Source organism: Lycium ferocissimum, chromosome 7 (genome assembly GCF_029784015.1).
Source record: "Lycium ferocissimum isolate CSIRO_LF1 chromosome 7, AGI_CSIRO_Lferr_CH_V1, whole genome shotgun sequence".
Lineage (NCBI taxonomy): Eukaryota > Viridiplantae > Streptophyta > Magnoliopsida > Solanales > Solanaceae > Lycium > Lycium ferocissimum.
In genome coordinates, this window is record NC_081348.1 from 342328 (window position 1) to 414416 (window position 72089).

The 72089-nt window shown below is 36.8% G+C and overlaps 3 protein-coding genes and 1 long non-coding RNA gene across 6 annotated transcripts in view; 2 read left to right on the top strand and 2 right to left on the bottom strand.

Annotated features, from left to right (window-relative positions):
- Positions 1-7017: 7017 nt before the first annotated feature.
- Positions 7018-14404, top strand: LOC132063076 (protein NETWORKED 4A-like). Of its 3 annotated transcripts, XM_059455507.1 has the most exons (5): positions 7019-7200; positions 7561-7659; positions 9617-9691; positions 10326-10434; positions 12465-14404. In XM_059455507.1, exons 3-5 carry the CDS (start codon positions 9677-9679, stop codon positions 14147-14149), a joined length of 1809 nt encoding a protein of 602 aa, XP_059311490.1. In that variant the 5' UTR covers positions 7019-7200; positions 7561-7659; positions 9617-9676; the 3' UTR covers positions 14150-14404. The 3 variants fall into 3 exon arrangements, with proteins under 3 accessions (XP_059311492.1, XP_059311490.1, XP_059311491.1); XM_059455508.1 differs by lacking the exon at positions 7561-7659; XM_059455509.1 differs by lacking the exons at positions 7561-7659; positions 9617-9691 and having other exon boundaries at positions 7018-7200.
- A 681-nt stretch (positions 14405-15085) lies between these two features.
- Positions 15086-38560, bottom strand: LOC132063078 (DEAD-box ATP-dependent RNA helicase 20-like). Its single transcript, XM_059455510.1, has 14 exons — positions 38122-38560; positions 37507-37599; positions 37246-37410; positions 37026-37121; positions 36223-36297; positions 35841-36002; positions 35316-35396; positions 34730-34828; positions 32779-32874; positions 20221-20352; positions 17791-17865; positions 16100-16189; positions 15930-16004; positions 15086-15740 (listed from the first exon to the last, which is right to left on the bottom strand). Exons 1-14 carry the CDS (start codon positions 38326-38328, stop codon positions 15567-15569), a joined length of 1620 nt encoding a protein of 539 aa, XP_059311493.1. The 5' UTR covers positions 38329-38560; the 3' UTR covers positions 15086-15566.
- LOC132063079 (uncharacterized) lies at positions 30017-33030 on the top strand. Its single transcript, XR_009416323.1, has 3 exons — positions 30017-30220; positions 32499-32612; positions 32697-33030. It is a non-coding gene; the product is annotated as an uncharacterized LOC132063079 (long non-coding RNA).
- Positions 38561-71963: 33403 nt separating the features above from the next.
- Positions 71964-72089, bottom strand: part of LOC132063062 (uncharacterized) — a 780-nt gene continuing 654 nt past the window's right edge. Inside the window, exon 1 of the mRNA XM_059455495.1 lies at positions 71964-72089. This exon is cut by the window's right edge and continues 654 nt beyond it. Coding sequence (XP_059311478.1) covers positions 71964-72089 — 126 coding nt within the window.

Sequence of the window (72089 nt, forward strand, 5' to 3'; positions counted from 1 at the left end):
AAGTTCAGGGGTATATTTGGCTTTTTTCCCTTGAAAGAAAGAAGAAGAGAGTGAGAAGCCGCGTGGTGAGAGTGTGACCTCATCAAGCTGAAGGGTGAAAGTGATATTCTTGCAAACCTCGAGGGATCAAACTTATGGTCAAACCCCTTCGTTGGGTTCATAAGGTAAATAGTCAACTGCTATTGCCTGGTCCGTATTTCAAATTGCTTGTCCATTTTATGGACTTTGCTAATTGTGTCAGTTTTATCTCCTTGATAGATAAAATTTTATATTAAAATACACATGACACAGTTTTTATGAGAAAAGGCAAAATGAATACTAAAATGAAAGAATGAGTTAATAAAAGGCAAAAGACATAGATTGACTCTTAAATTATACTCCAAATATCGATATCACACTTAAACTTTATCAGTGACCTATTACACACCTAATATATGAAAAAGTGATATTATTTACCCCTGAGAGCTGATGTGGCACAAAATATAAAAATAATTTTAAAAGGGGCGCGTTTTATTGAAATTAATTCATTTTTTTTAATACCAAATTCATATTTTTTTAGTCCCACGCCCACTGTTACACCTTGGAAATTTCTCGTTAGCGTACAGTGAGTAGACTAACAAAGGGCGCGATGTATATGATGTTTTGATAAGAAAGGAATAGCCTTCAATGGTCCTAATTAAGATTTCCAAAGACATTCGAGGTAAGAGAAGAAAGTTGCTAAGGAAAGCGAGTCATATGTTGTGTGTCGGGCAAGAATTACGAGTATCGAGTTAATGACGTTCTAATGATGCTTTGAGGAAGAGTTATAACGTCCCTTAGATTGGTATTGAGGTGTTAGACAAGTGTTAAGAAGGTTTCATAAGGATCGGAGATCAAACGAGTCGACGAGAACAAGTCTCGGATAGTTTTGAGATTATACTACTGACATACCGGCCGTATAAAATATGGACCATATGTCCAGCCGTAGGTTCAAATTTCGAATGGCACACTTCACTAGACCAAACATACGGTCCGGACATACCGTCGTGAAAAATATCTGGGCCGTATGTTGGTCCATATGTTCTGCCTGACTAAACTTAAACGTTAATATAAGGACCCTCTCTCTCATTATTATTTCATTTCATTTTCATTCCACTCAAGTCAAGAACTCTCTAGAATATTCTCTACACTTCATCCACAAGAATCCAATGGAAATTGATGATCAACTTCATCAAACCAACATAAATCAAGAGTGTGAGACACATTAAAGTCATCTAAGTCAAGAAATCTCAAGAGAAGTGAACTAGGGTTTGGGTGCAAGTAGGGTATTTCCACTCAAGGCTTATTCTACCATTATCTAAGGTAAGTTTCATGATCTTTTCATGTTATTTGAAGTATTGAAAGTTGAAACACTTGGATTATAGAAGGAAATAGGAAATGGGTCATAAATGTGGCAATAGTGTCAATGTTGAGTAGAAGTTTGGATTGAGTTGTGGATATTGATATGTTGAGATTGTAAATATGTTATGAATGACATTTAGAACATGGAATGAGTATTATATGTGAAAGAACGCGATAATGAACTTTGGTCATGATATGGAGAATTTGAAGTGAAATTGTGAAAATGTGGAAAATGCAAATGAATGATGATTGTTGTCTATGATATTGTGATTGTTATTATGAATGTTTGGGAGTTGATATGGAATATGGAGGAAGTCGTATAAACAAAGGAAATGCTGCCCAATTTTCTCTAGCTTTAGTAAGCACGTTCTTATAATCGTTTAGCTAATGTCGATACGAATTCTCTTGAAGGTAGAACGTGTGCATTAAGGGAGAACGAGCAAGTGATAGAATAGTTAAACGATAAAGGTATGTGAGGCTAGTCCTTTCTTTCTAAGGCATGAATCTTATGGCATTAATTTCCTTCTTCTTCATGAATCTTCTATCTTCAAGAAAACTACGAGTCCTTGTTCATGAATAGTCATATGAGATAAGGAGTACACTATGAGTACGATAATGATGATGATAATGTTATATCCCGCATTTTGAACAACGGGACAACATGAGTGAATTACGATAAGTTGGGACAAGACTATCCCGAGATATGAAGTAGAGACTTTTGTTTGTTTTAAAAGCTTAAGTTGTGTATGATTTTATTGGCATGGAAATGTTAAGGAAACATTTGGGGTCAAATTCCATTTTTGGAAAGTATGCTATTTTTGGAAAGTGTATTATTATTATGAAAAACAAAAAAAAAAAAAAAAACAAAGGACCATGTGGCCGGCCACCTTGGTGTGGGCCATGGCCACATGGATGGTTAATACTTGTGTTTAAAAAGATGACTTAGTCATCTTATTTCCCATTCCAACACTTAAGAGAAATCTAGAAAAATCAAGAAAGCTTGGAGAAGAGAAAGAAGGGTGTTCGGCCATAGCTTGAATTTTCAAGACAAAAATTAAGCCATCAAAAAAAATTATTTCTTCAAGCAAACTTACTAATTGGAGGGTGCTTGGTAACGTGGAGTTGTTGTTTCAAGCGATAGATTACTCGTTTTCATCCTTGGCCAACTTTAGGCAAGTTGAGAAGTTGTGAAGAAAGGTGAGTTTAATTTTGTTTTCATGTGTTATAGATGGTTTATATGTGTTGTTGTATGCTACAATGGAAGGAATTCATGATAGAAATCAAGTTGAAGTTGAGGCCGTGTATATGGTGTTTGGGCCGTGTGTATGTGTGTTGTGTTAAAAGCAATGAATTAATTCTAGCTAGCATGTTTTGATTGTTGTAGTGTGAAGAAAAGAATGAAAATCATCTATATGTGTGTGTATGGTGTGGGCCGAATAGGGTCCCCTTTGTGTAGATTGAGAATGAACAAATTGTCGTTAGTATTTTAGTTGTCGTCGTTATGGATTCTACGATGAAAAATGCAAGTTTAATGACTCAAAGTGATGTTGTGTTGGTTATGGGTTGATTTGGAAGTTAATGCGAATTTTATGTAATTTTTGTAGTTATGGAAGTGACATTGTTAATGCGTGGATTTATTGGTGTAATTCATGAATTTGAGAGAAAGAAATGTGGATGTAGTGCCCTCGGGTTGGGGACAGTTTTCGGGTGAGTTGGAGTGTGGTTTGGGTTATTTGGAAAATTGTGTGAATTGTTTAAAGCGTTCTTGAATATTGTTTGAATGGTTTTGGATTAGTAATCGAATGTATAAACGTTGATATTGGTTTGAATGTAAGTAGTGAAGTGAGTATATCGGAATATTATGAATGTTGTTGAGTTATGTAAAAAGAGCTACTAATGTTAAAATGCATTTTGAATTGATTATTGATGTTGTAGTTTGGTTGTTGGTGTTGTTGTTGATGAATTTGGCCGAGTTGAAATCTCGGGGTTGGTGTATTTACAGGGGAAATGCTGCCCAAATTTCTGTAGAATTTGATGTTCGTTTGGAATTGAATGCCTAAATGCTTATGGCTAATGTTTGGTATATTGGCGTTATGTAGATCTTGGAGCGCCCGAGACTTGAGGCTTGACTTAGCTTGAGAGCGGACAAGGTATGTGAAGCCTAACTTTTCTTTCTTTTGGCATGTCCTAGTGTTAATTAGGCTATGACCCGAACCTCGGGGTAACTCCACTCTCGAGATCCGAGCTTATATACGCATCTTACTCGCTTCTAAAGATTTACTCTCTTAATGTAGCCTAACTAAGGTCCTTATGTTTTCATTTTATTGAATTTCAAAAGTTTTGTAAAGAATTTTGTTTATAAAAGATTCCGAAACTACGAACGCTCGTAACTTTCGTAGACGAGCTTGGATCGCCCCGAGACTTTCGTAGGGGATTCCATAAGGCATAACATCCCCAAACTTCCATAAGCGGGCTCGGATGGGGTTGACACCCGTCCGTGGGTCCCGCGACTTTTCTATGTTCGCTCTTAATGACCTTCGGGAAAGACTTGGTATTACTTCCACCTTAACTCCCGAGCATGGATTTCTTACTTGTTTAATGAGTTTATGATTATGATTTTATGCATATTGTTACTCACGACTCCGCTCGTGCATATGGTTAGTACTTCTTTTTTTTCCGGGATCCGGGCCGGTTATGTGTCGTGCGCACTTTGATATATTTCGGAGTATGATGTGTTCGGTTCGTCGAGCCCCTCATCAGAGGGCCGGGTACCGTGTATATTTGGCGTTATGATGTGTTACGGCGTTATGATGTGATGTGATATGTTGGGTTTCGTAGATATGAAATCTTGGAGTATGATGTGGTATGGCGCCATCGACGGGCGGGCGACCATCGTCTAATTGCAGCCCATGCATGATTTATGTTTTTAAACTAAGTATTTTGACATTTTGCATATTGTACTTATTTTACTCGTATCTTCCGTTTCGATTACTTATTCCGTTACTATATTTCTTGCTTTGCATACCAAGACATATTCGCATCGACCCCTTTCTTCGGGGCGGCGTTTCATGCCCGCGGTACGTACGCTCGGCCCGCGATCCACCCCGCCAGACCCCCCTATTCCTTATACCGGAGCGCTCCTTCGTCCGAGCCTATATTTTGGTATATATACTTTTATCGTTGCATATGTATATATTCATTCGAAGTGTACGGCGGGGCCCCGTCCCGTCATATGATTCTCGTTACTCGTTTAGAGAATCCGTAGACATGTATGTGGGTTATGGTTGTTTACGTACATATGTTCGTACGTTTTATGTTTGGGCGGTCCTCATCCGCCGTGCGTGCCTTGTCGGTCGCATATGCGTATTTTGATATGCTATGTACATTACGACAGCCTCGTCGGCTTTTGTGACATATGTTGGCTATTATGCGCTAATCTGAGATCATATGTGATTATTTATATTTATGTGAGTTAGTATGCTAGTTACCGAGTGTGTCGGCGCGTACGAGTGTCCACTCGACACTAGTCACGGCCTACGGGGTTGGGTCGTGACAGATAAGCTTAAGTCTAAAGATTCTAGAGATCATGATATGATGTGCCTACAAAGCTAATGGTGTTAACTATGATCTATTGATGTTTTCCTTATGTGCACTCACCTTAAAACGTTAGTCCCTCCGAGGTGAGATATAACGATTATGATCATTTCATAACGTAATCGGGGGTTACGACCTTATGTCACCCCGACATAGCTATAGTTGCTTTCAAGTTCTAATGTATGTTTTGATGATAAAAGTATAATGATGCTAAGTCATGGTATGCCTATAAGATGAATAATAATGATAAGTCTATGGTACGATAATATAATTCCACCGCGCCTAAATGGCCGGACATGTCACCCCCGCGAAGCGCGGGTCGTCATGATTCCACCGTGCCTAAATGGCCGGACATGTCACCGCTAAGGCGGGCTGCTATGATTCCACCGCGCCTAGAAGGCCGAACATGATCACTACTAATGGGCGGATATGATGGTTACCCGGACGCGGGTTAACGATGATGATGTATGTATGATATGATGATGTATACGCTATGGTAACTCATATGATATGCTTATGTATGATATATGTATATATATATATATATATCCACTTAAAGAGTACGCAGGTTATGTCTTCATCTTATGAACTATGACTTCCTTATCATGTTCATTTCATTCATGCCTTACATACTCGATAATGTTAAATGTACCGACGTCCGTTTTCTTTGGACGCCGTGTTCATGCCCACAAGTAGACGGAGCGATCCGGACTTATAAGGAGCTATTAGGGCGGAGAGCACTCCATTTTTCCGGAGGTGCCATTGATTATTCTTTTGGTATATTTGTAAATATATTTTGGGCACGACGGGGTCCTGTCCCGTCCATATGTCTAGTACTCTAGTAGAGGCTCGTAGATACGTAGTGTGGGTAGTATGGTCTCACGCTTTCATTGTATATATATATATATATATATATATATATATATATATATATATATATATATATATATATATATATATATATATATATATATATATATTTTTGTTCAAATGAATTTGTTCAAATTCTATGATTATGAGTATAAGCGATATGAATGAAAGTGATGAGTAATAGAAGGAGAGGTGCTCGGTGGTTAGCCCCGAGTACCCGTCATGGCCCTGGTCGGGTCGTGACACCCACCCCATTTCTTCTTCATTTTTCCACTACTGCTCCCCCCGCCCCTTCTCCTCCTCCTCCTCCCTTATCTTCACGCCCCCTGCCTCTTTCCTCCATAGCTGCTATGCATCGTTTTATTACTGCTATTAGTACATCATAAGGGCAATTAATTGTTACTTTCTAATTTCATTATCAAAAAAAAAAAAATCCACAATCCAATGTAGTTTGCAGAGATTTAGTAGTAACCTAGGTTTCATGGCTACAAAATCCAAGTTTTAATGGCTCTAAAATCTGAACCTTTTCTTGTAGTATTTTAATTATTATTTTTTTTCAAGAAAGGAAGAGAATAGACAAAAATACTTCTAGGTTTGTTCATTTCGGGTGAAATGAAGAAAAAGAAGAAGAAGGGTTTTGGGGGTGGCGTTGAAGGAGAAGAGGGTGTGGTGGTGGTGGAATAAGGGGCGGAGAAATCGAGATGAAAAACGAAGAAGAAGGTGGAGGGGCATGAAAGCGGGGTTGTCTTGGATGAAGAAGAAGGGTTTGGGGGTGTCGGTGGGGGGCGGGGGGTGGGGGGTGGGGGTGAAGTGGAGAAGGAGTGATAACTTTTTTTTTTAATTATAATTTTTCATTTCAGTATTAAAATATTAAAAATTAAAAGATTTCTGATGCGGTATTGACGCTGACGTGGCGAGAGTGTATAACGCCTCCCACTGTGGATCGGTTTTCGAACACGGGGATGAAATAATATTACTTTTTCATATATTAGATATGTAATAAGTCATTGATAAAATTTAAGTGCTATATCAATATTTAGAATATAGTTTAAGGGTCAATTTATGTCTTTTGCCTTAATAAAAGGCAAAGGTATTGACTTGAGAGAAGGGGGCATGTGAACAAATCCATATAGTTTTGGAAAGTTCGTCCGTAGCCTCTCTGCCCATATCCTTGTTGGCCCCCACTTCCCCACTACTCCCCACTTTCCTCCATAAGAGAGAGAGAGATGATAAATACTTGGTATATAGCTCCAAACGAAAGCTTCTCCTCTTTGCCGGAGATTCAGAAATTTTAGCATTTTCCTCTCAAATTATTAGATTTTCTTGTCTTTCCTGCCCCCTTCCCCCATCCTCAAGGTAAGCCCCCTTTCTCCCCACTTTCTGCAATAACACTTCACTTGTGCTCCATTTCTTTTAATTCTTCTTTTGGGGATTTTCTGCTTGAAATCATTTCTTGAATCTTGTCTTGTTGAATCTACTTCCCATTTCTTATCTGATTTGGGTATATGAACCATTCCCCTCACCTACTTCAAGCTATTGTCCCCAAAATCTACATTAAATTCTACCCTGAAATCCTGTTATCTAATTAACCCATGTGTTAAAATTAATTTCATTATCGTCTATCTTTTTGATGAAAAATATAAATAAAGATTTGAGACGAATGGCTTACGTTTACTTCTTTTTGTCTTTTCCGTATCTTTTATCCTTTGTTGGCAGGCGAAATATGAGGAGGAACGCGTGGATATAGCTGGCTCCGACAGCTGTGGAATTATATATATATTTCACGCGCTCCTTCGGCACGTGACACCACGAGAGGTGCGTATTGTGCCGGCCCGTTGGCCTTGTTAATTTCAGCCCACTCTTTGACAACATCCATAACTCTAGGCCTTGTCAATTTTCACCCCATTTCCTTCCATTTTTTTGCGCGAATTGCCCTTCTTTTGGGGTGGTCTTTAAATTTTGCCCCTCATATTGCTGGTCTTTAATTTTTGGCCTTCGCGTTGCAACCTGACCGAGCGTTCACGAAAATCATGGGGATTACGGGTTCGAACCCCGCTCGAAATAAATTAAAAAAAATTGTAAGGCAAGGTTTGGAGTCGTAGTATGGGACCGCGCATACACTTGTTAAGGAATTACCAAAGTTATGCCGGATCCGGCATACTCATGCCTTATGGGTAGACTTGGCATAAGTATTAACTTTGGTAAATCCTTAACAAGTTTATGCCGGGTCCAGCATACTTATGAGCAAACTTTTAATAGGCAAACTTTTAGTTAAGCCTTAACTAAAAGTCTTTTCCTAGTTATGCCTTATGGGGCAGAATTTTAGTTAAGGCACAACTAAAAGTATGTCCTATAAGGCACAACTAAAAATTTGTCTTATAAGACAAAGTCTATGCCTTAAGGAAAAGTTATGCCTTATGGGGCATATTTTTAGTTATGACTTAACTAAAAGTCTGCCCCATAAGGCATAACTAGAAAAAAACTTTAGTTAAGGCTTAACTAAAAGTTTGCCCATAAGTATCCGGACCGGCATAAACTTGTTAAGGAATTACAAAGTTATCTGGGACCGCATACTTATGCCAAGTCCGCCCATAAGGCATAAGTATCGGTCCGACATAACTTTGGTAATTCTTTAACAAGTGTATGCCGGTGGGGGCATAGCGAAATTTAAAATCTGTCTTGCGAATTTTTTTAAAAATTTTTGATTGAGTGGGGGTTCGAACACCTAACCCACGGGTTTTTTTCGAAGGGCAAAATTTAAAGATTTCAAATATGAGGAGCAAAATTTAAAGACCACCCCAAAAGAAGGGCAATTCTGCGAATTGCCCATTTCCTTCTATACGGGAAATTCCACGTTGCTCCTTCAATAATGACTTAATTATCACTTCTCACTTTACTTTCAAGTTTCACCCCATAATATATATATATTTGACAATACAATACGTTTTTCATTCAAAATGGTACTCCCTCCGTCCATATTACTTGTCCACTTTCCTTTTTTAAAGTCAAACTATATAAATTTTGACCAATATTCACCATAGTGACACGAAAATAATTGCAATTTGTAGTACTTTTCGTGTAGTTTTTGAATATTTAAATTATAATCCAAAACCAAAAATAGTGGTATTTGCTAGCAACAACATAATGGAGGCAGTCACTCAATATAGATTGATCCGAAATCTGATTCAAATCCAATACAGTACCTATGGGTACATAAGAAATGTATTGAATCGATTCTTTTTAATTTTAAATAATTGAATTAATCTAATCCAATTTATCTCCAAGATTGGTCAGCTTGACTCTCAAAAAGTTAAACATGACAACTGATATGGGACAGAGGGAGCAATCTAAAAACTTTCTCCATTCATTGCATATAAGTGGAAGCTCTGCGAAACCATCATTTTCTTATTTGCTACTCCGTCCGTTCCAATTTATGTGTGGCGTCGGCACTGAGTTTAAACAAAGATATAAAGAACCAAAAACTTGTGGTTTTTTAAAAAAAGTATGGAAATCTGTGTGATTATAAATATCTTATTAAGGATAAATGAAGAGAAAACAAAATATTCCACATAAATATATAAATTAGGACAAAGGGAAGTAATTAAGTAGTGAAAAAGGATTTTTACCTTCATCATAGCAGATATCACAGTGAAATAGTAGAGATACTTTTAGCTCCATATTTGTTAAACAAATTATTCGAGACAAAGAAACATATATCCTAATGAGGTTAACTTTTGATAGTTTGTCTTATATTACCTTCATCATTATGCAGGCAGTCTTTTTTTTACTTTTCTGAGTTGAGGAGTTTGTATCAAATAACAACCTCGATAGAATGGCATCAACTTTAGTAAGAAATCTCTTTTCCATACTTAACAGTTAACATGTTAAATGAGTATTATTTGCTTCTCTTAGTTTGCTCAAGAATCTTTTTACTTTCTGATATGTCTTTATTGTCCATAATGTACTTTCTTTTAGTAGGTAGAGAATTAGGGTAGACGGTTAGTAGGTAGTTGAGTTTTGTAGCACTGTGTGTGTGACAGGTTGGGGGCTAGCCTCTTTATCCCTTCTTCTCCTTTTCTTAGTACTGATATTTAGGTATCGCGTAGATCCATACTCTTCTGTGTGTATTATTATGTGTTGGTTTATTTGTTTTACATGTTGATATTTTGTTGTCTTATTTTTCTTGCGATCCTGCATTGACTTTGTTTCTTTTGAGCCGAGGGTTTATCGGAATCAACCTCTCTACCCCACAAAGGTAGAGGTAAGGTCTGTGTACATGTTATTAATATACTTTCTTTTATTGGAAAATTTGACCATGTTAGTTGCTCTTTCTCTTGTGTGTGTTGGGGGAGGGGGGCAGGCTGTAGCATTTAAATTGAAGAATCACTTGGAAATTTAAGGCCCATAAATTCTTGAGTGATATTAGTGTAGAACTTTGCTGTTGGATGTCCAATGAAATTAAGAGTTTCATCCTTTTTCAGATAAAGTCCAGTAAGATGAGGAGGTTGGAATCGAAGAAATCACACGCTTGGTGGTGGGATAGCCACATTAGTCCCAAGAACTCCAAGTGGCTTCAAGAGAATCTTGAACGTAAGCTATTGACTTTAACCTTACTCTACATTGTGTATCTTTCTCAAATCCTTTATTCTATTTGGCTACTCTACAAATGCCAAACATATGTGTTGCTGACCATCCAAATATATATACAGCTGGTTAATTGACGGGGCATCGTTTCTTGCATTTAGTCGCCTATGCAAGAGATATTGAAATTTGTACTATTGAGTGATTCGACTTGCTACTCTGGGCATTCTAAAATTTCACCTTAGGGATTATTTTCACAAATAGATTTGAACTATTACTAGAATGCATAATAACAGATAATGGCTGTAGCTTTATAATTCATATAACCTGAGGGCCGTAGCTAGAAGGTTATGTAGGCCGAACACTGTAGCTTTTGGCCAAGCCCTATATTTGTATTAAGAAATCCACTAAATATAGACAAAAGTTAAATTCAGAACCCAATTACTCACACCTGATGTCACTATCCTAGAATTTAGGACCCATAAAGTTCAAATCCTGCCTCTGCCTCTGCCTCTGCCTCCGCCTCTTCCTCTTGTTGGTAATTAATTAGGTAGGCCTTGGCTTTTTAATGACCAGATAAATTGAATTCTACTGAGAGATGCAAATCACTATGAAGTCAAGTTATAATTTCTTTCTAAGTGATTGGTTATAGTTAATGTAACTATACATTACATAATATAAACGTCATGAATGCATCTTATCATCCAATTTGTGGCAAATTATGATAGGGGTCTTCTTCTTCGTTTTTCATCATTCCAGTTAGACTAATTATGATGGTAGTCTAATAGTGCCACAATTAACACATTTAATTGATCAGTAACCTTAGGAGGCGTTTGTTTGTAAGATATTCTTTACAAAATTCAACAATTTTTTATTTCTGCACCAAAAAATAACAAATAAGAATTCAAAAAATTTCAGAAACTTTTGGAAGAAAGAGAAATGCTCAACTCTTATCCGTCAAAAAACATTTGACTAGGTTTTCCTTTTGAATTCTGCCTCCTGTTTTTTTTCTTCTTTTTTCTTTTTGTATTTGTCCTCCCTTTTATTTACTTTTGTTTTTCTTCACTAGCAATTTTTTTTTGCATGTTTACCCTAAAGGAGCCATATTGCCCTTATCATCAGTAATTGTTGCATCTCATTTCCCTTCCTTTTCTGGTGCTTTAACCCTAAAGGAAGCATGGTTATCCTTGATGCCTTTGCAGTTCTTACTCGTCACCCTTATTTTCTGAACAAATATTCCCTATGTAATATTTGTCTTTGTCGGATATGAAATTTTAATGATTGGGTTATGGTACTGTGTACAAATTATTGGCTCACAAAATATGCTTCTTATTTTAACAACACATGCACAAATTCTAAAACCTTAGCCTTCCCTTATCCTTGCCTTATATCCTCCTCCATACTCCTACCGCTGTCCCTTGTGTTGGGGTGAGATGTAACTCTTGCAAATAGGGCATGAAATGAGCGGTTGGATTAAGATGGGTGGGGTCAAAACAGGTTAATTGAAATTTTGGTTAAATCATTTGAAGTTGGGTCAAATGTGTTTTGAGTAGAGTCATAGCCTACCTGAAACTTCAACGTGTCTGAACTCCATTCATTGTGACCTATTCTTAAGCAACGCAAAAATAATATTCATTCAATATACTTTGTGGTTTTTGTAATTCTAATTACAGTAGATGATATAATAATGTTGTCTTACACTATTATGGTATTTTAAATTTTAGACTTTGTGTCTCAAGTTCTATATTTTACATTTTAATAATTGCGTTCAAATTCTATGATAATTTATGTATTAAAGTAAAATGGTCAGAGAAGAGCGGTGGCCAATCGGCCATATTTGTTTGTGATTCCATGACAGTAACTTTGAATAGTTTCATCCATTTATCTCAAAGGAGGTTACTAGCTATTACACAGACCACCTGGGGAAAATGCACTGTAAAAACACCTAATTTTAATTACCAAGTGGTTTCTCAGAATTTTCTTATGTTGAATGGAGAAAATGGCATACAAGAAAATGACAAATAGGTCTATTATTTCAGAGATGGACCAGAATGTCAAGAGGATGTTGAAACTCATTGAAGAGGATGCAGATTCATTTGCTAAAAGGGCAGAAATGTATTATCAGAAAAGGCCAGAATTGATCACGCTTGTTGAGGAATTCTACCGCATGTACCGGTCATTAGCGGAGCGTTATGATCATGTGACCGGGGAGTTGCGGAAAAATATTCCTTCAGATCTTCAATCACAGGGGTCAGGGATCTCTGACGTGGGTTCTGAACCACCGTCCAGGTTGCCCTCTCCAGACCGAAGGCCCAGCCGCCCTAACCCTAAACCTGGTCCTCGTGCTGCTGGATTTGAATATTTTCTGGGCACAGGCGGAAGTAGCTCGGATCTGGGAAAGGAAGGAGATGAATCCTCAACATTAGATTCTGAATCAGAATCAGATGATTCGTCTATCAATAATTACTCAAGTACGGTGAGCAACGATGATGACCAAGGGTTGCTGCGTAGGAAGATTAGTGAATTGGAGGTCGAGCTCCGTGACGTCAAAGAGAAGCTTCGCAACGTGCAACAGGAAGAGACTTCTGATAATCTTGTCACTAGGATAGCTGGATATGAGGAAGACCTTAGAAATGCAAAAGAAAAGATTCGGTTATCAGAAGAAGAGATTAGCAGGTTGAGAATTGAGCTTCATAAGTATGATTCCGTCCATGAGCTTAGCGCAGGACAGGAAGCTACAGAGGAAGAACCACAAGTTTCAGAAGAGAATGCTACAGAGGAAGAACCACAAGTTTTGGACCCAGAATCCAAGATCCGAACACTTGAGGAAGAGTTAAGGAGTACGATAGAGAAGCTTCATGATTCAGAGAAGGAGGTGGAGCGCTTAAGAGAGGAACTTAAAAGTAACGGGTCCTCCGTAAAATTACTTCAGGATCAGCTTGGATCAGCACAGAAAGATGTTTCCGGCTGGAAAGCCAAACTTGAGAGAGAGAAAAGAGAGGTCTCAAAGCTGCAGGACCGAATTGCCAGGTACAAGTCCAATTTGTCAGACCGTGATCAAGAAATCAGAGGATTGAAAGAATCAATATCAAATGCCAACAAGGCCTTGGCAGAAGAAAACTTGCAACTTCAAGGTGAAATTACCAAATTATTGAAGGAACGAGCGTATTTGGAGGATAATATCAAAGAAATGGATCTGTGCTGCCAATCGTTAGAGGAGGATGTTAGACGAGCTGTAGCAGGGAAAGAAGAAATGGAGATGCTGTTAAAATCTGAAATGGAGCAGTTAAAGTTGACCATTGCCGAGAGGGACAACCATATTGAAGAACTGAACAGAAACCTTGATGCATTATACCACAAGTATGATACATTGGTAACAGAGAAAGATGGGCTAAATGCTGGAGTTGCCTTGCTAGATGAAGAGCTAAGTACTAAAGATGACCAGATTGATCAAATGAACAACCATTTGCACCAACTGCACATTGAGCATGTCGCATTGATTTCTGAAACTGAAGGGACGCGTAAAATTGTAGAGGAGCTAAGGTCTAGAGTTAAAGAGTTGGAAAGAGAAGTAGACAGACAAAAAGAAATAGTTTTGGAAGGTGCAGAAGAGAAACGGGAGGCAATTAGGCAGCTTTGCTTCTCACTCGAGCATTATAGAAATGGTTACCAAAGGCTTCGGCAGGCTTTGGAGCATAAGAGACTACCTGTAATGGCGTCCTAAGTCCATTCGTGATGGTGGGCAAACGTTATGATCAGGCTGTTCTTCATCTTTTGTCCGAACCACTCTTTTCCTTTTTGCTTTTCGTTTAGGGTTCAGTTTTCCTTTGTTCAATAGCTCCTTTTGTTAGGCATGTGCCTTTCAGTACTGCGGCTCTCTTCTATGTCTGTAATTGCAGGAATATCAGTTGTGGTTTGCTATATACATGTTAATGTCCCTGATAAATTTTCATAGTTCAAACAAAATCTTTTCATTCAACTTCATTTTTATGGTGTGAATGATTATATGGTCACATAAATGTACTTAGTTGGCGAGAAAATTTGAGATAGCTGATGAAGAAAGCATATTATTTACCGAAGTAACTACTATATCACTTTAAACTAAAAACCCAATTTAAGGGGAAAAGGAAAAAAAAAAAAAAAAAAAAAAAAAAAGCGCCAGATAGGGGTCGAAACTACGACTTTCTGCTTAGGAAACAAACGCTCAATCCACTGAGCTACAGGCGCCGTGTTATAGCTGTTTTACACATAGGACTAATTTCCAAGATAATTCTATAATTAGAACATTCAGACTTAAACTCCCTGGTTGGGCACGGAAGAAGTTTGAGCTCCATGCAAATGGCTAAAATATCATCTGCTTTATATATTGATCATCAATTAAATACAACTATTTTATCATCCAAATGATTCAAAGTTAAATGAAATGTGCGCTTAAATGACAAAAGTTGCGCAGTATCCATTTGATCGGGCGCTAGCCTAGAATTTGCAGCATACATATTTGAAAACAAAATTTGCTATATTGCACAATCTCTCCAATAATGGTCCATAAGCGATTTTATGTGTCATCTTTTACCCCTTTTTTCCAATTTTTCTTTTTCTTCTGGGCAATCCTGTCAAGCATCAGTGAATGCAGATAACAGTTCGTGTAAATGCTCAAGAATATCCCAACAGAAGTGCATCTACAGATTTTCAAATCGTTTATAGCCAAAAGGATCTCACTCATTTGGATTATTACCTACACCTGCGTGCAGAGGTTTAACGGAATACGTGCACCAAAGAATATGAACAGTGGTAATATCAAACCAACAACAAAAATTTAGACAAATGGATTAAGACTACACAAATCATTTTTAGCACGTAGTTGAACTCGATTTTCCACCCGGCTTTCAGTACATGTAAAACTTTGCTAAATGTTCCCTTCATTGATAAGAACCACGTGTGGAACACCAATACAACATACAGAAAGGGTTTCACGGGCTAGCAGCTCCTCATGTTGCTGATTTCTACCTTTGCATGTAAGATGTTTTTGCACTACAAATGTACACGCCCAAACACTGGAGCATCTCATAAATTGGAGCATCACGCACTTGCCATTGCTACAATCTATCAGAGTAGAGGCACATAAGATGTGGACAAAAACATCAGTCATCCCAAGCATCATCTGCGGCTCCCTCCTTTTTGATCATTGCTGGGGCAATCATGTGCCTATACTTATCCTCCACATTTACCGTGGACCCTACTGAAGAGAGTTTAGACAATTCACTCCCCGCTTCTTTTTGCGCAGCTGCAGCTTCTCTCTCCTTTCTTCTTGCAGTCTAATAATGTGACAAACAAATAAGAAAATAACAGAATTCCTCAAATAGTAGATAAAATAAATGATAGACAGAAATGCTCCTCACATACAAGAAAAAGAAAACCACACAATACTCTGAGAAACAGAGTGAGAGGAAAGAGGATTGATAGGAATACAAACAGGAGAATGAGATAGAACCAAGGAGATATACCTTTCCCATAGCAATGGTCACATCATTGCCAGAACCAATATCAGCGATCGCTCTTCTTATTTGTGCCACAAGATACTGTGAATAAAACCAAGCAAGAAAGCAGAAGTCAAAACATGAACATTAACATATATGAACAAGCCAAGAGAGGAGCTGAGTATAAAAGGAAAGACCATATCACGATCAGTGTAAAATGAAGTAGCTCGGCCCGTTGATCCTGCACGACCAGTCCTTCCAATCCGGTGTACATAGTCTTCCATGGTCTAAATTAACATAGGAAAAGAGATATCAATGTTACACAGCTCCACGCACTGTAACTGATTACCAGTCCAATAATTAGGAGGATTCAGAAAGTCATCATCACGAGCTCTTGTTTACTCATATTCAAGGTAACAAACTGACTTTTTGAACCTATAATTTTTTTTGAAACTGAATTTTTTTTGGACCTATATTATTGAATAGATAACTGAAAAGAGTTGCCACGGAGAGAACTTAAGATGACCAACAAAAATAGAGAAAAGGTCCAAAAGTCCTTTAAGTTCGGAATATGAATAAAAATAATCCCTATTCTTTAATATGAAGCATTAATAGTCCTTCAACTATGCAATTTTATTGCAGTTTTAATGTAACTCTAACTGAAGCGTTAAATAGTAACAGAGCCAACCCCAAACAAGCTATCTCAATCCACCATTTCATAAAAGCTGTCAGCTTTCTTCCCAAATCAAAAGAATGAGCAAGTCTTAATTGCAAAACTAAAGATAATGTACGAATTGCCAAATTCAACAATCCGTACAAGGGAAGTATATAAATTATGAATATCCTACTGAATGACACCAGTAACAGAATATGAAGAAAAGAAAAGTTACCAACTAAAAATCAGATTGACCTCTCAGAAAATCCATTTTTGTTTTGCGGTGGAATCGCATATAAGGAAGAAGCTGTTAACGAATGAGCACAACTGTGGTTCGGTTCCCATTAGTTGTACGCCTTGAGATTTATAAAAGGCATCTTTGACGGTAATGTGAATATGAAAAGGTTGAATGCAAATTTAGTTCAAACATAAGCTTCAGAATTTAGATGCACTTTTAGCTTTTCAACCTTACTGCGAACTCTAAATACAGTACCACTATGTCAGGCGTCAAAGGAACGATCTTCATAGTCATTCAACTTAAGTTCTAAATTTCCTCAGGAGCTTGCATCATCATAACTTGGGTTTAGTTCAATGGTAAATTGCAGACTGGAGATGAGTATTGGACTTTGGTTGATGTGTATGAGTCTTATTGTTAGCCTTGGAAATGTAGTGTGCTAGTGTGTACAGACAGATATGATTCTCAATTTTTATAATAGCTATCTTTAGTTTAGGATTAGGGCATTAATATTGATTTAATTAAGGAAGAAAACTGTGCAACTTTTTCCTGAATGAGGTCGGTTGGGAAGGGTAGGTATATCCGTGTATGGTAAAGTTCCGTTAGTGTTTACCACTTTGGCTAGAGTTGGGACTAAAACTGCACTTGTTTTGCATAGTTGGAGGATTATTTGTGCTCCATAATAAAGAATATGGACTATCTTAATTCATATCCCAAACTTAAAGGAATATTTTGGGCCTTCCCTCACAAAAATATGCCTGAGAATTACTAGTATAACGTTGTGAAGAGAACTAAAATACCAAAATTTGAAAGCTCTTCTATGCATGTGAAGCTTCTATTCTTATATTACGTGGACTCAGTTATGGGTACAATTCTAATATGGGTTGGACCGTTGGAGTAAGAATCCAAAGGTATACCTACAATTTTAGCAAGTTTATAATGTTTGTCCATAAAATGTAGCTCTAAATCTAACTTCTTGTTCTTGCAGTCTGATATACCTTGGGAAGATCTAGGTTAATTACATGGGCAACTCCGGTGACATCCAATCCCCTCGACGCAACATCAGTAGCAACCTGCCAATCCATAGTAAGAAGTTAATTGCACCGATACACGGAAGTTCAAAAGTGTCAAAAATAATGTCAAGAAGAATCAATTTTTTTGAGAATGATTAATCAAATTTATTTCATTGTAATTTGATACCGAATTGAAAGGGATTTTGCGCGGTTTGCTAGCACCTTTGTTTCGGGTGAAAAATGATCAAAGCATGTCATCCTTACTATTCTTCTCTTCTGGGCTGTAAGAATGGATCCATTGAGATCGATTCAAATAGGACATACAATTTTCAGTTTGTGAGACTATATGAATGCAAGTTGTACTGGGGGTGCAAAAATAATTAATATTCTTTACAATCATATTTATATTGGTAAGAACACAGTCTTAGTTAGGGTCGGCACAACATGGGTCTCCAAAGCCCGGTGTTGTAGGTTCACGAAGAACCAAATTTACATCACAGGAAACAGTCCACTCTTGTATGTGACCCTAGGGCAGTTTTGGACAGACACGTCTTAAGTGTTGGATAAAAATGATTTTACGTAATCTAATTTTTTAAAGGAAGCACAAATTTCTGTTTCCAAATAAAAAACAGCAATCAGAATTTCATTTGTTGAAAGCAATTCACAGTGTAAAAACTCACCATTTCTTTATTGCTGATATTGTAATTCATCAAAAACAGAAGCCTGCTTTCCACTTGCCTTCTTAGAGAAGGTGAAATTATTTTGGTAGTGTTTGGGCAGCAATTACAGAAATGATTTTGAAGAAGTCGACTAAAAATAAAGCACATTAAGATAAAGTTTCTGTTTAAAAAGTTCCTTTCTGTTCCCAAAACAATCTCTGGGAAACAGCTTCGTAGCTGTTTTTAAAGGTCAGAAAACTTTTTTTTTTTTTTTTTGAGTTAATACTTAAAAAGCTCCTTGAACTATAACATTTCCTATCTAAAACCCAATTTTATGCGCGTTATGAGTTATGTCTTTGTAACAGAGTCTACCGTTAATGAACAATTAGTTGTAATTCGCAACTGGGTTTATTTTTTGAGACAGGTAACATTATTTGCAACTGGGTTTATTTTTTTTGTTTTTTTAAATTCTTTTTGGTGTTTATTCTATGGCTATGGATTTCAACTAGTTTGCTATTGGTTAGCAAAAGATGTAGACTTTTGAAATAGAAAAAAAAAAAAAAATTAAAAAATTGAAAATAAGAATATTTAATTTTAATAGGATGAATGCAAAATGCCACATGGATGCTCTTTTTGGCCCACCTCTCACAGACTACAAAGAGAGTGAAGCTACACTCTATGAACACTGGCACTGCAGGAGCGTTTAGATAGGAAATGTAAAGAGTAAAGGGGGTTACAACCTAAGTTACACGGACTCGCCATTTTGGGTGCCGTCCCCGTCCTGGATACGGACGGTTGCGGGTGCCAGAACGGCAAACGTTCCGGATACGGTCAATCACATACGGATACTTTGACCGGAGTCCGTCGACAAATTTGAGGGAAAAATTTGAGATTTTGATTTCTCAAAATTAAAAATAAAACAGATTTAAGATAAGGAAAATGACATACCTTAAATATTATAGTACTTTTATTTCATATATGTTGCTTCATGTTTCAAATAAACCAAGAAGTACTTTTATTTCATATACATGTAAGTTTTTCATAAGAATATCTCTCAAAATTTGCAATATCTTTATAGCTCTATTTTTTATATAATTTTGAATTTTCTTAGCCGAATCCCCGCACCCGTATCCATAACCGGATACGCACCCCCGAATCTTAAATTTAGATTTTGCCGAATCCGACACTCGAATCCGTACCCGTATCGGATACCCGCTCCTGAGTCCGTGTAACTTAGGTTACAACAACACCCTATAGTTTAACTATTAAACTTGCAAAACGTGAATAGTTTTGGGGGGGTTAGGTATTAACTCTTTTTTTCTAACAAAATATTAAAATTTAAAAACAGACCAAACAAATAAACAGATAGTTATCATATATTTTCAGAAATTCCTGGTCCAAAGACCACCCCAAAACATTTCTTCTTCCTACAATTAAAAAGTAAATAAGAACCTTGATCATCTCTTTGCATCAAAAAAGGATGAAGCTTGGACACTTGATATCTATTCTGTTGTGGAAATAATGCTGACAAATTGGAAAAGGAGAAGAAAAAGAGAAAGGACAGAAAGACTACTTGATTTCAATCAAAGGAAAACAAAAAAAGTTTCACACTGCAAGCACTACCAACTGATGTTGCTTGGGGATATTATTACTCCTATTGCCTTACATAACTCAGGATAAGGAAATTCACAAGTAATCTGTATTCAACAAGTGAAAAAGTTATGAAATATTACAGCACTAGATGTTTTAAACATACCAAGATATCGATAGGTCCATGTCTGAAATCACGAAGGGCAGCCTCTCTTTCATTTTGGCTACGACCACCATGAAGTGCGGTTGCAAGCAAACCCTGCTGTGTTAAAGCTTCTGCTACTTCATCACACTTTGTCTACAAGATGATGGTGCATAGCACCATAGTTAGAAGCATGCATTTATAGATTAAAAAACAAAACTTAAGTTCTTCGAGAAGATATATCAAAATTTTAAGACAGTTGTGCAAGAAAAAAACTAAAAGCCCTTACCAGGGAACAAGGGCATAAGGATGTACAAGCTCAAAAAGCCCTAGCCATTCACAAAAGCATATAGAAGGACTGGATAGACATCAGTTCTAAGAGGGAAGAAAATTATTAGATCAAAGGAATCCTTAGTCTTACTGTCCACTCTAGGATCACAAACCTGTGGCACTGAGGTCAGCCGCCTCATCCCCAACAATCAAGTGGCACAACATAGTAGTTGTAATAACTGATCCAAGAAAAAGAATGGTAGTTGTACTAATCCTAAGGAGTTTCTCAAGTGTGTACAATGGGCTTTGCTAATGAGCCTGTCTGTTCCTAACTGAAATAGATGGACTGAGAATGTAGCAAATCAGATTAGTGATAGATAGAGGTAGGGTAAAACTGCAGGTGACATCTTTTGCACTAAAAAATTGGTTTGACCAAGAGCTGACTGGTAAACTACAATTGTCTTCCGTATTCTTCAAGAACATTACATTTTTTAAGGCATCACTACTTTGAACGATACATCAAAAAGGAGATTGACACAATGGACAAGTTGACTTGTGAGAAGTAGAGAACCACTTGTAGATTGCTCTAAACTAGATTTGAGATTAGATTAGATTTATCCTAATCCAGACCAGGAAAAGACCCTAAGGGAATAATGTATGAAATTCGCTTGGTTCAGAAAAAAACTTGCAATATTGAATATGAGCTAGTAACTGACTGATTTTTTTGTTGTTGATGAAACTTGGAGAAGGCTATCTGGTAGGAGAGGGATAAGACCTTTTCATTTCCTCGAAAGCCTTGCCAACAATCACAAAATCATCCGGGTATAGGAAATTGAACCATGCATCCTTATAATCAAAGCAATCACAGGTTTGTGGTCTATATTAAACTGGCAAAGGCCTTGGAGTATGCAAGTGCTCTTCGGAAGTCCGCAGGCTAAATATCTTTTTTATGACGAAATTTGAATATTGAACATTGCCCACTGAACACTGAAGGGTCATATTAACCTTTCATAATGTTTTCAATCTTAATTGAGTCGTGGAAACCTCTGGATAAGCTCATAATATTCTTTGGTTTGCAAGGATCATTGGTTTCAACATAGTTGTTGATGTAATTAATTTTTTTATATTTATTGACATCATCTGATAATTGAGAACGTTCAATAGCAAGAATTGACATAACTGAAATGGTAAATATATTCAAAATTGTTTGTTGAGGTTGATGGTTGAGAGGTTGTATTGGGAGTAACGGGAGGCTTTGCTGAATAGCTAGTTGGGGTTTTCATTTCATAACTGCTTTTGGTTCAGGTTATTGAATGTTGGCTACTAGTAGGGGTTGTGACTGGATATGGAAGTGTTTTTTGAGGTGTTGCAGGTGCTAGTTATGGTGGAAATTGAGCTAATACTGATTACTTTTTTTCTTTTTCAGAGATGTGGCTTTGGCGACGACGGCCTCATTCTTTCCCATAGAAAATCTCTTGGTAAAGAATTTGATTCTCCTCTGTAAATTTTATTTGACAATCAAAACTTGAAAGACTTACCAACAAGCAACTTGTTTGAAATAAGATTATTGAGACTGTTAACATTTCAAATATTTTTTTTGAAATATTTGTTTTGAAATAAGATTTTTTATGACCCTTTTGCTAAAGACTGTCTAAATTTTGATTCTACTGAAGATAGACTTTGAGAAGTAGCAGAATTATTGAACACCATGCCATTCAATAATGACAACAAAGATATGCAAAATTCAGGAGGAATGCCTCAAAAGTCAAACCTACCACCTAAATTTTAAAGGAAAAAAAAAAGTAATCAAAGTGTGGCTATTAAATCATTTCAATTATCAGAAGGTGGGGTCGGATGGTAAAAGTAAAGCAACTATCAATATTTTTAAAAGCGACAATAATTGAACACCGTGTCATCCAGTAATGACAACGGAGATACGCAAAATTCAGGAGGAATGGCTCAATATTTTAAAGGACAAAAACAGTATTCAAGTGTGGCTATTAAAGTCAGAACATTTCAATTTGAGAAGGTGAACCGGCAAGGTCACAAGTAAAGCAACCATCAATACTTTCAAAAGCAACAATAATTCAAGCAACTACCAATATTTCAAGGAATGACCGGATCATCAATAAAGAAGACTAAGCTAATCAGAAATAATGCATACAAGAAGGCACTTGCATCAAAAGCTTCTAGGAGGACAACATGTCAATCAAACGGTCAATCTAACTACAAATAGTCAAAGATCCCCATGGACAAATTCAAGAATGGACAAAAGTGACCGATAGTGATAGTCCAAATTGAGGCCTATAAAATGGCTCTCATATGTAAGAAAGAGCAGATCTCACTTAGCGATTCTAGCTCTCTTTGAATTTTCTCTGTAAAAATTTCATGTGTTCAAGCATTCTCTCTCTTCTTTTTTTTAATCAGGTAAAGGTATTTTCATTTATAAACATGGCCACAAAACAAACCATATACAAGGGGTATACCAAAAGGTAAAGAACCTACAAAATATCATTCTCTACAAAATCCACCCATTCTTCTATACAACTAGGAATTTTATGGGTGCACCAAAAGAAAATAAGAGACCGGAGGCTACTTGATAGCTCCATGGGCAAGGATGGCGCTATAGAAGCCCTAAGAAGATCGTCGTCAAGGTCACAAGCTAAGGAGATGCAAGCCAAGGTTGCTAGGCTTCAATTGGAAATCAAAAAGATGCTGATCGTGGAAGAAAAGCCCAAGAACGAGTCCAAGAATTATGCAGAAGAATGGGCTAAATACTACACATATTTCATGATCCAAGTCCAAGCTCAAGAGGAGGAAGATTGGGCCCCACATGGAGCCCAAAAGAGCTTAAATTCAAGCTCACATGGGGCTGAAGTTTCTGCCCAGGAAAGGAATTAAATCCAACCCAAATTGGGTTGGAGAAAGTCACACGTACAAAGTGACTTTTTGGGCAACCTTCTCCTTATTCTATTAGGGAAGAAGTTTGCCAATTATTTTACATGCTTTCCTAGTTTAATCCTAATTAGGTTTTAGTATTTAATTATTTCCATAAAAGTAGATTCTAATCCTATTCTATTTGGGATAAGTTTCCCTATATATAGGGGTGGATTTTGTTATTTTCATTGGACAAAATATTATTATTATTGAGAGTTTCTCTACTTTAAACCTTTGTGTGTGGCTACTTTGGATTTATCTTGCAACCTTATAAGAACGATTCTTTTTAAGAGGTAAGATTAATTCCTGCTTGATATCTTTGGTTCTTATTCGTAAATTAAAGAAGGTAATTAGTCTTATACTAATTATTGTCTCTAATTTCTTCGAAATAGGGGTCTAGATCACCTTTTGATATAAGTTCTTGAATTGACTCTATTAGTATCTTAATTAGTCTTAATCCGCTAATTTTGAATACTAAGACCAATTAGGGTTCTTATCACTTAATCTTGAAATTTGGGGATTTTATTCTTGAATTTCGCCTATCTTTATATTCTTGTCTTTAATCTTCATATTTTTGCTTCCCGCATTATAATCTTGTTTTGTTCAAGTAACCCGATTCTTATCAAGTGGTATCAGAGCGGTGCTATCAAGGTTCCGTTCTTGATAATCTTGGGAGTTTTGTAAAAAAAATAAAAAAAAATAAAAAAAAAAACGAAAATTCTCTTTTTCTTTTAGTAGCTTAAAAAAAGTAAAGCTATATAGCAAAAAAAAAAAAAAAAAAAAAAAAAAAAATCTTGCAAATTAAGAAACTCCAAAGTTATTGTGTTTTTTTTTCCAACATCAAGAAGGAAAAACCAAGAGAGGGGAAATTTGGGAATTTTTTTTTCATACAAATTAGTCTTTTTCTTGTCTCGCCAAACCCAATCAAATCCGGGAGTTGGTAATTTTTTTTTCTTTCTTCTACATCTTACTTTTACGGATTGTACTAGTAGGGTTTATATATAAATCCTAAAGGAACCGACCAAAGGTAGTAATTTGAGTGGAAAAGGGCAAGAGAGGGTGAGATCAATTGAGGGAAAAGGTCGAATTGAGAGATATTTATTCCTTAATATTTTTTCGAGATGTCTCGAAACGGAGGAAAGGAGAGTGAAAAGCGGGCACTCGAAACAACAACTTAGTCGAGATGCTCGGAATGATTACCGCCCGACTTGAAGCGTTAGAGAGCGACCCAAAATCCACCTAATCCGATGAACATAGCCGACGATGCGGAGAATCCAACAACATCCGGGTTCCTCGGGTTAGGAGACAAGGCATTCGACCTCCTCGATTCCGACAAGGTGAGGATCGGTTTGGAGACAATGAGGACGAATTTGAGGAACCAAAGGAGGAACGAAAAGAAGGCACCACGAGCTGTACGAGGATGACAATCTTAGTAGCATTAAGATGAAGATCCCTACTTTAACGTGGGAACAAGAGATCCGGACTTGTACCTTGATTGGGAGAGAGAAGGTGGATGCCATCTTGTGTCATAACTACTCTGAAGGTAAGAAGGTTAAACTTGTTGTGGTTGAATTTTCTGACTATGCTGCTAGTTGGTGGAAGAAATATAGCAGAGACAGACTAGACAATGGAGCACCGCCCGTTGCGACATGGGACGAGATGAGGAGGGTTATGCGAAAGCGTTTTGTGCCATCACACTTTCAAAGAGATGCAACAACGCCTTCAAACTCTTAGGCAAGGTTCTAAGTCCGTGGATGATTATTTTAAGGCTATGGATATGGCTATGATCCAAGCAAATTGTAATGAAGAAGGAAGCCACTATGGCTAGGTTTCTTAATGGGTTAAATGGAGAAATAGTGATAAAGTAGAATTGCAACAATATGTAAACTTAGATGAGTTGGTAGAGTTGGTGAAAAGTAGAAAAAGCAGTTAAAAGGAAGCACAAGCTAGCTCATGGAAAAACCGATCTACTACGGCTCCCGGAGGCCATGGCCAACACGTGAGGAGAAAACTGCCCAAAGCACAAGATGATAAGGGCAAAGGTAAATGGGAGGCCAAAGATGGAGGTAAAACTTTTAACACAAAAACTTCTACACCTTCTAGTGCGATACAATGTCACAAATGTCAAGGGAGGGGACATAAGGCGTTTGAATGTCCAAATAGAAGAACTATCTTAATTAAAGATAACGGGGAATATGAGAGTGAAAAAAGTGAGGAGAAGAAGAAGAAGAGGGGTGTTGAGAGTGAGGACGAGAGAGATGTGGGTCCTCGTCGAGGGAACTTTTTTGGGGGTAGTTAGGCGTCTTATGAACATTAATATGGGAGAGCTTGATGAGGCACGAGAGAGAAAAATATTTTTCATACACGATGTGGGATAAAGGGTAAAATTTGCTGTTATGATTATTGACACGGTAGTTGTGCTAACGTGGTGAGCACATACGTGGTGGAGAAATTGGGAATTCCGTACACGAAACGTAAGACCAATTATAAGCTCCAATGGTTGAATGAATGTGGAGAGCTCGAGGTGAGTAAACAATGCATGATTTCTTTTTCTATTGGGGAGTATTCGATGAAGTTCTCTGTGATGTTGTACTGCAAGTTTGTCATATTTTATTGGGACGACCACAGCAATACGACAGATATGCTTCCCATTGTGGAAGGAGAAATAAGTACTCTTGAACATAAGGGAAAGAAGTATATTCTAGCACCCTTAACTCCTTCCGAAGTGTATGAAGACCAACAACGATTGAAAGAAACAATGGGAAAACATGGGGAAGGATAAAAAAAAAAGAGTAAGATAAGAGAGGAAAAAAATCAAGTGAGGCGTGAGGAGAGAGACGGTAGCGACGAGAGAAAAGAAAAGGTGGGAAAGAGTGATAAAAAAGAAAGAATTGGTGAGAGGAAAGAGGCTAAGGGTGAAAAAATAGTGAGCCTTGCAAAAGCCAAAGAGTGTTTACTTGCAAGAAAAGAGGGTTGCCCATTATCTTGCTTACATATAGGGAAGTTATGATTAACACTAACGATTTAGCTCCTTCTTTGCCTAGTGTTGTTTCAAAACTTTACAGATTTTAACGATGTCTTTCACGAGGATATCCTGAGGGTTACCCCGCTTTGAGAGGAATAGAACATCGAAATGACTTTGTGCTCGGATCTCGAATCGAATAGGCACAGTTTATAGAAGCGAATCCCGATGAAACCGAACTTACAAAGACAAGTAGAGAGTTACTTGAAAAGGGATTTGTGAGAGAAAGTATGAGCAGTGCTTCGTTCCCGTGCTTTTGGTACCAAAAAGATGGTACTTGGAGGATGTGTGTAGATTGTCGCGCCATCAACAAAATAACGGTAAAGTATCGCCATCCTATTCCCCGTCTAGATGATATGTCGACCAATTGCATGGTTCTAAAATATTTTCTAAAATTGATTTAAAAGTGGATACCGCCAAATTCGAATGAATCCGGAGATGAGTGGAAAAGCTTTCAAAACTAAGTATGGCTTGTATGAGTGGTTAGTGATGCCGTTTGGTTTAACTAATGCACCTAGTACTTTACGAGAGACTAATGAACCATATCTTTAAGGATTTTCATATAAATTTGTTGTGGTCTATTTTGATGATATTCGATCTTTTCAACCTCTCTTGAAACATGTGGAACAACGAGGTTAGTCTTTGATGTGCTTAGGAGCAACAATTGTATGCTAATTTGTCCAAGTGCACGTTTTGTGTTGATAAAGTAATCTTTCTTGGTTTTGTTGTTAGCTCAAAGGTGTTGAGGTTGATGTAGATAAAATTAAAGCGGTTAAAGAATGGCCACCTAAGAGCGTGACGGAAGTTAGGAGTTTTCATGGACTTGCTAGTTTTTATAGGAGATTTGTGAGGGACTTTAGTACAATTCTTTGCACCATTAACTTGAAGTCATAAAAAAGGATAAGGTTTTTAATTGGGGAACGAACAAGACCATGCATTTAATATCTTGAAGGATAAGTTGTGTTACTCGCACCTTTGTTGCAATTACCTGATTTTTCTAAATCCTTTGAAATTGAATGTGATGCTAGTGGAAAAGGTATAGGGAAATTTTTAATGCAAGATTCTAAGCCTATTGCATATTTTAGTGAGAAATTGAGTGGAGCTACATTGAATTATTCTACTTATGATCGTGAGTTATACGCATTGGTAAGGGCTTTGGCTACTTGGCAACATTACTTGTGGCCGCGTGAGTTTGTGATAAAGACTGACCATGAGTCATTGAGGTACTTGAAAGGCCAAGCTAAGTTGAGTGGCGACATGCCAAGTGGGTGGAGTTCGTTGAGACGTTTCCTTATGTGATTTCATACAAGCAAGGTAAGGACAATGTGGTGGCTGATGCATTATCCCGCGTGTACGTTCTTGTCTCTACTCTTACTTCTAAACTAATGGGATTTGAGCACATTAAAGGTTTGTATCTTGATGATTCCGAGTTTGGGGTTGCTTATCTTTGCGTGTTTGAAGGGACCACGAGAAGTTCACTTTACGTGATGGGTTCCTTTTCAAGGAAAATAAGTTGTGTGTGCCAATATGTTCATTGCGTGAGGTTTTTGTAAAGAGGCACATTGCGAAGGGGGTATGGGACATTTTGGAGTGCCAAAGACCTTAGATATACTTGCTGAAAATTTTTTTTGGCCTGGCATGTGTAAGGATGTAGAAAAATTTTGTGCACAATGTTTAGAATGTAAACATGATAAATCTAGGGTTTTACCACGGGTTGTACACGCATTTACCCACATTCCGATTTCGCCTTGGATAGATATCTCTATGGATTTTGTCTTAGGTTTGCCGAAAACAAAGTATGGTAAGGATAGTGTCTTTGTTGTGGTGGATAGATTCTCTAAGATGGCTCGTTTCATTCCATGCTTGAAAACTAATGATGCTTCTCATGTGGCTGATTTGTTTGTTAAAGAAATTGTGAAATTACATGGCATACCTAGAACTATTGTTAGTGATAGGGATGTTAAGTTTTGAGCCACTTTTGGCGTGTTCTTTGGGGAAGGCTAGGGATCAAATTGTTGTTTTCTACTTCTTGTCACCCATAACTGATGGGCAAACTGAGGTAGTGAATAGAACTTTAGGTAACATGTTGAGGGCTGTTTTGAAAGGTAAATTAACTTCTTGGGAGGATCACTTGCCTTTGGTGGAATTTGCATATAATAGAACTATTCATTCTTCTACTGGGTCTTCTCCTTTTGAAGTTGTTTATGGTTTTAATCCCCTTACTCCCCTTGATTTAGTGCCATTGCCTACTAATGATGTTGCTAGTCTTGATGGAACAAATAAAGCTGAGATGATGAGAAAAATACATGAGCGAACTAGACTGGCCATTGAAAAGAGGAATGAGCAAGTTGCTTCGAGAAGAAACAAAGGACGAAAACAAGTCATCTTTGAGCACAGGGACTCGGTTGGGTTCACGAGGAAAGAAAGGTTTCCTTCCAAAAGGAAGTCTAAATTGCATGCTAGAGGCGATGGACCCTTTAAAGTTCTTGAGCGAATTGGAGACAATGCTTACAAGTTGGACCTGCCTGGTGAGTATCAAGTAAGTGCTACTTTCAATGTTGCTGACTTGTCCTTGTTTGATGAAGGGTTAAATTCGAGGACGAATTCTTTTCAAGAAGAGGGGATGATAGCTCCATGGCAAGGATGGCGCTATAGAAGCCCTAAGAAGATCGTCGTCAAGGTCACAAGCTAAGGAGATGCAAGCCAAGGTTGCTAGGCTTCATTGGAAATCAAAAAGATGCGATCGTGGAAGAAAAGCCCAAGAACGAGTCCAAGAATTATGCGAAGAATGGGCTAAATACTACACATATTTCATGATCCAAGTCCAAGCTCAAGAGGAGGAAGATTGGGCCCCACATGGAGCCCAAAAGAGCTTAAATTCAAGCTCACACATGGGGCTGAAGTTTCTGCCCAGGAAAGGAATTAAATCCAACCCAAATTGGGTTGGAGAAAGTCACACGTACAAAGTGACTTTTTGGGCAACCTTCTCCTTATTCTATTAGGGAAGAAGTTTGCCAATTATTTTACATGCTTTCCTAGTTTAATCCTAATTAGGTTTTAGTATTTAATTATTTCCATAAAAGTAGATTCTAATCCTATTCTATTTGGGATAAGTTCCCTATATATAGGGGTGGATTTTGTTATTTTCATTGGACAAAATATTATTATTATTGAGAGTTTCTCTACTTTACACCTTTGTGTGTGGCTACTTTGGATTTATCTTGCAACCTTATAAGAACGATTCTTTTTAAGAGGTAAGATTAATTCCTGCTTGATATCTTTGGTTCTTATTCGTAAATTAAAGAAGGTAATTAGTCTTATACTAATTATTGTCTCTAATTTCTTCGAAATAGGGGTCTAGATCACCTTTTGATATAAGTTCTTGAATTGACTCTATTAGTATCTTAATTAGTCTTAATCCGCTAATTTTGAATACTAAGACCAATTAGGGTTCTTATCACTTAATCTTGAAATTTGGGGATTTTATTCTTGAATTTCGCCTATCTTTATATTCTTGTCTTTAATCTTCATATTTTTGCTTCCGCATTATAATCTTGTTTTGTTCAAGTAACCCGATTCTTATCACTACTCCTCAACTAACTAAAATCGCCTCTACCCCGTCGAAAGCTCTCCTATTTCTCTCTCCAAACCACCCACATCATCGCAAGAGGAACCAAATTCCATGCCTTACGTCTTCTCCTCCTCTCCTCCAACAAAACATCAAATCTTTCAAAGTTCAAGCATTCTCTCTCATGTATTAGTTTTCAAAATTTAATAATGCTCTCCATATTCAAAGTAAGTTTCTGAGTCCTTTACTTTTTATTGTTTTTTATTTTCGATTATTAGTATTTTACTGCACAAGATGTTTATGCTATCAAGATTTTAACATCAACATTAGTACATACGATCCAAGATCCCATCCCAATATATATATATATAGTGAGAGAGAGAGAGAGAGTGTTTACTTTTTTATATATATAACATATATAGAGAGCTTACTTATAATTTTTCCATTCTTTTGTCCAAAAAATTATTGTTTGTGTTTATAGTTACATTTTCTTTTACATTATATTTCTATTTTTTATCTTTTCTTCATTAGCTCTTTTCTAAAGCCCACGCTTTGAAAAAAAGAAAAAAAAAGCCCACGCTTTAATTGCACATTGCACTTAAAGCTCCAACAGGCTATGGCATTTTTCTGTGCTTTTTGCTTTTGACTACTCAGCAGTGGTTGATTGATTGACTATAAAAAGACAGTTAAAGACCTAAAATAGGAGAATCTGTATTCCCAATAGACTCCTCCAAGCCTCTAGCTACTATTGGAAGTCAATGGGGGGCAGATCTAATGAGTCAAGCATAAGTGCAACAACTATGACGTCTCAAACACAATCCATTACATAAATCTTCAAAATCCATTTAACCCATTTGGACGCATTTAATATTGTGAGGCATCATAAACTGACTAGTTTTACGTTGACAATTAACTTTGCACAGCTCTCTTTTATGCGGGTTTGGGATGGGCAATGTGAGCTCATATAGAATGTAGAGCTCACAGAAGCAGTGTTCGAGCATTTAGTCCACATATATATCTGTATATTCCACATTCCTTCACCACTATAAATAGGTGCATTTTTTGTTAAAATGATGTTACGAAGTTTACCTGGGATCTTCTGAGTCACTAAATGTGGCCTACTCTTTTATATTCTTATTGATTTTCAAGTGTTGACCAGATGTTTTGGGCTAATTCACACTTAAATTGAAGACTGACGTTGGAGGTACCATAAAGTTGCAAGAGCTAAAATCAAGGCGGTAGTAACTTAGCCTAAAATTTATATCTCAATCTTGATCAGCAATAAACAACAGAACCTCCACCTCCAATATACAGCTTAAAAGTCACTAATGATAGACTAACCAGAAACTAAGATGAACCCACTCCAAAAAAGAGTGAACTAAGTCCTGCAATGTGCAATCACGTACTACTTAAAAATAACGGAAAAGGGCCAAAAATACCCTCGAACTATTGAAAATGGTGCAAAAATATCTCAATCTTGATCATCACTAACAGCATTAAACAATTTTTCTATTGGTTGGATTATAAAATTAATTAAACTAATTGACCAGGTAACCCAAGTGCCCCACCCCCTGACCCCCTCCCCCCACCCCCCCGGTGAATTTTTTTTTTTTTTTTTTAAAAGTTGACTTTTTTTTTGCACCCCACCCCGCACCTCCCCCCTCCCCGACGCAAAAAAAATATATTTTTGAAAAAAAAAGTTTTGACGTTTTTTTGGGTTTTTTTAGCAGCGTAGGGTGCGGGGTTTGGGGGGGTGGGAAAAAAGTCAACTTGTGCCTTTTAGATTTTGTATTGTAGTCTACACTTGTGCACTAATGAGAAGCGTATTTTTTTGCACCCCCACCCACCTACACCTTCCCCTGACTAACCAGAAAAAATCTAAAAAAGGCACAAGTTGACTTTTTTTCCCACCCGAACCCACTCCAAAAAAAAAAACCCAAAAAAAACGACAAAACTTTTTTTTTCAAAAATATTAATTTTTTTTGTGAACTAAGTCCTGCAATGTGAAAAATGCAATCACGTACTACTTAAAAATAATTATACAGTCTGATAGTGTAAACAGAAAGACATTCTCTCAAGTTATGTAACTTGGAGAGGGACGAGAATGTGTCATTTTTCTGTTGAAAAACTGGGTGCTAATGATCTATGGCACACTTGGAAACTTGCCCACGCTCTAGGACAAATCCAACAATGTGAATGATAGCAGGACTTTGCATCCTAGCTTTTATGAGAACTCAAAGTCCACTATGCCATTTTTGTCATTGCAATCGCAAGTCTCCGACAAGATTAAATGAAGACAGCTGAGGTTCCATCAATCAATCTCGTTGGCAATAAATTATTATGCTGTTGGCTATCCAAAGGGTTTATCGCATTTAGAAGTTGGATTTTCAAGCCTATGTAGCTTAGCTTAGCCAATAGCAATTAACTTTTCCATAAGCAACAAACCATTATTCTTTCACATGGGTCGTTGATGTTATGCTAGAGGTCAACATGGTCACATTGCAGGTAGAAGGTCAGTTTGGCTATTAACATTTGTGTGATCGCTACTGTTCCCTTGAAGCTAAAACAAAACATGGCGGAAAACAAAGTATAAAGATTGGACGAGAAACCTTAAAGAAGGTAATCACACTTCAAAAAGTAGCAGGTGATTTAAACTATTACACTTCACTTTTTCCTTTAATGATCTTCTATACTCTTCAGCAGGTAATTCTTGGGAAAGGCAACATTAGCATAGATAGGGCAACAGAAAAATCAGAAAGGAAAGTCAGAGTTCAAGAAATTATACCTTCCGTTCCACAAATACAATGGTCAAAGGGAAGGGATGACCAGATCTTTCAGCTTGAGCAGCCTCCTCAACCAGCAAATCCAAAAGTCGGTCAATCTACAAGATTTATCATCACAACAACGTCAAGCTTTAATCACGACGAAAGAACCATAGATCTGGTGACATCATCTTTTTTTTTTTTTAGGTGACGATTAATATCTAATCTTGAAAACTTCTTTTTCCACCTATCTAAGATTGACTTCAAGTACAAGATAGTTTATGACATAACTCCGTATTCGCCGTGACCATATATTGGAAAAGAAATCTAAGAAAAGTACAACCGCGAGACAAAAATTTGGTATATATTTGGTCTTTCATAACTGCACGACAAAAATGTTACATTTCCAAAAGACCATATAATTTACAAAACTCTCCAGCAAAGGACATATCAAAATGTGAATCGCTTATAGTTGCATTTTGAAGACTCAATCACTGAAGGAGTTGCTGGTAAATTGATAGCGTGAACAGAACAAAGGAGAGAATGGAGAATTGTCCTCACATTACTATGTGCAGAACCTAGTGAATGGAAGAGCCCTTGATAGAGGAGAATACTCTACAAAGTTACAGAACTGTTATGCCTCTTATTTATAAACAAAAAATTATAACGGTGGTATCCAGGCCAGCTTGCGTGCAGCTCGACTATTCCACCGGGTACTGCTACCTCCCACCAGCACAGGTACCAGATAACTTTGCCCACCAACATTTAGGCAGATGAGAAAAATCATCTAGCATTTTTTATCTCTGCTGGGACTTGAACCCAGGTCCTCCAAGGTTTTTGCTCACCATTGGCCGCTAGGCCACACTTTAGGTTGCAGATGCCTCATATTTATCATTGAAGCCCCTATAAATCCATTTTTATATTGATGATTGTTAGATTTCTTAGAAAGAAAGATTTGTGTATGGATTCATCTACATTTATATTCCCCCTTTTGTGCAATATGATACTTATACATATTTCAATCAAGACTTTGAATAGCATCCTAATAAATTGGATTGATTGATTCACCATAGTTGTTTTTGTAAACAATGACAATAAATAGGGTTAGAACCACTATAATTGATAAAACATGGGGAAAAGACAGTGAACTCTCCGACAAGATACATGCAGTTCTTCTTAATTAAAGTTGCTTCACAAATTATATGATTATATGCAACGATTCAAACTCAAGAGAGCTAACACTTTTTATCACCTTCAGGTCTGAAGAATATTACTCCTTACGTCCCAATTTATGTGGCACCATTTGATTTGGCACAAAGTTTAAGAAAGAAAGGAAGACTTTTGAAATTTGTGGTCTAAAATGATACTTATATATTTGTGTGGCTATAAATCATTTCATTAAGGGTAAAGGGAGAATTTTAAAGTAAAATTGTTTCTATTATGGAAAGGTGACATTCTGTTTGGGATAGACTACAAAGGAAAGTGTGCCACATAAATTGGAACAGGGCACACTTATGCTGATCAGAATCTCATCACTTCACAGAGTAAGAGTTAGCTCCTTAGTCCTTATGCATTAGAGAATTCTTGACTGAGACAGCCTTGTCAAGCCTAACAACCCGATATGACCCACCCAAAAGCACACACATATATATCTTGCATCAACATTAATGTGGATGTACCACTATAATAATGACATGTATTTTAGTATTGATTATTTTTGGTAATGTGGATTTTAGTATTGATTATTATGCTCCATCGCCATAAATGTCCGAGAGACACACCCTACGGGCAAACTATGAAGAATGCAACATCGTTAGATGCATAACTCAAAACATACAAGTAACAAACAAGGAAGATAAATAAAGTTGGAAAAAAAAAACAAAGGCTTGCAACAAAAATGGAACCATTGAACCCATTAAAAGTAATGCAAGTCAATCTGTGGTCTTTGCTGTTTAAATTCAGCAATAAACATACCTTATCGTTTTCGGGTACCTTCTCTAAATTCTGGGAAACATTTGCAGTCGGGCTGCTTACTTTTCCAACTTTTATTCGAACAGGATTAGTCAAGTAATCCTGTAACAATCATAAGAGATAAGTAACACCTCTTTTACAAAACAAAAACATAGACCACATCATATGTTTGTCAAACCTGGAAACTTTTAAGTGATAATGAATTGCCTATACATGGAGAATGACGTTGTTGAAGTAAAACAACAAAATACGGAAGCAAGTGCTTTATGAACAAGATCTCAAACAGAATTCAAGATTTCAGGCCATACAAGTTTCCTTAAAGTGAATTCGTTATGGTTTAATAGGTTTACCCTTTCTAACAAGAAGTATTGCCAATCAAAAATAGAGAAATTTCTAGCTTGACATAATTTTCATTTTTTTCCCGACATTGAATTTGCATGGTTTATCATTGATAGATTCTACGAAGAATCTGATCATGCTTAGAATCAGCCTTACAATCTAAGGATCCTACTATCCACAAAATAAGCCCACTAGGGTACCATTTTAAATACCTGGGCTAATATGAAGAAGAAGTAAATAGAGACAGAACCTGTGCCAGTGCTTCAATTTCTGCTGGCATGGTGGCACTGAAGAGCAGTGTTTGATGCTTTTCTGGAAGATTTCGCATCACCTACGATAGAGTAACATTTGGAAGTTGTCATTTATGGTGTTCGATAACATATTTAGTCATGCAGAACAAGGAAAAACAGCAAACGAATCATTCCAGCTTGATGCCAAATTGGTATCTATAACATATTACAATAGTTAATGAACAAAAGGCAGAGATAATAATTCAGGAGCAAATGACATAAGAGGTTTTCTGATTTTACAAAAAAAGACTAGCAGAACAAAATAATCTAAAAGGCACTACCAAGCAATGTTCTATAGTTTACGGTAGCAAAACAGCTACTAAAATGACCGGCAAATGCATGTAAGATACCAGAAACAACAGCATACTCCTCACGAACATAAGGGAGACACAAACAAATGAGTTACAGAAGACCAGACAAACAGGTAAAATGGAAAATAATGTTCCCTCGAAAAGATAAAATAAACAAAATTGAAAAAGAAATACCTCTCTTATCTGAGGTTCAAACCCCATGTCAAGCATTCTATCAGCCTCATCCAAAACAACAAAACCGATCCTACAGAGGGAAGTATTTCCTTGCTGTAAATGATCTATAAGTCTTCCAGGAGTAGCAACCACTATATGTACTCCAGCTCGAAGCTCAGATCTCTGTCTTAGCATCCAATAAAAAACCACAGTTACAAAATATGACAAGGCTAGACTTGCATCTTCGGGTAACATAAAAGATGAAAATGATTGCTCCAAGGCACAACCCAGCAACAAGTCCAAGAATAAAAGAAGAGACGCCGGTTTACTTATCCTCCTGTAGTACGTATAAACCACACAGATAACTAGAGCACCCTAATAATGATAATAAAAATGAAGTTACCTGCTCACTAATGTTTGTCCCACCTACAACAATTGCGGTCTTAAAGGAATCCAGAGACATGCTGAAAGCCGTAACCTGAAAAGATAATGTTTAGCAGTTCAACTATAAACATAATATTTAAAGGCAAAATACAATAAATTGAGATTTTTCTTGTCTACAGCATGGACACATTGGATATGCCTCGCCACTATATTGGTAATAACAAATACGGGTACATACACATGCAAAATTATTGGTTATGAGGAAAATTTTCAAAGTTAGACGAGGAGGCTTTGCACAGTAATAAAACAAAATCAGCAAGGCAATGAGTAATCGGGACCTAGTGATATTGAAGTCCACTCCTTGTGAATCACAGAGACCAAGTTAATTTATAAACACCAACACGACAAAAGAAGGTCAAGGGGATACAACATGCTTCCGTAGCAAAAGACAGTAACTTGTGTAATTGACTAACCAGACTGTTTTTGAAAGATGAGCATTATTCGAGTTTGAAGAAGCGAAGCAAGCCTAACAGAGCAGTGTATTGTGTTTTTTAGGTCCCTTTTATATGGTTATTAGACCGTTAGCACCACATCGGAGAAAGTTCTTTATGTTTGAATGAAACCGAAAGAAAGAAAGAAAAAGAAAACAGTGTATTTTGTATAAATGAATTACACAATAAAAAGAAAGATAAGGCAATTCCAAGGGTCTGATGGAGTTTAGAATTTGAGATGTGGGAAACCACATTGAAAACAGGGCCAATGAAACATATATATGCAGAATATGAAGAAAATGCAACATATTTTAAAGTGCCCGCAACCTACCTCTTTCTCTATTTGTTGTGCAAGCTCTCTCGTAGGTGCCAACACTAATGCCAAAGGTCCATCACCACGTTGAAGAGGTTGTTGAGCCAGGCAGTGCTGTATCGAAAGAAAATAACATGTATAAAACTTATTAAACATCAAACACTCATATAAGCAAGATGAGGTACATCCTTGACAGACTAACAGCATGACATGATAATAACACAAATGGAATAACAACCTGTATCATAGGTATGCTGAATGCAGCGGTCTTGCCGCTACCGGTTTCTGCACAACCCAAGAGATCCCTGCCGCTAAGAGCAACAGGCATGGCTTGAGCCTGAATAGAGGTTGGTGCAGTGTAGCCATGCTTTTCAATATCCTTCACGATGCTTGCATGCAAGCACTGCAGAGAGAACAACCAACCAGGTTTTCCAAATAATATACATATTGAAAACCCAATAAGGTGATTTGTCAATGATTAATTCAACATTCAACTAACCATATCAGGAAATGATTCAATAGGTGAAGGTGGAGGACATGAGCCTGGAGCCACATTGACATCAACGTTAAGCCTCAGTCGAATCTCTTCTATCTGCAGATAGAAATGCACATCAAAGACGTAAATCAGGATCAGAGCATTTACTTTTTGCACACTGCACTTGCTCAAATTACAGTTAGCAAATATTGACACACTTGGAATCTAAATAACTAGTTGTATTTTACAACTGAAATGTCCAAAGTTGATCAGAAAATCAGTGTAGCATGTAAAAGTGGATAATAATTATAATGTTGGGGTGAAGGCCTAAAGATACAAGTAACTTCACACACCAGGGAATAGCCCTTGCTCTGGGAATAAATCTGAGACTAAGAGCACAAACATTTGATGCAGCTTTTCAATCAACTAGTATGAAGAATCCAATTGAACTGCAAATTAGCACAGTATATGCAAACTTACTATTTCTTATTTTGCAGGATTTAAGGCAGCACAAAAAAAATAAAAAAAATTAAGCAAGAGTAGAAGAAGTTTAAGATGGAAAAGACAGAGTAAAACCGTAAGAAGATATTACAAGTGGGCATTTAAGGGTAAAAATGTAAATAAGGGGAGTGGAAATGCCTGCTCGGATTTAAGACGAAGAACACGTTCGGAAGGCTTCCAGTGGGGGAAGACAGGGTCAGGGATGGCAACACTCTTGGGCAATGAGTAATTGACGGAGGAGCTCCGTCGAGCTGAATTCGCCTTTTCCAATTGTTTGGAAGACAAGTGATCGCCGCCGTTACTGGTTACAGTGGTGTTTCTCAGGTGAGGAGGTACATAAGACATTCTCCCTCGCCGTGCTAGGGTATTACTACTCTTCTATTATTTACGCGGGATAAGATGAGACTGCAGACTACTATCGCAGATGTTTTCTGGTAAGACAGCAAATGACTTAAAGAGTACTCACCTGCCTGCGCTTCCAAACGCCCATTTTATTCATGAAATCTACGCTGTGTTACTTGGAAAAAACGATTTGGGCCTCCATATGGGGCCTTCTCCAATGGGCAATTGGCACGAATACTCTGCTAACGCGCTGGTCTTTAAATTTTGCCAACGTAAATCGTGGTCTTTATAATTTACCCTTCAGCTGAATCCACCCATAACTAAAAAGACAATTTTACCCCCGACCCCGAAACATATAAAAGCCTTCACCTAACCCTCTATTTGGATGGTTGTTTCTCGTGTAGCTCATTAACGTGACGCATTGGTATGGTATGGATGTATTGCATCTTTTGTTAATGGTTTAATAACATTTGTATTCTCGTAGGTATTGGGTGAGGGAAAGGTGGAGGGTGGGTGGTTCGGGTAGGGTGGGGTGACGGTATGGGGGTAGGGGTGGGTGGTGGTGAGGGTAGTGGGTGGGGGTGGTGGAGGGTGGGTGGTTGTGGGATGAGGGTGGGGGGTATTGGGTGGTACAGTTGTTGTAGGGTGGAGTTGGGCGGTAGTGAGGGGTAATGGGTAGTGGTTAGGGTGGTGTGGGTGGGCCGAGTAGGAGTGGGTGGGGTGGGGGTGATGGTATGGTGATGGTAGGGTGGGGTTAGGGTGGATAAGTGATAAAATGAGGGTAGTACGTAACCATGGAAAAACCACCAAATGTACAAAATTGGGACTTTTCATTTATATAACCAATATTTAATCGGGTTTACAATACCATACCACATAATTTTAAGAATAATGAAAACAAACATAGTTTCATAGAAACCATACATTAATGAACCACGGGAAACCACCATCCAAACAGGGGGTAAAAGAAATCTCCAAACGAAAACACAAAAACACCTTTTCACTGGCAATTTGCTCCAACTAAACCAAATCTCAATTCTCCAAAGTTTCACCAATCCGTTGTATCAGTTGGTAAATTTATGAATAAGTTTTAATTGAACGCAATTCAATTGAATGTAATTCAATTGAACGTAATTCTAATTAATTTAGCTGTTTGATTAAGTTTATATTTATTATTATTTGAAAATATCAACAAATAACGTTCGTTTAGTTTATTATGACTTAAATGTTCAAAAACAGGTGATATAACGATCAAATAGAGTTGAATATTAGGCAGAGTTTTGAACATAGAATTCATGAAATTTGTTGCTTTATTTTGATTTTGATTTTGATTAGTTTATACGTTACTTTTGATTAATATATAATGCTTATTGAATTACTATACTGAAATTGTAGTAACTTCCGTTAACATAAAAGATCAAACATTAACTCGGCCTGATCGTAGAGGAACATAAAATTCATGAAACATATTGCTTTCTTATATATATATACACATTCAATTACTATACTGAAATTATAGTAACTTCAGTTAATAGAAAAAGATCAAACATAGAATTTATGAAATCTATAACTTCATAGTGATTTTTTTGAATATCGGGTAGAGTTTTGAGAAAAAATCAAGCAAAGTTTTAAACAAAGAATTCTTGAAATCTATAGTTTGATTGTGATTTTTTTTTTTAATATCAGGTAGAGTTTTGAAAAAAATCAAGCAGAGTTTTAAACATAGAATTCATGAAATCTATAGCTTCATTGTGATTTTGCATAGTTTATAACTTACTTTTGATTTGTATACACTGCTTATTGAATTACTATACTCAAACAATAGGAACTTGAGTTAACAGAAAAAGGTCAAACATTAACTCGGTTTTGAATATCGTGACGGTTTGAAAATAATCAAGCAGAGTTTTAAACATAGAATTCATGGAATCTATAGCTTCATTGAGATTTTGCATAGTTTATAACTTACTTTTGATTAGTATACTATGCTTATTGAGTTATTATACTCAAATTATAGTAACTTCAGTTAACAGAAAAAGGTCAAACATTAACTCTACCCATCAGGAAAAAAATCAAGAGAGTTTTAAACATAGAATTCATGAAATCTATTGTTCATTGTGATTTTTGCATAGTTTTGTCACGACCCAACCCCGGCGTGGACACCCATACGTACCTACCTAACAGATCCTAAGTATCAAATTGCTAATTCCGTTTAAACATACATAAATCCACACGGTATAAGGGGTACGCTCGAACATACATACATATATACATACTAAAACACGTACGGGTTAAGGGTTATATTAGACAAAGTCACAACCTCGCACAACTTACCGAACAAAGGATAACCCATATCCCACAAACATGTCCGCGCGCGCGACCTAACATACGGGAATCAAAAGACGGGACGGGGCCCCGCCGTGCCCGGATGATCATATATACGTGGAGGATATATACCAAAAGTATCGGGGATGGTTGTGGGATCGAGTATGTAAAAGTAACACACATAATTATGATAGCGATAATCAAATATGTAAAATCGTAACGGACGGTACGGAATCGAAATCGGGTGGTAGCGGTGGGGGTGAAACATATGTTGGAGCTTACGGACGGACTCTCGTACGTTCGAGTTGGGACGCGGTAATCAAAGTCCAAGTCGGATATCCGTAAATGTGACGGGTAGTCGTAATCCAAATCGGTACGAACCGAACGAACGTAATCATGTACGTCATAATCACATAACGTGGGTCGATTTTTCACATACGGCCAGATCCCGGTTTAATAAGGGACGCGTAGGGGGTACGAGACGCGGTGGACGGAGGGGTAATCGTATCAAATGCCGTCACGGCCGCCATCCCCATAATATCACATAATCGGTGTCGGGTCGCCTACGCATACGGGTCCGGCCCGCACAACCCGAGGGACGCGGTGAACAATGCGGTGAGGTGCACGAATCACGTAACCCGGCCCGGCGCACGAAGGAAGCATGAGACATCCACGGTCCACGAGAAACCATATACATACGTGAGGTAATCAAACCGAAGTAGTTCGGATAAGTCGTCATATCGTAACGAGTATCCCGAGGTCGAGAGGTCGAATAATATTCGTATTCGGGGTTAGGGTGGGGTTATACGAAAAACGGATAGTTTGGACCTTACCGGGAGTTTCGGTATTGTGGGGTAAAGTACGTAAATTATAGATAATGAACCTTAGGGAGTCGTCCATAATCATTTTAGAGTGTTTCGACTCCATTTATGGAAGTTGCATACTTATAGGTCGATCTAGAGGAAATTGGTTCAATCTTATTGAATGGTTTGGCGCTATTTTCAATCTTGGATTCCGAGAAGCAGAAGTACATTCGGGCTCGCTTTGGCGTTAGACTCGAACATGCCAAAGAATAAAGAAAGGCTTTACATAATTGCGGCTTACGCTCCTTAAATCTCGAAAAAATGCAAACGGTCATTCTTACCAATTACTATTCATGCAAACTAATATTCCAACTTGGGGTTATTCTTGGCTACCGAAATTTCGGCAACACTTCCCCTATAAATTATAGATTCAACTCGGCTCAAAATAATCAACAACCCAACAACAACACCAATAACAACAACAACCAAACTAAAGATTATTGCTAACATAGTTAATCTTCTTCTTCATAAAGCAACAATTTCCAACTAACTTCACATTTCCAAACTAATATCAACGTTTTCATACTCATTTACTCATGCAAGAACATTCAAATTCATCAACCTTAATCATATTTTATACCTTAAACACTTTGTTTCCATTGTTTCATGAATTCATACTAAAGCGACATAAACTTCCACATTCCATTTTCACGCAAACTCGCATCATTTTTCTTAATACAAGATCATAACTACATCTAACACATTAAACAACACAATTCGTCACCATTTCAATTCACCATGGCTCACGGCCAACATCAACATTTCCGTATTCTATCAACTTCATCCATCCTTCATTTCCAATATTAATTCCATCATAACCACAACCATAATATAACATAAAATTCAACACATATCACTTATATAATCACACACACACACGGGGCACACACATACACGGCCTAAAGATAATTCCAAAATCTTCATCCAATTCCAAACATAATAACATATAAACTCATTTCATAAACACTTACCTTTTTCCAATTCTTCCACTTGCCAAATCAAGCACTCCCCTTTATTTGAAACTTATGCCAACTTGTAGAGGATCTCAAGCTTGCTACTAATTCAAGAAGAGTCAAATTTTTGCATCAAGAATCAAGCTCCAAATTTTTTTCTTTTCTTTTCTCTCTTTTCTTTTCTCTCTGAAACCTCTCTTCTTTTCTTCTTGATTGCTCTTTGTTTTTCTTGAACTTTCTTGAATTTATCCTCTCTTACTTACATATTTATCACATGCAAATTTAATTAATTTGCATGGACTTAAACCTATAGTGGCGGTTGGGCCTAAATATTGGGCCTCATTTTCTTAATTTTTTTCTTGGCCCAATTCTTCATAATTCATGTCTTAAAATTTCCGAAACAAATTTCCAAAGTTCCAATTTGCCATAGGCCCTCTCGGTGTTTTCGCATTCAAGAAAAAAGGTAAATTTATGAATAAATCACAATTATTTCAAATTTTTCAATTATGCGAAAAGGCGGATATAACATCCTCCCCCCTTTAGAACATTCGTCCTCGAATGTTAATTCAATTAAATCAAAATCGATAATTTTTACTAATTTGTAATTATTTCCCAACTTCAATTTATCTCTCTTTGCCTATTAGAGTTATTCGTACCGTATATTTATTATTATTTGAAAATATCAATCAAATCTCAAAATCGAGCGTTTAGTTTATTATGACTTAAATGTTATCGTACAAAAACGTAGACATATATAACGATCAAATAGAGTTAATTACATAATATCCCGCCGACCGCCCAACGCATAGGCGAGTTTTGAACATAGAATTCATGAAATTTGTTGCTTTATTTTGATTTTGATTTTGATTAGTTTACTACGTTACTTTTGATTAATATATAATGCTTATTGAATTACTATCTTTAAAAAGTGAAATTGTAGTAACATCCGTTAACATAAGCCCGAACCAAATCCAACGATCATAACTCCCGGAACCCGAAAAACTGCGGTGGAGCACGCGTCGAATCACGCCATCAAACATCGTCGTCCACACGTCCTATCCTCCGCTCACGGCCGGAACGGGCACCGGATCGGTGGCGGAGTACGATCTCGGGCATAGCTCGGGTACGGGCCCTAGTAACCCTCGGGCCCGACTAGTCTCTCCGGTCTCTCGCACGCTTTGCTTTCGGGCGCGGCCGCCGCCTTCTTCGAGCATCGCCGAAAAATATAACGGTTCGTCGGCGGAAGACATAAAATTCATGAAACATAGATTGCTCTTTTATAGATGTGGGGCCCAACACACCAATGGTGTGATTACGACCCAACCCCCGTTATACATTACTTTTTGATCTATATACACGGATATAAGGGCACGCTCGAACATACATACACATATATACATACTAAAGCACGTACGCTTTATTCAAAGTCACAACCTCGCACAACTTACCGAGCCGGACTATCAAAGACGGGACGGCCCCGCCGTACCCGGATGATCATATATACGAAATTATAGTAACTTACCGAGTATGTAAAGGTATCATAACACACATAATTATGATAGCGATAATCAAATATGTAAAATCGAACGGACGAAATCCAAACATAGAATTTATGAAATCTATAACTTCATAGTGATTTTTTCATGAATATCGGGTACGAGTTTTGAGAAATCCAAATCAAGTAAAGTTTTAAACAAAGAATTCTTGAAATCTATAGTTTGATTGTGATTTTTTCAACGCCATCCCGGCCGCCATCCCCATAATATCACATATCGGTCAGAACGGATAATGCAGGTGAGGTGCACGAATCATACGGCGCGATACATTGACATCCACGAACGTTTTGAAAAATCGGATCGGATCGGATCGTATCGGAGTTTTAGGTCGAACATAGAATTCATGAAATCTATCGATTTGGACCTTCAGTTTCGTGATTTTGGACCCAATCAGTTAAATTATAGATAATGAACTTATAATCATTTTAGAGTGTTTCGACTCCATTTATGGAAGTTGCATACTTATAGGTCGATCTATTGGTTCAATCTTATTGAATGGTTTGGCGCTATTTTCAATCTTGGATTCCGAGAAGCAATAAGCTCGTTAACTTGCCAAAGAATAAAGGGCAAGGCTTTACATACGGAAAAAGCGGCTTACGCTCCTTAAATCTCGATTCGTTTCGTCCAAAAAACTGCAAAATGGTCATTCTTACCAATTACTATTCATGCAAACTAATATTCCAACTTGGGGTTATTCTTGGCTACCGAAATTTCGGCAACACTTCCCTATAAATATGACATCCCGAGATTCAACTCGGCTCAAAATAATCAACAACAACCCAACAACAACACCAATAACAACAACAACCAAACTAAAACGCTTACTAACATAGTTAATCTTCTTCTTCATAAAGCAACAATTTCCAACTAACTTCACATTTCCAAACTAATATCAACGTTTTCATACTCATTTACTCATGCAAGAACATTCAAATTCATCAACCTTAATCATATTTTATACCTTAAACACTTTGTTTCCATTGTTTCATGAATTCATACTAAAGCGACATAAACTTCCACATTCCATTTTCACGCAAACTCGTATCATTTTTCTTACGCTTGCAATACAAGGATCATAACTACACATCTAACACATTAAACAACACAATTCGTCACCATTTCAATTCACCATGGCTCACGGCCAACATCAACATTTCCGTATTCTATCAACTTCATCCATCCTTCATTTCCAATATTAATTCCATCATAACCACAACCATAATATAACATAAAATTCAACACATATCACTTATATAATCACACACACACACGGCCACACATGCACACACACACACACGGCCACACTCCCTCACACACACACACACACCATAATTCCAAAATCTTCATCCAATTCCAAACATAATAACATATAAACTCATTTCATAATTCAAGAGCATAAAAATCTTACCTTTTTCCAATTCTTCCACTTGCCAAATCAAGCACTCCCTTTATTTGAAACTTATGCCAACTTGTAGTCTCAAGCTTGCTACTAATTCAAGAAGAGTCAAATTTTTGCATCAAGAATCAAGCTCCAAATTTTTTTCTTTTCTTTTCTCTCTTTTCTTTTCTCTCACCCGAAACCTCTCTTCTTTTTTCTTCTTGATTGCTCTTTGTTTTTCTTGAACTTTCTTGAATTTATCCTCTCTTACTTACATATTTATCACATGCAAATTTAATTAATTTGCATGGACTTGGCCTATAGTGGCCGGTTGGGCCTAAATATTGGGCCTCAATTTCTTAATTTTTTTTCTTGGCCCAATTCTTCATAATTCATGTCTTAAAATTTCCGAAACAAATTTCCAAAGTTCCAATTTTGCCCTTAGGCCCTCTCCGGTGTTTTCGCATTCAAGCCTCCATAATGCGATTGCTAAGAAAATTCAAATATGACCTCCTTTCACATAAATCACAATTATTTCAAATTTTTCAATTATGCGAAAAGGCGGGATATAACAGTTTATAATTTACTTTTGATTAGTATACTATGCTTATTGAGTTATTATACTCACAAAGGGGCTTGATTATAGTAACTTCAGTTAACAGAAAACTCTGCCTAAAAACTTTCACAAAGGGGCATCATAATTTCAAAATACTAAACAAAGAATAGATTAAACACTAAACAAAGTGAAAATTCATTAATAATATGCATGTAATATCCATGTCCACAAAAAGGCCACCACAATTATACAAAATAAAAACAAAAACAACATATAAACTAAAAATAAACAACCAGTAAAAACACTAATTTCACCGGTATGGTCACCACCATCACTAGTAAATTCACATGTACCTACATTGCGCCATCATCAATTTGAGCAGTATGCTGAAACAGCTTACGACAAAGCAAAGTTCTCTTCGCAATTCGTTGTTCTCTCTACTGAGAACATCGTAAAGAGATCTCAGAAAATCCACGTCCCTTTTAAGATTCTGAATTTCTTGACTGAGTTGGAGAATCGAATTATTAGGGTTGTTCTCAGGGTTGTTACGAGAAGGATAATGTGCATGTTGATGTCCTTGTCCATTAGCACGTACAATATTTTGAGATATGTTCATTTTGTAAATATATTTAAAATTGTATTCAGATTGTTATGTGATATTTTTCTTTTTCAAAAATTGTGTTGCTTTATATAGATGAAGGAAGCAAAAATAGTTACTCCTACAGTTACTCCATTTTGAAATAAATGGAGTAACTGTTGCACCGATTGGAGTATAAATTGGATGAATATATTCAGTTTTTTGATTTACTTTTTTTTTTCTCATTAAGCAAAAACAGTTACTACATTTTGAATTGCAATTTCTGTTGCATTAATTGGAGTGTTGTTGGATAAATATAGTAAGTTTTTTTGTCTTTTTTTTTTCTTTTTAGTTTTGGAAAATATTTGCCTTATCACCTACCTACAATTACTATATATTTGTTGAAAAAAAAAACATATCAAGCAGAGTTTTGAATTATCAGGCAGACCTTTGAATAAAAAGTCTGCCTTAAGCCAGAGGTTTAGCATAAACTCTACCCAGCAAAGGCAGAATTACACCTAGACAGTCAATTGATTTTTTCTCTAATGAATCTTCTCTTTATGCAGGAATTTAAACAAAATGGCTCCAACCTGCATTTACATAGCCTTCAATGGCAAATGGAATGCCACCTACAAATATGTCGATCATGAGACCAAGCTAATACTTGTCAATGATGGTGTAACCTTCAAAGAATTCACTGAGCAGATTTTTGAGACAAATACTCAGCAGAAAGATGTCATCATATGGTTTGACACTAGTGAGAAAACATCCAAAGGAATGTGGGTAACAAACGACAACGAGCTTAAAACTTGCTTGTATTTTCTCATAAAGAACAGCAACTTCAGGAATTCGCGATTCATAATAGAGTTCAATACAAGTGATGCGGAGCACAAAACATTGCAACCACATTATAACAACATTGTGCAAAGGAAGGAAGGGCAAACCATAAAAGAAATTGACAGACAGCCATGCATTACTTATGAAGAAGACATGTTTGTAAATGAGAGTGATGAGGAACAAATCAGCCGTATTGAACAAAACTTTGCAATGCCACATTATCAGAATGAAATACTAACTCAAAACCCAACACTTTAAACACCACAAAGAGAACCACCCAACATTCCACAACTTTAAAACAATGACCAACACAGTTCCCAGCATCAAACTTCAATGGATATTTTATTGCGTACTCCAAGCCCAAGAGTTAAAGAAACACAAATACAATCATCCAATCAAAGAAAGATAATAAAGGGGACGAGGATACAAACTGAAACAACAATTTTGATACCTAGTGCATCAATGGAACAAGTAAATATTGGTACTGTTTTCAAAGACAAAGATGTTGTCAAGAAGTGCATGAATAACATTGCAATTACACGTCATCAACAATACAAGGTAGAGAAGTCATGCACACAAAGGTATTACATCAAATGTCTGGACTCGAATTGCATTTGGCATTTTTATAGTTCAAGGGTGAAAAATTCACAACTTTTCAAAGTGGTTAAGTATGAAAAGAAACACAGTTGTTCCATTGATTTCATCACTTCTGACATGAGGAATGCAACTTCAAAAGTTATATCTGACTACATAACAGACCTAGTACGCCATACATTGCAAGAGATAACCCCAAAATTTGTGATTGAAGAAATGAGGAGCAGATATGGCCTGCACATTGGTTACCACAAAGCATGGCGTTCCCTCCAACACGCTTACGATGAGATAAGAGGTAGCCCAGAAAATAACTACAAATTGATGCCACAATATGTTCACATGATGAAAGAGAAAAATCCTGGCACATTTGTTAACATCAGATGGGACGATAAAAATAAGTTGATGTATGCTTTTTTTGCTTATGTAGCATCCATTGAAGGTTGGAAATACTACAGACCAATAATGATGGTGGATGCAACATTCTTGAAATCGAAATACCATGGTGTTCTCATGATAGCAGTAGCAAAGGATGGCAACAACAACATATTTGCTCTGGCATTTGGAATTGCAGATTCTGAGAATAATGAATCATACAAGTGGTTCTTCAAACACTTAAAGATAATGTTTGGCATGTGAAAAGACCTATCAATTCTTTCTGATAGGCACCCAGCAATTGCGAATACAATCAAAGAAGTGTATCCAGATTGCCAACATGGAATATGCATCTACCATATGGAGAGAAACTTGAAGAAATATTTCCCATCTGAAGTAATTATAACACTATTCTACAATGCAGCAACTACATACAAACGGACAGATTTTGATAGCTACATGACACAGATACGAGAAATTGACCAAAAAGTTACAGAATACATAGAAGAAGAACCACCGGAAAGATGGGCACGTTCGTTTCACGCCAACAGACGTTACAACATGCCTACAACAAACAATGTAGAGACAATGAATTATGTGGTGAGGAAATAAAGGGAGTTGCCAGTATTGGCATGTATAGATTACATACAAAACAAGCTTCAAAATTGGTTTTACTGGAGAAGATTCGATGCAGCAGGACTGTCCCGTGACCTGACGTGTTGGGCTAAAATTATTCTGCTTGAAAGGATAAGTAGAGGCTTCACAATGAAAGCAAGTATATTTTACCCAAATAACACATTACTTAAGTTAGGCCTTAAGGCAGAATTTTAAATTGCAAAAGTTAGTCAATATTTGCCTTAAGACCTAACTTTACATTCCAAAGTTAGTCAAGTTCTGCCTTAAGGCAGAACTTTATGTTCCAAAGTTAGTCAAGTTCTGTCTTAAGGCCTAACTTTATGTTCCAAAGTTAGTCATGTTCTGCCTTAAGGCCTAACTTGAGTTTTCAGAAACCATAACTTTATAATAGTCATTTATATTACTACTTTGCACAGGTGGAAAATATCACTGCTATCAAAGTTGTCGTGAAAGATGAAGGTTATCAATATAATGTGAATCTGAAGGACATGAGTTATGACTGCTTGGAGTTCCAAACTGACGAGTTACCATGCACGCATGCCATGGCAGTCATAGATAAAAGAAGTTTGAACAAATCTACATATTGTGCAGACTGGTTCAAGAAAGAAGCCTGGCAAGAGACATATAAAGGTGAAATCCTCTCAGTTGGAAATCATGGATTGTTCCACAAAACATCAAGGATATGATAGTAAACCTACCAGATGTAAAAATCAGGCCTAAAAGAAAATAAACGAAAAATACCGTCTAATAGGAGAAACAACAAAGTACACATACAGATGTGGAAGATGCAAGTTCTTCGGACACACAAGGCCATCTTGTAACCACAGTCCAGCTCTCCATCCATATGCAAAAGATACATGAAAAGAAAATTATGATGATCTCATGGAAGAGTTTAACCAAAAAAGGTCAAACATTAACTCTACCTGATCAGGCAGAGTTTTGACACATAGAATTCATGAAATTTATTTCTTCATTGTGATTTTGCATATGTTTATAGCTCACTTTTGATTAGTATACTATGCTTATTAAGTTACTATACTCAAATTATATTAACTTTAGTTAAGAGAAAAAAGGTCAAATATTAACTCTGCCTGATCACGCAGAGTTTTGAAAAACATCTTTTCTTCCTTTTTATAATCTTTATCTTCTTAATGCTCTAGTACTTGGGTTCCATAAAAAATTTAACCAACTTTACCTATACATTTTAATAATTTGTACCTCGTGCGGCAGGTATAACAGGTTTTGCCGGAAAAAAGGGCAAAACAAAATTGTCATCTCAAAGAATACAACCTGGTAAGGCAAGTTACCCATTAAGGAATAACTGTAATCTTTACTCTATTTTTTATTTTCTTTTCTTTTATATACTGAAAACAACAAAGATAAGAATAAATTCATTCATAAAAATATTAAAATATAAAGCAACAAATATAACAAAAAACTTCATTTATAATATTAGAAAGATGAAATTACAATGAAAATATTAAAAAAAAAAATCCTAATCTATAACTATAATTTCAGCCTTCTTAGTAATGATAAAGCCTACGCCAACGTTGCTTTCACCAATCGTGAAACACAGCGTATCTCCTTCCGTAAGTCCGTTTCTATCGACAAAATGTTTCCAACCTTGACAAAGGCGTCTGTAACGACCAACTTTGTAGGTCATTCGGTATACATTCTGGCCGAAATGGACGTCGGCTTCCATCTCACAATCTGGAGCCCAGATGCTACTAGGAAGGATCTACAAAAAACAACAAAATTAATATTACTAACACTGCCGTAAAAAAGGAGAAGAAAATTAAAAAAGTTAGATACAAAAAATAAAACGTACAAAATCATCACTTTGAACATATGATTTGGTGAGTTTTTTTCTCAAAATAGTCCATTTCATTCATTTCAATCGTTATTTCACTGGAAGAATTTTCAATCTAAAATTTTCAAATGAGAAAAACTGTTATTGTAATGAACAACAAAATCGTATTATTTATAATATTGAGTAGTAATTCCAGTCAAAAACATTAAATTAGGTGAAACAAATGTCATTGTGAGTAGTTATGGCAGTCAATGACATTAAATATGTTTAAGACCACTGTCATAAAGTTAGTCAAAGTTCTCCTTTAAGGGCGAATTTTAGATCCCAATTTTATTGAAGTTCTGCCTTGAGGCAGAGTTTGCCTGCAAAACTATACCTTAAGGTAGAGTTTGCCTTATCAAACTCTGCTTGATAAGGTAGCAAAACTCTACTTGAAGATAGAGTTTGTATGCAAAGCCCTGCCTGAAGGGAGAGTTTCCCTGCAAAACTCTACCTTAAAGCAGAGTTTGAATGCAACCTTTTGACTTAAATGCAGAACTTAGAAATAGACTAATCATATTAGAGAAACTTGTGGATTGATCATAACAAAGATACACTAATTATTTTAGCGAAATTAAATCAGTGCAACAAATGGCTATAAAAGCCAAAAGTACCTAAAAACAATAAAAAAAAAAAAAAAAAAAAAAAAAAAAAAAACTAATCACTCTCATAAAACTCATCAATTTGTTTAAGATAAGATGAAAGTGATGTGGATTCATCAGAAGAGGAATCATCAGATATGATAATAGGATTCACAGGTAAAACATCCCTAAGGTCCATGACAAAGAACCTTCAATACATTGAATTTATCTTCCAACTCCTTCTGTTTTATTTTAGTTTTGTCCATTAAATTAAGAATATTTTGCACTCCTTCTGTTTTATTTTAGTTTTGTCCATTAAATTAAGAATATTTTGCAAAAGTCTTTTGAGCTTAGCCTTATCAACCATAAAAGAATGACTGGACGAATCAAACTACCTCGTCATCTTGTCAAATGCAGTATCAGTGCCATATTTCATACGTTGTCTATTTAGACTTTTTTGGAAATAAACATTAGACAAAAATTTTGGTCTCATAGTTTCCTAATCGGATTTTATCAATTGCCATTTGTGCATGAGAGTTTCCATAGTTTCATTGCTTCCGCTTGAACTTGAATTATTCATTTTGAACCTGAAAAAGAAATTATATTGAAACCTCTACTTTTTTATGTTAATATGGATATGTATATAATCAAGGATATAATGCTATTTAAAGCACCATAAGGCACCCTAAAAGAGGGTAGTTGAGTACTTACAAGTTCATTCAATAAAGATGGAAAAATTTAAGTCTACTGTCAAACAGGTAGTTGGCCAAAGATAAGCATTGGAAACCAAACCACATTTTATAATATACAATCTTAAAAACAGAAATTTCGAACAGGGGAAATATAAAATTACAAACTCTACCTTATCAGGCAGAGTTTTGCTATCTTCAGGCAGAGATTCAAAACTTTGCCTTGAGTAGAGTTTTGAATGCAACTCTACCTTATAAGGCAGAGTTTTGCTACCTTTAGGCAGAGATTCAAAACTTTGCCTTGAGTGGAGTTTTGACTGCAAACTCTACCTTATCAGGCAGACTGCAAACTCTCCCTTATCAGACAGAGTTTGACTGGAAACTCTACCTTATCAAGCAGAGTTTTGCATCAAGTCAAAAAAAAAAAAAAAACAATATACATCACTGGAAAAAGGGAAAACAAAATAACACAACACTTGCCTCCATCAAAAAACACAAAATAAGTATACAAAATGTGATTGGTGAATCTTTGAGATTAGAGTTTCAAAAACTAAATACAGTTTGCTACATAAAAAAAAAAAACTAAATCTTTTGTTTCTTGTTAGGGTTTTTTTTCTGTTCCACTTCCCAAAAGTACACTTCATGTCATTGTTCTCATGGTAATCAGGTCCTGCTTGTTCAGGAGGTGTTTCATAACTGATACAATCCGAGTTGCATCAAGACCTTTTACAAGGAGCCAAGCAAAGGAACGTCAAGCTATGCAAGGATTGTTCATGAGGAGAGACGTACTTGAGTACACTCTAGAGCCTTCTTGGGGATTTCAAGTATTCATGATAGCATGAGAGGACGGTTTGGAGAAGTGTGTTGAAAATGGCCATGCTTGAAATGTTGCTATTACTTGAAGATTTACAATTTCAAGTTCCATTGCCAAAGAAGACACCCAAACAAGGCCCCCACTTCATTAAGGGTAGAAGTGTAATAACTTAGTTGTCTTCTTCATATTTCTAGTATAAATAGGACTTTATTTTATTGGGAAGACTTAGACTATTTTGACTATTGATATTTGCTATTGTAAATCCCTTGAGAGTTGAGAGCTTGTAAAGCCTTTGATTATGTAATTGTTGAGAGGAAAGGTTGCTTGGGAGTCAAATCCCTTGAGGTCTTCCTAGGAATTTGGTGTTTCTTTTATTCTTAATTTAGAGGTCTTAGTTTTCTATAACTTTGGTTGCTAAATTAGGTCTTAAGTTGTGTCAAATTATCTATCATTTACTTTTCTTGCCCTTTTATTGTATTTTCGTTTTTAATCTTGCATCAATTGGTATTAGAGCCTAGTTTAGCTTTGTTCTATCAAATCTAGTCTAGGGTTTGTTGCTAAAAAAAAAAATCTCTGGAAATTTCCCCCCAAAAATTTGTGTTTGTTTTGTTGATTTGACCTTAGATTCTTGTTCCTTAGTGTTTTAGGGTATCAAATCCAAAGTTTCGTGTCATGTGAGCCAATATTGAGAGATCTACCATTGTTGGGTTGAAGTTTGTGAGAAAAGTTAAAGAACAACCTGGTGGGTTTTGATTTGTGACGAAATTGAAAGTTGATAATCATTGGGCTTTGTTCTACTAGGTTAATAAGGGAGCCTAAATTCGAAATTTGGGGGTAAAATGAGTTGATTTGAAGGTAGCTAGAAACTTGAATGATCCTGTGTTCCTGAGCTATCTTCATAGATTCAAGTGGAGAAGAAGACTCAAAAGGAAAGTTAGATCCAAAAGTTTATACCCAAGTTTTGGAAAAGTATTTTTTTAGCCCCAAATGGAATGGTCCTAGGTTGAGTGGGTCCATTGTGTTGATAAAAGTCAGCAAACCCAGCCCAAGATCCAAGAAATCACGTGCTATACGTCGTCACTGAAGCAAAGATACGGTCCAATTTTACGGACCGTAAAAGAAATACGGCCCGTCAAATTGAAGTTCGCAAAAGTTGAACACTGTTTAAGATTTACGGTTTCCATATACGGAGCGTAAATAAAATACGATTTGTAGATTTGAGAGCAGTCCCCAACCGTAGATTGGAGCGAAATTTGCTACGATACTGTTGCTGATTTACACTGGCCATATGCGGACCGTATAATTGAAGAAGTTCCTACCGTAAATCTAAAGTCCAAATTCGTAGTTTCTGTTCGCTATTTACGGTACACATTTACGGTCCGTCAATCAAACATGGACCGTATAATACACCCAGTCTAACCGTAAATTCCAACAACAAAAATGTACATTTGATTTAATTCCTTCACTTCATTTTCCAAAATTTTCCTTGATCCTTAGTCGGTTGTTTGTGTCCTTATTTCTTAGGTAAGGAGCCAAAAAAAAAAAAAGAGTATAGAAATTTTTAAATTTTCGTTATTTCAAATTGATACCTTAGATCAATTGGGCCTTCAAGACCGCGTTTTCAAGTTATCACCCACCCGACCCCGAAATTTTAGTTATTTCCCCAATTTTAGCATTCCTTCTTCTTGTTTTCCTCAATTAGTGTACATTTAGTATTTGTTCTACTTGTGTATTCTTGTTCTTGTGTCCGTATTTTCATTCGTGCTAATTCTTTTCGTGCTTTTCTCGTTTTAACCTCGTTGATACTTCTTGGTTCAAGTCCGTTCGCTTGAATTGAGTCGTCCGTCTTTCTTAGTCTAACCAGAATCTATTTCGACCAAGAGTAGCATTTGAGCCCTTGTGACTAATCAACATTAACAAGAACATAATCTTTGGCCGAAGCAATTTGTGAGGCAATTAAAGGTGCGCATACTTGAGCGATTGTGAGTTGATTTTACTAACCTAACGTGTTTACTTGTTTTGTTGAGTGTCTTGAATAGGTACCATAGCTACGGAGGATGGAACACAGGTTCCTATCGGGGAACTCACACTCGTTGATGTGATGAGAGCGTTGCAAGCCTTGAACGACAAGGTCAGGAGTATGGATGGTCGAATGGAAAGCTTGGGAAGTAGGGTGGAAGCAATTGAAGGAGGTAGTAGGGAGGTATCCTATTCGCCCCGAGTGCAATACCAAGGAGATACAAGTGGAGCCACTCGAAGCACTTCACTTACATTGTCACCCGGCACCTTTCATCAATTATATAACCCCACTCCCCAAGGCATTCCTCAAAATACAACTTCTCGAAATACCATCCTCACCCCACCAAACAACATTCCTATAGGCCAACGGAACAACCAAGATCAAACTCCAAATGATCCACTTCCAAACGACCCACCTCCAAATGATCCACACCCAAATGCACCAATGCCACCCCAAAACCGTCCAAACATCCAACAACCAAATAAGGATGAGATAGAAGAAGCTATGCTTGAGCATGAACATTGTGGTAACCAAGGTTGGGGGAAACGAGGGCAAGCACAAGGTGGTTATCTAGGTAGATGTGGAAGGCATGGTCCTAACCCTCACATGGGTAGGCAAGGAGGGTACTACGGTCGTGAAGGGTACCATGGTCGTGACCATCAAGGTCATGATTATGATGGAGAATTTAATGGGAACCATAGTTATAGAGGAGGGCAAGACACAAGTCTCAACTCCATCAAGATTACTCTCCCGACCTTCAAAGAGGGGAAGTGACCTTGATACGTTTCTTGATTGGGTGATGCATTGTGACAGAATCTTCTTGACAAATGACATGTCCGAGGTGAAAAAGGCATTTTACGTCATTGCTCAATTCGAAGGGTACGCCTCCACATGGTGGGAAACTCAAGTGAAAGCAAGAAGAATTGTTGGGCTTCCTCCCACGTCTACTTGGGATCAATTAAAGGATGTCATGTGGTGTAAGTATGTGTCACGACCCAAATTGATGAGCCGCGACGAGCACTCGACCACTACTGATCGAGCACCCCTAAACTCACTCCCATTCTGTACTAAACAACTTGGTGGCTAACTTTGACTGATATTCCACTGGTACCGTTCGCGGTAGCATTTATACGATAGATCTTACCTCAAAATTCCACGAAACATGTATATGGATACGTATATGTAAGCATACTAGCAAAGGATGACAACGCAGACCAACTTGGTCACTGTATATACTGTTCACAAAATTAAGGGACAACTGAAAGCACATGACAACCCCCATATATATATATATATATATATACTATCTACAGATCTCTATGGAATATAGACTACAAAAAGGACAGGACAAGGCCCTGCTATACCCATATATGTATATGTCAAAAGGCATACCAAAGGGCTAGAGCTCCGGTCCAAATGGAGCTTGCTGGCTGGAACTGGAAAGAGGTTCTACTGGTCTGGCTCACTCGGCTGGCTATCTGAACCTGCGGGCATGAACGCAGCGTCCACAAGAAGGGACGTCAGTACGAGTAATGTACCGAGTATGTAAGGCATGAATAATAATATAGTAAGAGATACCGAACATGAAAAATAACATAATGAGAAATATAGAGCATAACATGAGGTAAGGAAATAACCTGTACATATGATCGCCTCTTAAGCGTATACCATGCATGCTTAACTTTAAAGAAAACATTTCTCATATACATATATGTAGCATAATCATTAGCCCGCGTCCGGGGTAACCATCTCACGCCGCCCACTAGTGGTGCTGCCCGTGCCATATAGACACGGTGTTACTATCATTATCCATAGCCGCCCACTACGCCTACCGTAGTGGTGCTGCCTGGCCGTATAGGCACGGTGTTATTATCCTTATCCATAGCCGCCCACTACGTGCACCGTAGTGGTACTTCCCGGCCGTATAGGCAAGGTGTAATCATACATATACATAGACATAAAGCATGCATGAGAGTCTAATCAAAAGCTATAACTCTATCGGAGTGACGTAAGGTCGGTAACCTCCGATTGTATTATGGAACATCATGATCGTCATGTCTCTCCTTGAAGGAACTAGCATTATGAGGTGAGACTATCAATGAAGAATAACGTCAAGGGAAAACATAGAATAAGATCATAAATCTCATAAAGCGTCAATTCATACACTTTGGAGCCTTTAGAAATAGGGTCATCATCAATGAATAAAATAGAGAAAATAAAGAAGCAGCTCAACATTCTCATATTCACATTGAACTCATAAGCTTGGGATTCTTAAACATGAAACTGTTGTCATCAAGATCATCATAGAAATATTCTCATCTTTGACATCATCGTTATCATTGTAAAAACATATCCATCGTTGTTTTCATAAGAGTTTACAGAATCATAAATCTCTGGTTTGTAAAATACGGACATTTTTTAAAGCATTTATGGATTATCAGAAAAGGAGTCATGCCCTTGAATCATGAACTTCTAACTTTTAGAAACAAGGAAGTTATGGAAACATTTATGGAATCATAACACAGGAATCATGCCTTTGAAAGAAAGGGACGAGCCTTAACATACCTTTAACTACTCAACGCTTGTCCTTCTAGGCTCGTAAATCTATATTCAAGAAAATTTATACTATTGTTAGACTCACCTTTATACGCTTGTCTTAATCCTTCAAATAAATCTTTCTAGAATCTGCCGAAATTTCGACAGCATCTCCTTTGTTTATATGCCTAGCCCAAAATCGTAATCCAGCAACCAATAACAACAACATCAATACAAACATTAACAACATCATTTCCAACACCAACATGTGCCATAAAACAGCCCACACGCTATTTTCCAACTTCCATAACTAACCAACTTACTATACAATTATCTAACGACTTTATCTTCGTAAATAAGCCTTAAATAATACCAAAAGAGAAAGATTCATACCTTTTTCTTGTCAAAACGATAATATCTTCAAGATTCCACCTTGAATCCAAGCCAAATCCAACGCAAAATAATACCGTGATCACAACTACGCACTATCCGAGCCTTGATTAGCTAAAATCACTCAATTCTCTTAACTTTTTATGACAAAAATACCCCTATATGTGCTGAGCTCTAAAATTTGATTTTTGGTGAAAAAAAAGGGGGTTTTCCCCCTTTTATAAGGTTCAAATTCGGGTTGGGGGTCACTGTAGCAGTTTATTGTAGCAGTACTATAGCAGGTCGGGTACTGTAGCAGTTACTGTAGCACGCGTTTCTACTATGTCAGCCGAACTTGTAATGTCCTTAATTCTCTACTCCGATGTCCTATCGATGAGCGGTTTGTTGCGTTGAAAACTAGACCCGACGAACTTCATTTTAGGATTTTGTTTCACTTCAAAACACTTCATATGCTAAGAGATATTCTTCCCTAAAGTTGGACCAAAATTTTCACACGAAACTTTACCCATTCTTTCTACAAAGTCGTACTACTCCATTTCTTCCACTCATTTCCTTATAAAACCTTCCGATATACCTTATATACATCCTTCACTCATTAAATATAATTAATAATGCTTGCTTATATTCCAAAGTGGTTTTACTTAACATAACTCAACGTACTTATGTTTCAAATTTGATAAGTGCTTCTTCGAAGATACGGGGTGTAACAGTATGTCATCGAGAGCTACAGGCAAGAACAACTCAAGAAGGTATATACCTTGAGGCAAAACAAAAAGAGTGTGGAAGAATACTATGATGAGTTCCAACTTGTAAAGATGAGAATTGACTTTGAAGAGAATGAGTTCAATGCTATGACTTGGTTCCGAGCCGGGTTAAATGGTGACATTGTCTCCCAAATAAGACTCCACAACTCTGGGAGCATTGGCGAAACCCTTGAAGTGGCTATTGAGATAGAGGAGGGTCTTAAGGAAGACAAAATCAATAAGTCAAGGGACTATGTGAGTTCATGGAACACTAACAAAGAAAGAGGAACTTCTTCCTCCAATTGGCAAAAGAACAAGGGCACCATGCAAGAATCCAAGAAGCCCTTTGTAAAGAACACTCAAGTTGAGAAGCAAGTTGACAAACCACCTCAAAGGTTTGCTCCAAAAGAAGGAGATATAAAACCAATCCAATGTTTTAAATGTCATGGCTTCGGCCATAAAGCAAGTGAGTGCCCTAATCGTAGAACATTTATTTTGAGAGACACTTGTAGTGATGATGAGGAAGAATGTGAGGAAGGAGATGACGAAGGCGATTGCGAAAATAAACAAGTTGGTAGTGATGAAGGTTATATGGAGGGTGATGATGAGAGCATCGTACCACTTTACTTATCAAAGAGGATATTGACATGTATGAATAAGCCTCAAGAAGGGGAGGTCACTATTCGAAACTATGTGGTACGGAGAACAATGATAAGCAAGGCCATGCATGATCCTATTTAACGGGAGAACCTCTTTCATTCCAAGTGTATCATCAACCAAAATGTGTGTATCATGATCATTGATAGTGGGAGTTGTGTGAATGTTGCAAGCGTAGCGGCTCAATTTTTTTCGATTCGTATTTGTACTTGCTTCATTTAAAAAGGAAAGTGTCCCAGGGAAGTATAGTTGTCAATCGTACCGGGAAAAAGGAAAAAATATACTTCTACGTGGATGGTGCTCTAAATGGACTTATTTTAGAGTTGCCACCTTATTTTTAGGAAATTAGAAAAACTAATTCGAAAAGGGTTCATTCAAAACGGTTAAATTTTATAAGAATCCTAATCTAACCAAAGTATGGGTAAGGGTTCTAGTGATCCCCCGGGGAAGGTGTTAGGCACCATGGTATTAAGGATCCATAAAATACGGTTAACTTACGGGTTCTACTAATATGCCTTTGTAGATATAATTTGTTTATGGTAAAAAAATTGTTTCGGCTTATATTTTCGCAACAAAAGATTTTAGTCATTCATGAAATATACCATGTTTCAAGAAACAAAAATGGTAAAATTTTGCCCAAAATTGGGCGTTTTACGGTGTCAGACTAGAACACTTTGGCTAATACCCGAAGGCTCTTAGCCGAAGTAGGACTCTACGTAAGTCCACCCAAAAATGATTTTTGAAAAATATTTTTTAGAGTATAGAAAAATAGTTTTTAAGAAAATAATTTAAGCATACTATTATAGTCCATATAGTATTTCTACATATATAGTCCATTTTTTTATTCTATCTTTTGCTAAGTTTTAGTCAAATTTTATTTTTTAGTCTAAGTCTAAATAGTCTCAATTAGTAACACAAGTTTTAATATTAGTCTAAATCAGTCCACACGTTCAAGCCCACAAGTTTCATAAATGTTCAAATCAGTCCCAGGTTTCATAGAAATCGGCAGTTTTGGTCCTTTTAATCAAATCAGTCCCAATTTGCATTAATGCCTTAGAACTAGTCTTAAACTTGTGGCAAATTCATTTTTTGGCGACTTTAAAATACAACAATCTCATAAGGGTTCTAATTGATATAATAATTGCGCAAATAATAATTTAAAGTACGTAATTAAGGGAGATAGAGAATTTGGGCTGACCAAGCCCAAAAGGAAAATGTTTATACAATTGGGTTCGTCTTAATTCCAACGTATGTTCCATTTCTCTCTAAATTGGGTTGACTCGATCTAGGTACGTTAGTGGGCCTCTTTGGGATCCACCAACTGGTTTGAATGGACAAAGAGGTAAAGGACATACATGACATTAGAATACACCCATAAACTAAACTAAATACAAGAATTTAAATTGAATACAATCATTACATGGCCAAAAATAATTAATTACACCACTGTTGGGCCAAGCCCTATATAAAAGATGAAGCTGATCAGAATTAATCAAATAAAGGAAGCCCATAACAAATAAAGTGTTCAGGCCTGAATAGCCCAGAAATGGCCCTAGCCAAGCCATTCTCAAGATTAAACTAAGTGTCCAAGTCCGAATATATACAATATACTTACTATATACACATAGAGAGCAAAACAAAGATTGTATGCCCTCTTTATCACTAAATTTCAACCATCTCAACCACCAGAAATCAATACAAGTACAGATCCAAAAGGTCTCATTTTAAGGCTACTATAATTCACATTTTTCATTAATTTTAGCAAAGCTGGGACTTTCAAAGTTATGGCAGAGTCAAACAATTTCCAAGAACAATTAGGTGAACCATAATGGCCTATCCAAACTTCAGACATGTCACAAAAAGTTAATCCCAGAATGACAACAAAGTCTAAGAAGATATCCAATTGCAAAACAAGCAGGGTAATGTGTTGAAAGTCTCAATTTACAAGTCATCAAGTTAGATAGGGCAAGGCTTATGAGGTCAAGTAACATAGAGTCAACAACACCACAAATAAAAGACTAAGGAAGGAATTCAAAGTGACCAGGGAAGGAGCAGCAATGCGGTGAAAGGATGGGGGAAGGGAGTGCCAAACCAATACCCAAGACACAGTCAAAACAAGGCAAGAGCCATATACTAGTTCCAGTTTTAAGAAATCAGGATCAATGAGCCAAGTGAGTGGATTAAACTAGTTCAGAAAGGTATTCTTATACCAGTCAATAGGTTAAATTGATGTCAAGTTCATTTAGTCTTTGATTACCAAACAAGAAGTAACAAAAATGAGATTACAAATTCAGAGAACCAGTTTAGGTCAAAGCATGATCAAGATGTCAGATGATGTAATTTACAAGTTCAAAAAATAGTGCCAGATTCTCAGTTTTACTAGCCAAGGTTCAATGCAAGTTATACAAATGGTTTAGCCATAGTAGGCCTTATAGAGGTACTAACAAATGGTCTCAAATGTGATCTAATCTCAATTTTTATTCTCAGGATGACACAGATGGACTAAGGACATAAGTATAGATAAAAAAATGGTCAATGCAAGTTTCAAACAAAAGAAATTCAAGTTAGAGGTAACCAAGACAAATCCTAAAAGTCCAAAGGGATGCAAATGGTGCATGATATGGCATAATTCAAACAAACAGGGAAAGGAGAACAAAATGCTTAAGTCACAGGGTTAATCAAAACAAATAGCCAAGGGAATCAATAAGACAAACAACAAGTGACATAGACCTTCTGGAACTACCCTGCTCACTCAAGTTCTTATTTCAAAAAGCTATATACTCTACCAACAGTTACCATAATCTCCAACAAGTTCAAAAATCCACAAGCCAAGTCCAAAATCAACTCAAACTTTTAATGGACACTCAACAGGACCAAGGAAGGACAAAACAATATTCATACAAAGCAGAAACAATCTCATAAATCACCAGTCTTCATCTTCAAAAAATTTCATAACCACACAGTTGTTCAAAAGAAACCAAGAATGCAAGTTTAAAACTCATAAGGCAACAGACCAAATACTTGGATTTTCAAAGCACATTTAAGGATCTCATAACCATATTTTCAAATCATTTCAAAGAAAGATAGTTTCACTAAGCCAGTTCTAGGTTCAGTTTTAGCACCACATTAGATGTCACTAGCCTTACAAGTTTGAATCAAGTCTTTTGAGAGACAGCCTAGTCAGAACCAGTTCTTAGGAACTTAATATGGTCCAACAATGTGTAGAGAAATACAGATATTCAAATTCTAGTATCAAAACATAGGAAAGAAAGGGAGACAGGACCTAAATCACTTCTTTACTTAGTTCCTGACTTTTCTTTTTTAAGATTAAACCTAGTCTTCATCATCTTCTACATGTTTGACAAACAAAAGGATGTTTAGAGGTTACCTAATCAAAACAGGCTCACTGAGGATATCAACAATGCCTTAGACAAATGGCAGGTATACACACAAGACCAAACAAGACTCAAGTCACACTGATGAATAAGCTAGATATGTTATAAACTCATCATGTTCTTATTTTTAATAGATATTCCAATTTTGGAAGCTTTCATCCACACTTAACTATTTCAGGATTCTCAAAGCAGGTAGATGAGATCATTCTCACTTTTAAAATACTTAACAAAGTACAGGGATGACAAAATGTATTCATAAGAGCAAAGCGGTCCTTGAGTTACTTAGTTTAAAAATAGGGGGGATTAGAGGGACTTGGGAGTTTTCTTTTTTACAAGAACATATTGAAAAGAATCAGGTTTTGAAAGGAAAGGACTGGTTCAAAAATACAAATACAACAAGTAATCAGAGATTTAAACTCTTTCTTCATTCCAATATATGTAAAACAACACAACATAAGCACTACATTTAAGGATTTCAAGATCATTTTAAGCCTAAATTGATCCTAGAGGACCATATGGATCTAAACAGGTAGCAGACCTAAAAAATCCTCAGAAACATACCCAAAACAGACCACTTCAAAAGGAGAATAAAGCTTAAGTTCATTTTTTAGTACCAACTCTTATTTTAAGATTATTTATCATTTTTTAGAATCATTTCAAGACATCATGTGGGATAGGTTTCAATTTTTAATAATGAACATGAGAAACATAAGTTTATTTTTCTAAGTTCCATACAGCTTTGGACAGTAAACATTATCTTTAACTACAAATCAGATCAATAACCCACATTTTGCTCAAAACCCTTTAACAAATCAAAAGAATGAACCAAAACTGCCACAGTAGGACTAGAAGTACTCAAAACCACAGAAACATAACTAAATAATCGTAAAAAATGGAAGAAGGCAGCTCCAACTCCCTAAATTTAGTAGCCAAGAACCAAGATCAAAACCTACTTCATTTTAACTTGTTTTAAACCTTAATACCTAACACTAATACTCAGAATCCTCCTAAAGTTCATTATACTGTTATTATAACTCAACAACATGATAAACTCATTGAAACAACAAACAAACAGTCAAGAACAAATCATCAACATGTATATACCAACTATATTCATAAACAATATCTTAAAAACAACTTTCAAGCAATCATTCAACAAACCAACAACCTTCATATTATTATGTACAAATCATCAGCATATATATACCAACTATATACATAAAACAATATCTTAAAACAGCTTTCAAACAATCATTCACAAGTTAATACACAGGGTAAGCAAAAGATAGGAATATAATGAACTAAAATGAAGTGTTACCTTTTAGTGGGGCAACCAAAAGATCAAAGAGGAAGGGTTGGATCAACACTTCAACACCAACACCAAAAATTCTTTTAAAAAGAAAGCCTTTGCCTTTTGAATTTTTTAATCTATTGTGGTATATTTTCTGATAATATATGTATAGTATGGGTATATTATAGTATTTCAATAGTGTATATAGAGTATACTTGATATTTCAATAGGATTCTAACAACGAGAATTTAGGACCCCTTTTTTTACGTCTTTCAAATTTTTTTTACCCCAGAAAAAAGCCTACTAAAAATGACAACAAACTCTACTATTTATGGCACAGATTGGGGGGTGAGGATCAAAAATAGAAGGTTCTAGGTTTTTTTTTTCGAATCCCCCCCCCCCCCCCCCCCCCCAATTGTAAAACCCTACCAATTCAAATTCAGTAAAAACAAAACGAATTTCCCACAATTTTGTACTAATTCGTACTGCATCCAATCAAAAACAAATACTAAATCACATAATACAACAAATTGTACCCTAAAATACAAATAAAATCTAACAAATCAGCCAAAATGGAATAGTACACCTAGTCATCAAATAAAACAAAATGCAACATTTTTTAACGGTACAATCGTACCCAAACAGATAAGAATCCCCAAACCTAGTAATCGAATTTTTGGAAGGGACCTGTGGGAAATTACCCCAGGTCCTTCACATTTTGTGAGTAGTGCACAAGTTGGCTAGAGGCTCACGGCCTCGCCCATGGCTACTACGCACCTGAAAGGACCCAAGCAACATCCCAAGCCCTATTCGAGTCCCTTCAGTGCAATTTTGTACAAAAATAACTTGGGAATGATGAAAAAACAGGACAAAGGGCAAAACCCCTCAATTATCCGTCGAAAATTAGCCCAGAACCACCCCGGATTGGCCGCGACGAAGGAACCCTAACCCATCGTAAAAAATTGCCTGAAGAAGAAGAGGGTGGTCGGGCAAAGAGGAAATATAGAGTGGGGGTGGAAGTTCATTTTTAATAAACTTCCACCCTTTATTTTTTAAACTCCCCCCCCCCCCCCCCCCCCCCCCATAGTTTTTAAAAGTTTTAAATTAACCCTCCTCTTAATTTAAATCAAATAATGACTAAGCAATATAAATACATATATAACTAAATAAAATAGTTATTTTAGGCTAATTTAAAATTTAAAACTTTTAATTTAAAATATTAGCTTCAAAACGAGCCTAATATTGATATAGTTTCGGAGAATATTTAAAGATGTGAAAAATGAGGTCAAAACGAGTCGTAACTCATGCGACGTCTTTAATTATCAATTTTCCCGAATTAGACGGAGCAAGACGCATATTTTATTTTGGATTATATTTATGAAAGCAAATAGCTCTTATTTTCTTGTAATTATCAATTTTTACAGAATAATAATTAAACGTGAATTTTTGCAATTTTCTCAGGATTTTTGGAATTTTAATTTTCTGATGTGCATCCTTGCTCCGTCTTTGACTCGAGAACTCTAAAAATTAAAATGCGTGTCTTATGCGGTGAAAATTAGGTGTGAACAATTGCCTCTTCAGAGTTCGAGGATGGCAAGAGCATCCTTGAGCTTCGAATTTTGACAAACTTAATTTTTACCGAATAATAGAAATTATAACTTTCTTTGCGCAAAATTTTTAAAGTATGGTCGGACCCGGGTTTTTGGGCTTCCTACATATCTCAGGCTAAATGAGAATTCAGGCCGTTTGTAGTTCTGACTCTGTGAGGACTACGAAAAAAATAAGAGTTTTCTTTTTACTACCTCGAGGTGTGTCGAGATAATTATAGGAATATGGCCGATCCTCGAAACTTGAGTAGCCTACATATCCCTGGCTTTGGGAATCAGGCCAATTGTAGTTCGACTTGATAGCCCGAAAAGGAATTTCCCTTTATGTGGGAACCCCTTTGGCTATTTCCGGTTGAAAATCCGAATCGGAGGCGATTTTTGGAAAGGACTTATTAGTGTTGATGCTTGAAATGATCTCCAATCCCTGGTGTAGAAATCTTGACTTTCGTACACGGTTTTTGACCGGTTGCCTAAGAAAAAAGTTCCACGTATGCTCTGCATGTTTTGAATCCTACTTTTGCTTCCATCTTCGGTAGCTTCTAGCTCGTTTCCAAATGCTGAGTCCTGCGTGTTAGTCTTTTGAAAAATTTGGTTTTAATGTAGTCATACCTGAGTGACATTTTGCCATTTTGTTGATATTGAGGTCACCTTCCAATATTTTGTCCGTCTTTTCGCAAATGCTTGTCCGTCTTTCCTTCTTTTTCCTATGAGTGCGTGTTTTTTCGTGTATATTTTTTTTTTTGAAAAAAATGATCCACTCTGGATAATAAGCACGAAACTTTGACCAGCTCTTTTTTCCGTCATTTCAGATGTTTTCATTGTTCAATGATAACTTACGTTGGGATCTGGGTCGGGCTATACCGCATTTTGCGAAACCTACACACCCCAGTCCGGTTGTCATTTTCGTAAGCAAGATGCTACTAATGAAAACAATGTTTTCAAGTGCGGGGTCATTTTTATTTCTTATGACATCCCCCACCCCTAAAAATTTGGACTCATATCATTTTCACATATTGCGGTGACTGTCGCAAATCTGGTGTCGACTGCATCGTTATCCTCATACGAAGCTTGCGGTATACCAGTTCGGGACTACATCACTTATAGTAAAAAATACCCAAATGTAGACTGCACATCAGAGTGCAGTATCATATTCCTTTCATGATGACTACTAACCTCTGTGTCCAGAATTACAACATTCAGTCAGAATATTCAAATTAACTACTGCATATTCAAGTGCGGAGCCTTTTCTCATGACTACCACTATCCCTGAACCATGATTACATTAACTTGAAATAAACCGCAGTAGCGACTGCAAATTTTGATGTAGGAATCACATTCGTATTTCAACGATTGTAGACATCAACCTCGGAATTATGCTACCTATTTTTGGAATATATATATATATATATATATATATATATATATGATGACTCAGCACCTTCAGCACGTAGTCGTTTAATCCATATCGTCATTTTGAAGAGTGAAGCTTGCCTCGGTGGCAAGACTGATACCTTCCTTTTTTGACTCCGGGGAAGAATACCCGCCCGTCGACAGGGTTCACATCTTCCAAAAGGACTTGACTCGATTGTGAATACGACATTTCGATACTGATATCAATGCGTCGTTTTAAATTTTTAGATTTTTTATGACGTCTAATCAGTCAATGTATCAAGGCAAGCCATGCGACGTCTAGGCCGGGGTCTCAATACCTTTACACAATATTGTTTAGTGGAGATCAAACTTTTGGTACCGTGATTATATCTTTCAGTAGTCTTTAAAAACATTTCTTTTGTAAAAAATCTTCGTGCTCTGCAAAACGAAAAACTTATCAGCGTAAAGCAAACGTTACTTAGGGAGGGCTTCGTTACCTTTTCGTATACTCTTTTGCGCCGCTATTCCTTGAAGCTTCTTCTTCACTTGGATTGTTGTCGTTATCCTGTTTTAAACATTCTAGCAAACGAGTTAGTGTAAAACATCAATGCTTGTTTGTTCCTATATCCGCAGAAAATTTATCAGTTTCCTACATAGTCGACCGCTCTCCCTGCGCATGGACTTCTTCCGTTCACATTTTGGCAGGAAAGGATGCTCATTTTCCTTAAAATCTTTTATTTTTCTAGCAGAGCTAAAAAGTTTTTGGGCGATGATTTTTTGGAAAATATATGTATTTTGGTATACTATATATGTTTCGAAAATGATATATTTTACACAGGCCCTTTGAATGTCATGACATTGGTTACTCAAACAAGGTCTCCCGTCTCTTTTCCTCCTTCTTGATCTCGACTTGTGAAATTTTCAAATCCCTTTTGAAAATTTTGCCCCAGTTTGTATACATCTTTGTACCAACTCGAATTTCGCTATATCGAAGGAATTTTTGAGACCCTCTCAAAAATTCTGCCCCAGTGTAAGTGTGTACTTGTCGATTCTGAATTTTACTGTGCTTGAGGAATTTTTGAGATTCTTCTCAAAAATTCTGCCCCAGTGTAGAAGTTTTAACTAGTTCGTTCCTTTGAACTGATGTATTTAAAGAATTTTTGAGGTCCTCTAAAAAATTCTGCCCCAGTTTCCTTGTGGGGCTACCTTTATCTCTCTCTTGCTAGATCAATTCTGAGGTTTCCTAAGGTTTATTGGGAATTTTGTTTGGAATGACCGAGCTTGGGAGAGCGCCTACATATCTGTCATGACCCAAGTTACCGATCGTGCGGGCGTCTACCTTATTATCACTAATAGGCGAACCCTTACCCGTTAACCCATTAATCATTAGCAAATTTTAACTTCTTTAATCATTTATACTTAAATAATCAATGATCATGTGAATGAATAAATAAAAAAAGTCACAATTAATAGATAATATAAGTGCGGAAGTTTAACTATTACACCCCCAAAATTCGAAAGTCATCGTACAAGGATTCTAACTAACAATGTCTAAAGAATGAAGTATATCTCAACTATAATAACAAATTATATCTCAACTATAATAACAAATAATGTCAGGAATAAAAATAGACATCTGGAAAGAGAGATCTTCAGGTGGCATGGCATGGATAGAAGCTCACCCTCGAATCTGATCGAGCAACTAGCTTCAAGCTAGAGATGTAATCTGGATGAAATCTCTGGAACACAATCTGCATTCAAAAAGGGTGCAGTAAGGTAGTATCAGTACAAACACTATGTACCGTTAAGCATCATAGGCCGACTAAAATTAGTTCACGCATATAAGTATAAAATCAACAAGACAAACAGATAGGCACTTAATACTCAAATCCAAGTCACAGAATATCCCATAACAGAGTCACAGCCTAAGATGAAGCTTCTAACCCACAAGTTTGTCAAGTTTCAATAATCTCACCTGATAATCACAAGTCCAAGTTCCTTCCCTAGGTAGAGTCACTAATCCACAATTTAACTCAGTAAATGATCATATCAAAACCACAACAACCGTTTCAGCAAACACACCAAAAGAAGAACTAAAGAAGCCATATAATAACGCAGAATAAAATGTAATGATGTGCAATGCAAAATATGATGATGTGTAATGCAATGCCTTTGGCCAAATACACATGCGTACACACATGCTACTGATGTCATAGCTCAGTAGTCATGACCTGCAGGGGAACCATGGTGTCCATGTACCCTCGTTCTGGATCCACTCCTCGGACTCGAGCCATAAATCCTCCGCCTCGGAAAGAACCTCGGTCTCGGCCATATCAATATACCTCTAGTCTCCGGAATGGACCTCAGACCACGAGCCCATAATCCAGGTCATATTTGTGCCTTTTCATATATATGTATATATACCACTTGTTTCCAGAACGAACCTCACACCATGAGCTCACAACTAGCCTCAAATAGCATCACCGGTTCAACAGGAAGATTATATTAACTTCTTCACTAATTACACATCACAATGTATGTCTCAATGTATTTCAGTTCATTAGTATGTATGGACTATGAACAATTAGCAATGTCAATGTCAAACACAAGGCATCATGCCACAAGTCTTCCAAACCATCTCTATCATGCAAAAGTGTATGAATGCATAAATGAGTGTAAACATGGTAAATCAATGCAAACCAATAAAGCAACATTGAAGGTACAAGTCACAAAGCCGTAAGTCATATCACGACTCGGATCAACTCGACCATGAAATGAATCATACAAACCGTCTCAACCAACATAAGAGTCTATGTAGCTCTTTGCTTCCTTATTTAGCAAGTACGCCTCACAACTAAGTCTTGTATCACTAAGAAGATCCATTCTTCTATATATTATCATCAACAGTAAATCATACATCAAGTGTTCATCTACATACTATCATAAATACATACATCACAATTCAGGTCTAAACTCAGTAGCCTTCCTTTCTCCGATGATATGTGTCACAATAAGAGAGAACTAAGTACAACACGACAATTTAGGTAATAAGTCTAATCACAATAGCAGGGCAATGAGCCACTATCAACAACAATCAACCTAATAGAAATCTATCCCGAATCGCCACAATATGAATACAGCTACACCTCATATTTCAGTACATAAAGTAATGGCGAGCCCACAAAATCAGAAGTCATACCAACCTAGCTAATATCGAACCAAAACACCATGTTCGAAGACCTAATCATACTTCTCCCGTCAATTCTACACAATATATACGTTTCGCTAATCAAAGTCTAACTAAAGTAAGCCATAACCTACCTGGAATGCTGAGCAACAGTCTCGAATAGCCAAACCTTAGCCTTGCCTTCCTCTTTGGAGAACCTCAAAATGATTAACGTCTACCAAATATGAATTCTATGTCAGAATACGAATCTAAGGATACCCATATTGGCATAGTTTTACCCAAAACCCAAGAATGGACCTAAAATAGCCAAACCCGAGCCACAAGGGAAAAAATGTAATTTTATTGAAAATTCAGATACAATATAGTCAAAATAGTACTCTACAAGTCTAAACGAGTCCAACGATACCCCAAATGCTATACTTTTAGAAAAATACCCAAAATACCCTTACAATGTGAATCGGGTTCATGAGGGTAAAATGGGAAATTTAGTACACAATTAGTTATCCATCATCTAGTTAACATTCAATCTTAATTTCATGGAATTCTATTCATCACAAGATATTTAAATCCATCTTTTCTATTTTTAGCCCTAGGGTTCTTAACCCATTAGTTCTTCACAATTAGTGTGTAGGATGACTATGAGATGATGATAATTGACAAATAAATAATGAATACTAGGTTAGAATATTACCCCAAAGTGATTGTAAATGATTTTTCATTGTTATCTCCCAACCCCTCAACTATTGAAGGTTTCATCAATTCTTGGGTTCTAATCTTGCACCACCATTAATGGAGCTTAAGCTTGTCATGGAATTTGAGGAAGGATAGATGATGAATCACGTAAGGATTTGCACTTATCTTTAAGAAGGAACTCCACCTTAGCCCTAGGAAAATAGCCCCTTATGTTCTAGGGAAGTGTTTTTGGGTTTATGAGGGGAAATCATTGAAAAAAATAACTTAAAAACGAATTCTACCCAGCGGGTGCCCCCTTCGCTATAGCGGGTGCCCCTTTTCTAATTTGTTCAAAACTTCGTTTTAGCCCCCGAAACTCATCCGGAACCTCCCAAACGCAAACTATATATGCGTTTTGATTGTAAACCATGCTACGGACGCAACCGTGACCTCGGAATTCCCAAAAGAGATTATTTTAACTCGGTGTTGACCAAGTCAACCCTAACACTATGAAATTAAGCCTTCACTCGAGATTTAAAACATCCCCGAACGCTTTGGGACCCAAACCAATGGCTTCACTAAGTCATAAGTCGTACTAACGGGACTTGGGGAAGGGTCAAAAAGGTTAAATGGGTCAAGATACTATAACGACTAATTGGTCGTTACACCCATTTCGGGAATCAGGTCAAAACGTAGTTCGGGGTAAACATACTGGAATTTTTTAGTGAGACCGAACTCAAAAGAGCGCCTACGTATCCCAAATGGGAATCAGGTCATAACGTAGTTCAAACACATATAATTTTGGATTTTTGGGGTAAAGCGACCGAGCTCGGAAAAGCGCCTACGTATCCCCTCATAAGTATAGGGAATCTGGTCCTCGCATAGTTCGTACATGGTTTTGGATTTGGTTTTTTCTAAAAATGCAAAATTACAAGCAAAGTAAACGTAATTGAAGCAACATAAACTATAAAAACTTTGAATCTTCGCAGTCGTCTTCTTCTTCACACATAGTATCTCTTGATGGCATCTGAATTTATTGCTCTTGGCCACTCCTAACCATCCATTTCAGCAAGTACCATAGCTCCTCCTGATAGTACCTTTCACACCATATAGGGGCCTTGCCAGTTTGGTGCGAACTTTCATTTGTATTCTTCTTGATTAGGGAATATTCGTTTAAGCACCAATTGCCCGATTTAAAAAACCCTAGTTCTCACATGCTTGTTAAAAGATCGCGCCATTCTTTGTTGGTACAATTGACTATGGCAAACGACAATAATTCGCTTTTCATCTATCAGAGCCAGTTGTTCATACCTTTTGCG

Bases quoted from the DNA above. Each gene is read 5' to 3' on its own strand.
- LOC132063076 (XM_059455507.1), top strand. The intron at 10,435-12,464 runs GTAAGCTATTGA...CTATTATTTCAG, and splicing joins GCTTCAAGAGAATCTTGAAC to AGATGGACCAGAATGTCAAG.
- LOC132063078 (XM_059455510.1), bottom strand. From the start codon at position 38,328: ATGTCTTATGTACCTCCTCACCTGAGAAACACCACTGTAACCAGTAAC. The intron at 37,600-38,121 runs GCATTTCCACTC...TTCTATCTGCAG, and splicing joins TTCGTCTTAAATCCGAGCAG to ATAGAAGAGATTCGACTGAG. The intron at 15,741-15,929 runs GTATATCTCCTT...TCACATTATTAG, and splicing joins TGACCATTGCTATGGGAAAG to ACTGCAAGAAGAAAGGAGAG.